The sequence below is a fragment of the Prionailurus bengalensis genome, chromosome A1 (assembly GCF_016509475.1).
Source record: "Prionailurus bengalensis isolate Pbe53 chromosome A1, Fcat_Pben_1.1_paternal_pri, whole genome shotgun sequence".
Taxonomy (NCBI): domain Eukaryota; kingdom Metazoa; phylum Chordata; class Mammalia; order Carnivora; family Felidae; genus Prionailurus; species Prionailurus bengalensis.
Window position 1 is genome coordinate 59,135,984 of NC_057343.1, and position 72,089 is coordinate 59,208,072.

The following is a 72,089-nucleotide window of genomic DNA, read 5'->3' on the forward strand; positions in this document are numbered from 1 at the left end:
GAGTACATACTAGTGAATAAATTAGAAAAAAAACCACACACACAACAAACTTCTTGTCCTTATTAAGTTTTCAATTTATAGGATTTAAATATCAGATGGAGAAGTAATATGGAGAGGAATCACCAGAATTAGGGTAAAAAGGAGGCCAAGAGAATGAGTTGTCTCATGGAGCAATGGACGTTTGAACAAAACATCTAAAGGGGTTGGTGGAGTGAACTCTGCAGCAATCCAGGGATGACACCCCAGATAGAACAAAGCACATTCATAGCAAGGAGGTTAGTATTGCTGGAAGCTAGTGTGACTATAATGCATTATGGGGAAATGAATAGGACAAGAAAGCAGAAGAGTGAGAGGGAGATCGTTTAGTCCTGGTAATCCCAGGTAAATAGTTAAGCTTTTACTCTAAGAAGGAAAGTTACTGGGGCACATTGAGCAAGAAATTGGCATCTTCACTCTAGGTAATGTAAGAATCGTCTATAAAGAGTGAAAAGGACAGATTAGGAGAATGTTGTATTACTGCAGGTAAAAGAGAAAACATAAATGGAGTTGGTGAGAGTGACTGTATTGTGAAAAACGTTGATAGTATGAGAAGTTTGTGGTTTGGGTATAGACTGGAGCAAAAGGACAGAAATTGAGGAACGCTCCAAGTTTTTGGTTGAAGACAATAGGAAAAGAACATGCTTGTCCATTTACTGAGATGAGTAAGATTGCTACAGGAGCAGATTTAGGGATGAGGGTGGGGGCGGGGGTACAACAATGGAATCTGATAAGGCATTCAGTTGTCCATTAGACATGGGATTTTGAGTAAGCAGGTGGTATGTATGCATATAAATGAAAAGATGATGAAATATTTCAAATTCTAATATTGATAGTCCATGTCAGGTTTAGATAAGTTTAGTAATCATTTGGATTATATGTGCAATGTACAAATTACCTATAATTTTATGAGAATATTACACTTCAGACATAATTTTGGACTACCTTAGTGATTTAAATGACAAAATATTTAATTACTTCACATTTGAGTCAAAAAACAAAAGAAAAATTATGCATATTCAGTATTGCATAAAAATTGATTAACATAATTTGATATTTCATGCTTGTACACTTTATACATAACATTGCTTCTTATTGCTAAAGGAAATATAATGGTAATTTTGAGTTTAGCAACTTTGGAAGAATAAGCAACATTGAATATATTAATTTATTTCAATACTCTTAGAATGATAACTAAATGTGGGTAATAATATTACCTGGTGACTATATATGAAAATATAAGCATTTATTAAGTTCAAATTAAGAGTAATAAAATAAGGTTTAAAATTTTTGAATTAAATTAAATATTAATTTAAAAGTCAAGTGGTTCTAATAGTCTGTTTGCCATAAAAAAGCCCTCTGACTTATGAAATACTAAAGGAGCAGTTGAAATTAATAATAGGGATTGAGAATATATCAAAATCATTTTGGATAAGTATGTATGAAAAATTAAGACAGTTATATGGGGTGCCTGGGTGGCTCAGGTGGTTAAGTGTCCAACTTTGGCTCAGGTCATGATCTCACAGTCTGTGAGTTTAAGCCTCACATGGGGCTCTGTACTGACAGCTCAAAGCCTGGAGCCTTCTTTGGATTCTGTGTCCCTCTCTCTTTCTGCCCCTCCCCTACTTGCATTCTCTCTCTCTCTCTCTCTCTCTCTCTCTCTCTCTCAAAAATAAACATTAAAAACTTTTAAAAAATTAAGACAGTTATAAAAAGCTTCATTTTTGTCCATTTGTATCATATGTATTCTGATAACCTGTGAGCATTCTCTTTATCTAAAATCACACATTATTCAGTTGCGTGATTGGTAAGTATATTATATAAATATAAATTCAGATTTGGGGAGCACCTGAGTGACTCATTTGGTTGAGCATTTGACTTGATTTCAGCTCAGGTAATGATCCCAGGGTCATGGGACTGAGCCCCACATCAAGTTTCATGCTGGATGTGGAGCCTGCTTGGGATTGTCTCTCTCCCTCTCTCTGCCCCTCCCTCTCTTTGTCCCTCTCTTTCTCTCTCTCTTAAAACAAATAAACATAAAAAAATTAAAAATAATAAATATAAAGTCAAGTGTTTGAGATAAAAAGCAAACCACCACCAACAGAAAACTCTGAAACAAGAAATCATGTGGATAATATTTGAGCATCCCAAGAAAGCATTTGATATCTCACTGAGAAATATCCTTTGGAAAGAAAACAAAATAATAACCCTTTCTTAACAATTATTTGAAAGAAAAGATAGTGGCAAATAAATAGTATGATTTCTTTTTCAAATAAAGTTACAAAATGTTAGGCAACTAGTATTATTTGTTTTTGTAGAAGTCAAAATATAAGCATTTGGCTTGTATGGAAGTGGAAAATGAAATTGAATGAGGATATTGATTTGCTCCCTAATGTGTTAGGTAACCTGAGGAAAATGGTTATAATGAAAATAGTTATTCAACCTTATCATGCTGTAAAAATGTTTCATAATCACTTTATACATTATCCAGGAAAAAAAACAAAAACCTTTTAAGTTAAAACTCTTATCTTCATTTTAGTGCTATGAATGAAGACAGCAGATAAATTTATCTGAGGTAAAAAATGTAAGTTATTGAAAGAATTAGGATTGCAATTCATAGGATTGCCCATCTCCTGAAATTGAAGCTATGATTAAGAGAGAGAGAGAGAGATACTAAAAGGCTTTCCTACAAGTATATTGGTAACATCAAGTATCACTTTCTCTCCTGATGAATGCCAACAGAGGAAAACTAAGGCACATGGTAGATAAACACAATTAAATCCTTTAAAAGTTATATTCTCATAAATAAACATCCAAACTTTGTATTTTCCCTCCCACCATATCATTGCTAACCTAAAACACAATCTTGATTTTACTCTTAGAAATTACTTTTCTGGTAAAGAAGTGAGTATTTTGCATTTTAACAACCAATCTGACCTAGTTTATAGCATTTCTTGTTTACTTTTATGTAGTTACTTAGGAACTGGAAAGCATGAATTGAATTACAGTTGATTCTATTCAATCAAGAGTCTCCGTGGATTCTATGAACAAAGCCACAAAGAACTGTATACCTTACCACTATGAGAATAAATATGAAAAAAGGCTCCTGGGTGGTTTAGTCGGTTAAGCGTCCTTGATTTCTTGATTTCGGCTCAGGTCATGATCTTATGGTGGTGAGATCAAGCCCTGAGTCAAATCCTGTGTCCGCCTCTGGCTGAGAGTGGAGCTGCTTGAGATTTTCTCTCTCCCTCTCTGCCCCACCTCTACTCTTGCTCTCTCACTCTCAAAATAAGTAAATAAATATTTAAAAAATAAATATGGTAAAGTATAGTAATAAAAAGCCATTCTTTTAAGTTAATAGTAATGCATGTTCTTTGTAAGTGTAAAAAATAAGTCAAACCTTCGCCACCCTTTTCTTGCCCCACCTCACATAAAACACACCCTAAACTCATTTCCATGTTTAACATATTGTATTCTTCTCGGTAATTTCTTTGCATATATGTATTTGTATACATACATACACATACATATGCATACCTACCTACATGTTTTTACAGTTTTTATTTATATTTTATTTGTATTATGCTGTATTTGGCAATATGCTATATTAGCCAATGTTAATCCATACAGATTTTAATCCTTTATGAACTTCAGAATAACTTCATAGTATGCACGTCCATTGATTTATGTTACCGTTCTTCTAGGGATGGATTCTTAAGTTGACTTAAGCACATATAGATCTGCAATAAGCATAGTGAATTTTGGTCTTCTGTTCATTTTCTTGGGGTGCGTGTGCATTTGTGTGTGTGTGTGTGCATGTGTGTGTGCAGGAATAGAACTCAAGAAAAAAATCCTGACTCTGCCAATTATGATCTATTTGACATTGGACAAGTCTTAATCTGTCATTGTCACAATGTATCCATCTGTGAAATGAGGATATCATCTTCCCCATAGGGGGTTATAATGTGATAATACTATACACTAAATAGTACAGTTCCTGACCCATAGTTATCATAAATAAGTGTCTGTAGTTATTGCATTCATCTTAGCTGAAAATATTTTCCAGTTAATTATACATTTGGATTTATTTTTACATTGGTTTCTTCTTTTGTTATTGTTGACTTGTTTGTTTTTCTTTATCTTGATGATTTATAAGTTAATTTTAATGACATGGTCCATTCCCTATGTTATTTGTTTGAAATTATTAACATTAAAAAATATTGTCAACCAAGTTTGGTGAACTAGGAAGACTCTTTTACTTGCACGGATAATGGAGACATTGGCTTGTTACATTTAAGTCATTTAACAATTAACTCAAATTTTTGTGTCGTTTGTTAATCTTGAGTATTTCCCTATAGGTTGAAATAGGAAAGAAAAATATATCTCACAGAACAGTGCTGACAAAAATCAAATTGTACTTTAATTTCACTGATACAATCAGTATGCTCATGACTTTATAAGGGATCTGAAGTCTAACTGATAAGAAAGAGGTAATTCAATTATTTCTGAATTGGTGCTGTAGTTCTACAAAGGACTTTTATTTTTAGAAAAAAATGTGGTGAACCTAATGAACAACAAATGATTCAATGTGCTGTGTCCTGTAAATTTTTCACTCTATCCCACCCATTGGAGTACCATTGACTGATATAATTACTATGTAATATAAACTTGTCTTTAAGGAAAAGATCGTAAATGGTATCTTGTATATTATATATAAATTTAATTCTACTTATAGGATGTGTACACATTAGGAAAGATATATCTGGGTTTTAGATTTCTGACTTATAATTTTTATTGTAGGGTCTTTGCTAGGTATGAGTGTTTTCTAACCACTTCAATCTTTTTTCAGGGTATCCTTTGCTGAGGTCTCTGATTTTAATAAAATTATTTTTTTTCATGTACTGATCTAGGTCTCAGATGAGTGAACTACACATAAATGTATCCATATTTAATATTCCCTTTGAATGCAGAGCTATACAATCTTAGTGGATGAATGATTACATTTAGTGGTTTTCATATTTTTTAAATTTCATTTTTCCTGTTACCCACACAGGGGGATTTATTATTTTGGGGATTTGAATGTCAAAATTCAAATAAAGACCTGTCAGAAATACTTGAATACTAGATCTAAGGAAAGATTTTAATTTTGGTTCATTTCACTAGGAGCAGCAACAATAAAAAATAAAACTTTATATTAGTAAATGTGAATCGTATGCTCACAATTTGCTGGTCACCATGCTAAGCGATTTATTTGTATTTATTTGTGTAATCCACACAACCCCATTATTGTTCCCATTTCATGAATGAGACATGGAGATAGGAATAGAAGTTAAACAGTTTATTAAGGTGACAAAAGTAGTAAAGGCAGAATTTAGGTTCAATCCAGGGCAGGCTGACTCCATTGTCATAGTAAGTGCACTACACTGTCAATCAGAGTGAAAAGGGTAATTCACCATGTTTACAGGCAAGATCTGTTAATACAGAATTGCATCATATGGTACAAGATGGGAAGAAATTATATTCTCATTTCTATCTTATGCTATAGTCTTGTAAACTAAATTAAAATTATCCACTTGGGGTTGCTATTTCCTTTTTTAACTCTTTGGAGCAATCTTGGTGGGCATTTTACACTCATTATTGGTACATGAGAGGCAGTATGTATGAAGTAAAAGAAGTTTTAACTGTTGGTAAAATTTAAAATCCCTCACATTCATTTATTTTCTCTTCTATTAATTATTAATAGATAAGTTAATAGATAATAAATAAGTAAATAAATAAATAGATAAGTTAATAGATAAATAAATAAGTTTTATTTTGTATGGTTTAGAAAACACAGACAATTAAAACAGAACAGAGACAATTTCACCACGCAGAAATAATCGTTTTTATAATTTCAGTTTCTAATTTTCCAGATATACTTTAGAAATAATAATTTAAATATGATAGTCACGATGGATATTCTGATGAATGAGCTGCTTTTTTCACTTACTGTTACAGCATCTTTTTAATGACATAAATATCCTTTTACAACAAATTTTAATTAATGCATAGCTGAGTATGTCTTACAATAACATTTTGGATGCTTGGGAGCAATGTCTGCATTACTGCTTCTATCAAAACATTGTTGATGAAATAGCTAATTTCATCACATCTGTGTTTGTAAAAACCTGGGGCTCATTTTTCTTGTACCTGTATCGACAAGTAATTTGAGGTATCTTTTTTTTTGAGACACAGTGTGTAAGTGGGGGAGAGAGACAGAGGGAGAGACAAACAGAGACAGAGAGACAGACAGACACAGAGAGAGAATCTTAAGCAGACCCCATGCCCAGCGGGGAGCCCAACGCCAGGTTCGATCTCACAACCATGAGATCATGACCTGAGCCGAAATCAGGGGTTGGACTGTTAACAACTGAGCCACCCAGGTGCCCCAGTTGAAGTAATTTTAATAACACACACACATATACACATACACTATTTCTATGTCAAGAAGAAAATATTCAGGATGAAAACATGAAATTTAGGTAAATAATATCTGGATTTTCAAAGTCAAGTTCAGTTTTATTAGAAAATTGTCATTTCTATGGAAAATTCAGGGATGAGCTCTTATAATATCAGCAGATGGTAATAATCTATGAGGAAAGATAGGAATATTTCCTGACTTGGATTTTGTGAAGGGGCTTATTGAAGCCAAAATATAAATTGACACCTGGGAGTCTTATTATTTTCTGCTTTATTTTCACTTTTTTAAACAGATCTTTATTCATTTTTATTTATTTTAGCCTTTTTGTTTTGAGAGAAAGAGAGAGTGCAAGCAGAGGAGGGTCAAAGGGAGAAGGAGAGAAAGAATCTTAAGCAGACTCCATTCCTGGGGGGGTGGGGGAGCTCCATCTCAGGACTAGGAGATCATGACCTGAGCTGAAATCGAGAGTCAGAAGCTTAACTGACTGAGCCACACAGGTGCCTCTATTCTCTGCTTTATATACAAAAGTCAACAGCTCTAAACATTTTAAGTTGTAATATTTAATCTGTGTAGAATGTAGAAAACATTTCTGTTATATTATTGTAGTTGACAAAGTTGAAAATAAAGAAAACTTTTAAATATATTCTTCCCTTCCTATCCAAATATGAACAAAACAGCATTTCTAATTGCTTTTCTCAATATAGAATTAATGGTTTGATTTCCTTATTCAGAATGGATTAGACTCTATTTTTTAAGTGACAACCTATTGTTAAGTCTTATGTTAATAGTCATAGTGTTAAACATACCATTTTTATCCATAAAATTATAATTATGTGGCATTAATGTTCTACTTAAGAACCAGTGGGTTCTAGCCTCTAACCATCATTCTTATTCTACTGGCACTCCATATATAAACAGTGGGGATTCATATATAATTATATACTGTAAGGCTTTATGATATTTTTGGGAGCTGTGCTTCTATAGTGAAGAATTGTAAGTTAACTAATGTGCGCACCTTCCTTATACATCACCTGGTTAGTTGTCCTAAAAAGAAAAAACAAAACATAATATGTGACTATAATCTTTTAAAAAATTTTTTTAATGTTCATTATTTTTGAGAGAGAGAGACAGAGTGTGAGTGGGGGAGGGGCAGAGAGAGAGGGAGACACAGAATCAGAAGCAGTCCCCAGGCTCTGAGCTGTCAGCACAGAGCCCGATGAAGGCTCAAACCCACCAACTGTGAGATCATGACCTGAGCTGAAGTCTGATGCTTAACCCACTGAACCACCCAGGCGCCCAATGACTATAATCTTATCAAGAAACATGTTGTGGGGGGTGCCTGGGTGGCTCAGTTGGTTAAGTGTCCAACTCTTGATTTCAGCTAAGGGTCATGATCTTGTGGTTTGTGGGTTCAAGCTTACAGTGCTTTCAGCACATGCCTGCTTAGGATTCTCTGTCTCCTTTTTCTCTGCCCCTCCCACTGGTGCTCTCTCTCTCTCAAATAAGTAAATAAACATTAAAAAAAAGAAATGTTGTGGAAAATTTCCTCAGGTATAAGATTGTACTTAATTTGGTTCTCCTTTGCCCATTTGTACATTAATATTTCATTACATCTTGACTAAGCTGGTTGTATCTCTACAGTACTAGTGAATGGGCAACATTCTCATGACATTAATTTATTGTTTTGAATTTAGAATGATTTCAAGAATCAAGTGTTCTTATCAGTAAATTATTTTAAGAACTGTTATTTTCAAAACAAATCATTAATAATTTGCCAACATTTTCTAACAATGAATAATCTTATAACTAACATTTTTCATAAGAAAATAACTCATCTATTTCCTAGCTATATATTTGCCGATTGTTATACTGAAGGAAACAAAAGGATATTAATTTGTTTCAAAATATATGTTATGATTAAAACTTTGAAATTGGCTATATCTATGGCAAACAATTAGTTACATTTTCTTCGCAAACTTTTAACTGCTTAGCTATGATCTGTTTATTGGCACAGAACGCCAAGGACTCCATTCTATGGGAATATTTTAGCCTCATCCACAAATCCTTGCTTGATTTACATCATTCTCTGTTTATGCACAAAAGTTTTTGTGAACTTTGCTTCATTAATTAGAAAAGCATAAAAACCTGACTTAAATCTACCTCTCATTTACACCCAGATTTGTATCAGATAAACTAACCCTAAACTGTGTGCTAATTCTTATCTAAAGCTTTATTGCAGGGAACAGTCATTTTGAAGGGGTTTCTGAAGCATGTCCAGTGTACCTACTACTCTGGATTAGTTACACAATGGCCTCTGTCCGTCAGGCAGTAGTGTATTTACCCCATTTTGGCCACTTTCAGGATTGCTTTGATAAAATTTGGGTCTGGCATTGATCTCCAATCAGAGGCATTATAAAAAACATCCCTACAGAAACTGTTACCATATTTAGATTAAATATGTTAGCGAAGACATGCATCCACAAGATTATATCATGTTCCCTTTTCTCAGTATTGATTGGTCAGATTTTTTCTGATGTTTCTTTATATGGAGTTTCACTTGAGAAGCTGAACTGGTTTCATTTAATAAAACTTTTGCTTCTGTTTTCTAATTTTTCTTTTTTGTCTCTTAAAAACTGCTTCACCAAATATGTAACTACTTCCAGAGACTGTTCAGGATGCCATTTAAAAGATTTTATATGATTAAGATCAAGGTAGTTCTTTATATTGAATTTTCTTTAAATAAAATAAAAGTAAGTCTTCAGAACTTCATCCATTTCGTTCTTCAGTCTCCGTAGAGAATAGCTAAAACTAATTTAATTTTAAGGAAGATAAAATGATAAATGAGAAATTTCTGATGTAGAGTCTGTTCATATGCTGTATATTCATTTTTACATTTATCTTTGTAAAATTGGTGAAAAGTTCATAAGTTGGAATTGAGTTTATTGGTTGCATGGTTGTCTTTAAGTAGATCATCTCAACATAAAACTTACAATTATAAGACTTATAATTTATTTAAAATGAATGTAAGAGGGTTTTTTTGATGCTCTATTAATATACACAAAGTTCTAATATTATCTTCTGTCATATACCAAAAAAAATAATTGGTATGTGTAAACTGGTAAAGAAAAATTATCCATTCCCGATTGTACTGTCTTAAATGGTCTGATAACATAAAGTTATCTTAAATTTATACTATTAAAGATCCTTTACATACATATATTATTTTTTGTTTCACCTCAAATAGATTTAAAAAATTTTAAATGTGCAATCACAGAAACATCAGGAACATAAGCATCTCCTGCAGTGAAATTATTTTATGCTGTAAATGTCAAACAATCTTCTTGTCAGGTGATTCCAGAAAGCTCCTGACACTTTCAGTTTTCTTTAAATAAATCCAAAATGAAAATATCCATTCAAGTAATTTAATGTATGATGAGTTCCAGGTATCCTGGAACTAGTAAAATAATGTCTGCTTTGTATGATATTGTTGGGCTATGTTGTGTATCAAAATAGCAAATTTTCCATCTAATAAAAATGAAACGCTTTCGGCAAGAAACATTTTTTAAAAACCTAATTCTTTTGATTATTTTACAGCACATTTTATAATGATTTGCCATCTTTGGCAGAGAACAACGAACACAATTTAAGCTTTTATTATGACTTGAGGTCATCATTATGAACATCTAAATATAGCATAATCAGGTAATGCCTCTGAGATTTTTTTACTGATGGTTGACATTCTGAAACTAGATTCAGACTTCTATGTTTTTTGGATTTTTTTACTTAATTTAAACTTAAGTCTCCTACTTTGTTACAACTTAACCTGAAGCTCCTTTCTTTTTTTAGTTAGTCTTTCTAATATGCTTATTCTAAAATACTGAGGTACTGGTTAATTAATCTTATTATAATTTTCTATAAATTTGAAACATAAATCTTGGATGAACTTGTCAAGCATGGTAAGTCTTTGGACTTCTTGATTATAGGAAACTACAATGAGACTTATAGGTAAGATGATGGAGGAAATCTTATTACTCCTTTGTGCTCATTGTGCTAATATATTCCGCTACCCATCTCTGGCATAGTGGATCATGTATATTATCTTTGTTAGGACTAAAAACTAAAATGGATACACACATGCACACACACAAATATGTCTGCTTTAAACATTTAAAGAGTATGAGGTTAGGGGATTAAGAATACATTTACCATCATGAGCACTGAGTAATGTGTAGAATTGTTGAATTTTTATTTTATATTGTACACTTGAAACTAATACAACACTTTATGGTAACTATACTTCAAAAAATAAAAAGGTATATTTTCTTGGTGTTATGTAAGGTAGAATTCATGATTGTAGTGACAGGTTATTGATGGAGGCATAGTATCCAAAATTAACTTTTTTAGAAAGTGTATTTTATTAGGGGTTCCTGGGTGTCTCAGTCAATTGAGCATCCAACTTCAGTTTAGGTCATGATCTCGCAGTTCCTGCTTTGAGCCTTGTGTCGGGCTCTGTGCTGACAGCTCAGAGCCCGCAGCCTGCTTTGGATTCTGTGTCTCCCTCTGTCTCTGACCCTCCCCTGCTCATGCTCTGTCTCTCTCAAAAAGAAATAAATATTTAAAAAAAAATGCTTTACAAAGAAAGTGTATTTTATCATATCTTTTTATTTCCTATAATATTAAGAATGACTTATTTAGTATAGCATTTACTTAAGCATAATGATCATGAGTATTAAATCTATTAAATCTCTTGTGTGATTTTATTGCTTGGATTAGGAGTCCAAAATTTTTAAAATTGTGTGTTATCCATACTGTTCAAAAATTTCTGGTCATATAATTTCTAAATATCTAGGTTTTTTGTTTTTAATCTACAAACCTGTCTTGGACATTTTTAAGTTGCATTCTTATCTTTAAAAAAATTAAATTTACTTAATAAATTATGCAATGGAACAATTGTAGCTATAAAAATGATGCTAAAATAGGGGTATTGGGGTGGCTCAGTTGGTTAAGTGTCCTACTTCAGCTCAGGTTATGATCTCACCATTCTGAGTTCGAGCCCTGTGTCCACCTCTGTGCTGACAGCTCAGAGCCTGGAGCCTGTTTCAGATCCTGTGTCTCGCTCTCTCTCTTCCCCTCCTCCATTCATGCTCTGTCTCTCTCTCTCAAAAATAAATAAACATTAAAAAATTTTTTTAAATGTTACTACAATAAATCCATAAAGCTCTTTTAAAAATTGTAGACAATGGAATCCAAATGTGAAAATACTTTTACACCCACAAATGCTACAATGCTACAATTTTAAAAATTATATGGACAAGCTCTTCAAAACAGGGAGATATTTAGTATTCTTTCATCTTATATTATAACTCATATTTACATTCTATTTTTCCATAGATTATTACCCTAATTTAATATTACTTTAATGTTTGCAAGTCTTATATTGGCCATATTATACATACCTGAAAAACATCTGTACACAGGTAAGAATGAAAGTTTCATTGAATGATTTCCTTTGATAAGTTTATTGGAAATGTATCTCAAAGAAGAATGGATGGTTTTTAATTCTCAGTCTATATATCTCGGATTAATATTATGTTCTGTTAGTTTTAAAAACTGGAGAGTGTGATGCTAAGTGAAATAAGCCATACAGAGAAAGACAGATACCATATGGTTTCATTCTTATGTGGATCCTGAGAAACTTAACAGAAACCCATGGGGGAGGGGAAGGAAAAAAAAAAAGAGGTTAGAGTGGGAGAGAGCCAAAGCATAAGAGACTCTTAAAAACTGAGAACAAACTGAGGGTTGATGGGGGGTGGGAGGGAGGGGAGGGGAGGTGATGGGTATTGAAGAAGGCATCTTTTGGGATGAGCACTGGGTGTTGTATGGAAACCAATTGACAATAAATTTCATATATTAAAAAATATAATAAAAATAAAAAGGCATTATTTTTATTATTTTTTAGATTTAAGCACGTTGAAATGTTTTTATATAAATAAATAGACTCAATGTCACTGAATTCTTTGCACTCCTTCTGAGTTGTATGACAAATATCAAATAGAAAAATTATTTCAAGTTTGTACATAAAGCAAGAAGGTGGGTGCCACACTTGTGTGTGTGTGTGTGTGTGTGTGTGTGTGTGTGTGTGTGTCATATGACAGCAAAATCTTTACAAAGATTATCAAGGGAAAGTATATAGTTCCTTTCACTGTTTATTGTTAATTAAAGGACTCAGACTTAAGGAAGATACTTTGTTAATTTTAAGAATCTTTCACTAGTCATGCAAATAATTTCTGCCCAATTGTTCAGACAACCCAAACAAAGTTAATGAGCCTACAGGGCATTTATCAGTTTTATATCTAACCTGGAATTATTGCCCTAACATTTCTTTGTTAAATGTCCCATAAATCTACTAGCTTTTCAGTTCTTCTTTGAGTTGCTCATAGAATCTTACCAGTTTTCTCTTTAATTAATGAGTTAAATAAAGTCTTTAATACAAATTATTGTATTTGTGACATTTTGATAATTGTGCTTTAACATTGCCTATAACATATATTTATATTTATATATATTTATTTATGCATTTAAAGATAGAGAGAAAGCATATGTGAGCAGGACAGAGGCAGAGAAAGAGAAGGAGAGAGTGAGAGAATCCCAAGCAGGTTCCATGCTAGTCCTATCAGGCAAGAGCCTGACACAGGGCTAGAACTCATGAACCATGAGATCATGACCTGAGTCAAAACTGAGTCTGACGCTTAACTGACTGAGTCACCCAGGCATCCCCCAAAATATCTTTAATGATCTATCAACTTAGGCCTCAGTGAGGATTTCCTTTGGTTTTGAAACAGAATTGCAAAGGATTTATTATTTAGTCATAATAGTTCACTTTCTTGATTTATCAGAAGTATGTCAAGAAGGATTTACCAACTTATATAAGACTTTTATTATTATGTATTTTACTCCATTTCTAAAATATGTTTTATTTATGGAACTAAAGTTAGATTAATAAAGATAAACCTCATAAAATTTCACGTTTTGTATTTTAAGATTTTATCAATTGTCTATGAGCAAAGATGTCTATATATATTTTGTAAATACATAGAGAAAATACATATCATCACTTAACAGTTGAAAATAATTAATAGTTTAATTATACATTTTAATGGGTTAGTAAAACAGAGAAACATTGGGAACAATAGAATTAATCCTAATTAAATGCAGCTGGATTTTTTAATTTCAAGACATTAAACTTAAGACTGCATTTTGCCCCTCACAGGTACATAAATACTCTCTAGGGGGGGATTGCAATATAAAACATTGTATGGAAAATACCCCCAACAACAGCAGAATAGGGATTTAAAGGACACTGGAAAATACAGAACTTTAAAATTTATATTAATGATTTTGTTAAAGCATTTTGTTGTCAGAATTTACATCCTCCAGTTAGTTTACTATGCAATAACCAAATTTTAGGAGTGAATAAAGTAGGAGAAATGTGGTTTGCTTCCAATAATAATCAAGACACTTACAACCAAGAAAAATTACATATTGATTACCAACATGCAAATATTTGAGGACAATGTTAATACAAGTATTTTTTTCTTATGGGTCTGAACTATTGCTTAAAATACTATAAAACTATATCTTTGATAAATGTTATTTTGTTAAAAATATAAGTTTGATTTCTCAAAAGTAAACATGATGCTTTCACCCTCTTTTTTTGAAATTATAGAAAATATACAACCATGACACAGATTGTAATATGAATGAATTATATGGCTAACCCCTTTAAAATTACTGATGAAGATGAAAATATAAGCATTTGTATGGTGATTTAAGTCATGAGATCCAAATGAGATTGCTAAGGGAGTACCTATTGTAGTGACTAGGAAAATTGGTCAGTTCAGGAAGGAGTTGGTGGTCAGATTAGAATGTTTGAGATTGAGATTTTTGGAGATGGTACACTCATTTGGTGATAATATCAAAGGAAGTACATTCTGAATCATTAATCTTGATGAGCAGGAAAGTTGTTGGATGTCATTAAGTTAAAAAGTAAGAGTCCATAGTGTTAGACACATTACACTTGCAGATGTTCTTATCCTGAGAATGATGCTCAGAATAATTATGAAGAAGGTGATGGTAAAATAAGCACCATGATCTATGAATAAAGGCAACTAGAAAATTGGTCAATAGCCTACAAAGAAAGGAAAAAGTTATAGCTTGGGGGGAGATATTTCTTCACATCTCTTCCCTGTACTATACAATGGACTCAAATTAACAAATAGCTGTTTGCCATCTATTCCTGAGCATCTACTAGGCATGTCAAGTTTACTATCCTTATTGTACCCATAGTATTCTTCACCTCAGTTGTTTACAACTTCATGATTTTAGTCTTTCAGTTTAATTCAGTTGGAATCACGCTTGAGACATTACCTACAAAATATATCTATAATCTCTTTCTCACCACTTTATCATCCTAGCCTGAGTCACATTGTTAACTTCCCGGAACACTAGTCTGTCTGCATTTATCCAGGCTCCCTACAGACTTAATAAAAGATTAATTTAAAACAAAACAAAAAAATCATGTTACTTCTATTTAACAATCATCAATTGACTACCCATCTCACTCAGCGTTAAAGTTCAAATATCCCACAATAATCTACCTGATTTATCCTTCTTCCTCTTTTAACTCTGTTCTTTTGTCCTATGACTCTCTTAGCTCATTTTGTACCCTGTACACTGGACTTTTCACTGTTTCTCAGACACAATAGGTCTCTTCCCACTTTAGGACTTATTTGTTAGCCTTTCCCTTTGCACACACTGCTCTCCTGCCAATTCTTGGCTTGATTTACTCGCTCTCCTTCAGGTCTGTGATTAATGTCACCTCAAAGAGGCCAACCATAAATACATTGTATAAAAGTGCACCTCCACCAACCCTAGTGTGCCTGATCCCCTTTATCCTGCTACATTTGGTAATAGTTGCCATTTTTTTCGTTTAGTATACATTTTAATTAGTATGTTTAGTTGGTATTATTTCTTACCCCTAAACAATATAAATCAATAGAAGTGAAAAATTTGTCTTTTTAAAATGATATATTTTATTTATATAGAAGTGTGTTTAGTTCATAATAGGAGCTTAATATTTGAAAAGAAATAAATGATGGTAGAAAGCTAAGTTCAATTATCTTGTCCATAATTTACCTTTGGTTTTCTTGAGTTCCATGGATTTATATACCACAATCATTTTGCATCACAGATAAATTCATATCACTCCCTATCTTGACCAAGGCCCTAAACTCTAGTGTCAAAATCTGAATGCCAAGTTGTTCATTTGCATGTCTAAAATGGATTGTAAGCTTATCTAAAATAAGATCATTCTGATCTCTCTCAGCAAAGCAACCACCTTTCCTTGATTTCTCCCTTTGTCTCAATTCCTACTTCTTGTGAGCACCTCTGCTTACCTGCATTCCAAATACATTTCAAAAAATCTACTTCTTTCACCATCACTAGGTCTGGAATATAATCCATGTCTTTTCTTGCCTGGACCACTGAAAAAGACTTCCTTATAGTCATTCAATTTCTATTTTCAGTCTCTTACATTCCATTTTCTACTTACTAGCCAAAGTGGTCTTTTTAAACTGTGATTCAGAGCATGACTGTTGGAGGATATCATTAAGACATGACCCCCCAGCTGATCCCCAAGCTGAATGGAAGCAATTGGAGGTTCTCTTTGGAATGTGTGTTCTCCTTGCTTTCTCTGCTCCCAGAAGCTCCTCCAAGGACATGGTCTTAATATAGAAATGTAATGTTGTAGCCATCTGGACTGGTTATGTGACTGCTGCTATATGAACACTAAAGATTCTTGCCAGCAGGTGTGGATATAGATCAACTTGTCTTTCAGCCACATCTTAAGTTAGCTGCCTTGCTTATTACACCTGCCACCTACCAATCTGGAGTGTCTGCCTATTTCTTTGGTCTCTTCTTGGCCTCCCTGTAAGGGCACCAGATTTCAGATTTCATCTGGGAAGTTACTAAGGAGGTTGCAAACTCACAATGACATTTTCCAGCTTAAAATCATAAAGTGACTCTTCACATTGAAAAAAAAAAGTCCAAATCTTTTCTATAACCAATCATACTCTCCATCATGTGGCACTTATCTACTCCAGCTCATAGTAACCCAGGTATATTTGCCTTCCTTCTCACCTTTAAATATGCCAATATCCTTTAATAAAGGGGTTAATTTTTACTGCTTATTCTGATTTTTCTTATTTATCACATAGTGACTTTTCCTCATCATTTAAATCACATCTGATACCACCTCAGAGAAGCTTTCTCTAACCACACCAGTTAAATAGCTATTTTCTGTTCCCCACCCTAATTGGTTAACCCCCACTTGCTAACACATTGCCTCCTTCACTTCCTCTGGGGACCATAGCACTATAAAATTATCTTTATTTACTTTTATTACATTTTTAGCCTCTTTATTGAAATATGGTTGACATGCATAAGAAGTTTATTCATTTACTGCCTACTCTGCTCAACTAGAATTGAGACTCCCATTGTCAGGAATCTCCCCCATCATGTTCACCCTTATGTCCCCAGCATCAGAGCAAGTACATAACTGACTGTAGATGCTCATTAACTGTATGTTGAATAATAAATGAATGATGGGATCTGCACAGTCTGGACCCTGCCTCTTGCTCCAAGGTCATCATACGCTACTATGTCTTTCCTTATATACTGTTGTCATTGAGGTTTCTCAGACCCTGCAAAGCATCAAGCTTATTTTTTATTTTTATTTTTACTTTTCTTAGTCTAAGAGATTTTGCATATCTTTGAAATTTCTCATTGAAATAAAAAGCTACATCATTCATCAAGCATGAATATGAGGAAGTTGCAGGAAGTGAGAAAAGAAAGGAGAGATATAAAATGTGAAACTTGAAGAGTGGGCGATCAAATAAACTAGGGATGTAAGGTCACTTTACCAGAAGATCAGGAGTTCTCTTTCTTGTCAACACATAACACTATACTTTCTCTTTGTACTGTGATCACAGTAGCAATGAATTTGTTTTCTTAATAATTTAATATTTGTTTATGATAATATGTTTTATTCATAAGTATTCTTTTAGCTTAGCCTATGTTTATCTACAATGGATGCTCAATTACCATTTGCTAAGTGAATGAAAAAATTTAAACCATTTCAGACACAATCACTTTTGTAACCATGTTTCTTACTATTGCTTTTCACACCTCAAAAAGATTGCTCCTTTTCTTATTCTTAAACTCTCTTTGTTTATGGTACTCTGTTTTTCTTTTTTTTTTTTTTTAAATTTTTTTTAACGTTTTATTTATTTTGAGACAGAGAGAGACAGAGCATGAACAGGGGAGGGGCAGAGAGAGAGGGAGACACAGAATCGGAAGCAGGCTCCAGGCTCTGAGCCATCAGTCCAGAGCCCGACACGGGGCTTGAGCTCACGGACCGCGAGATCGTGACCTGAGCTGAAGTCGGACACTTAACCGACTGAGCCACCCAGGCGCCTCGGTAGTCTGTTTTTCTTAATTAAAATGCTCTTACCTTACATTTCCACAGTTGATGTTCTACTACACTTCAAATCTTGTGGACAGTGCCAATTACTTGATGTCTACATAGTTTCCATGGTTATAATAAATTTCTCTCTATTCTGTGCTTACAGAAGCTCACTTTCCATCCATTCGCACCTTAGCATGAACCTATTTAGTTTATATATGACTGATTCTTTTCCAGGCAACAATTTTTATGTTCCTTTACACCTACATATTTTTTGGACCAAGTGAAAGACCAACAAATAATCTGTTAATACAAAAACGTATACTGGAAATTCATTAGTTTGTTGTCTATTGCATAAACCTTATGTGACAATTATATGTATTTACGCAGATATTTTCCTTTCCTGTTTTATGTGCTAGTCATCATTTACATATGGGTCTCCATGGAGTGCCTGGGTGGCTCAGCTGGTGAAGCTTCAGATTTCGGCTCAGGTCATGATCTCGCAGTTGATGAGTTCAAGCCCCACACTGGGCTCTGTACTGACAGCTCAGAGCCTGGAGCCTGCTTTGGATTCTGTGTCCCCCTCTCTCTCTGCCCCTCTCCCGGTTGCATTTTATCTCTGGCTCTCAAAAATAAATAAACATTAAAAATTATTTTAAAAACAAATAAATAAGTAAGTAAATAAATATCTCCAAATATTAGAACCTCCCTAGCTCATTTTGTTTGTTCACAGATCTACATTAAACTATTGTAGAAATATTAAAAGCACAAATGAGTACAGAAAAAAAAATAAGTTTGTCCTGTCTAAGTCAGTGACTCCAAGACTCCACGATATGATCTATGATAATATAATCTAAAGTCACCTGAGTTCTTCTACGTTCACATGTCTTTTGTCTCTCAAATGATATTATGATTTTCTGACACTCAACTGAGAAATGTTGCCTTATTGAATCACCACCACTGAAATAAATGGGATATATCCCTTATGTATATTGAGTCATTAAATGTTGTGAATCACTCTTTTATGAATTCATTATGAATAATGAATTTTTGTTTTTAAATTATTGAAATTATTTTTATTTTATACTTATATTTCTAAAATTGTACATGAGTTGTGATTTTTTAAAATTTATACAATTATATAAATATTTATATAAATTTGTTTACTTAATTTAAGTTTTATATATAAATTATCAAACACTTTATTACCTTTGCTGGTAGCCATTAATTATTTAAAATTATAATGGTTATAATAATTATTAATATTTAAATAACATTTATTGACTTCATGTACCATAACTGATTATATAAGTGTTTACCAGGTCTATAGATACCTTCTGAAAAATATCTTCGTTATTTTTATTATTGCGTTTTGTATCATTATGTTGTGACTTTATTCACAACCAAATAGACCAGTCATTAGAGGCTCATCTAAGAGCAGCTAACTCTCTATATGCTAGAAGTTAGTTCAGTGAATTAAGCTATTCAACAGGAATCTCTATATTCTTAATAGATATGAGTATTCCAGTCATACTCTCACTAGTGAGAATTTTTAATATATGACAGAGGAGTAAAATTGTCAGGCATAGATGCACTCTGAGCAAAATCTGTAAGCACTAGACATGAGACAGTAGAAGCCATGGATTTGTTATCCTTATAAAGTCAACAGAAAGACAATAGGAGATTATGTCAAGGATTATTTGGCTAAAACCCTGAAGTTGTTGCTGAGATACCAGCAACACAACATAATGACTGTTTTATTGCTTCACGTGGAAACAGATGACTATGATCCTTTATGACCATTTTCACCAAGCTGTTCACCCTATGTCATCAGGCTCTTTTTCCCCTGAATGATAGCATATCAGAGCAACTGGATAATGTCTGTGTTTTCCAACTTGAAAGCTCATTCTTTAAGAATTTCATATGCTTATTTTGTTTTATATGTATATTTCCATACATATGTTAGATCTCTATTTATTTGACAGGTTGGGTAACAGAAAGTAGTAAATGGATTTAACCATAGTCCAAAAATTTCTGTCCCAGAGACACCCCTCCCTTTGCCAAAATGGCTGCCCAATACTTGCCATTGCACTTGTATTGCAGACAGGGGGCCAAGTTGTCTTTGCCATCTATGCCTAGGGAGCCAGTTAGCTTGAGGACCCAGCCTTTCAGATTATGGTGGGTTGCATCATTTTGCAGAAGGTTGGAGGCATTATTATTAGTATGAAATATTATTCTGCTTGGTTGTTTGAGAGGAATTGAAGACATTCTTCACTGTTTTCTGTTTCTTTATGCCTTAGTATTTCCAACCACAGTGATTCAAAATTAAGAATATACACTGGTCTATAAATCCAGTGTCTGCTCTAAAACTGTCCTGTAAAACGTACTTATATTAAGTAAATCTGGGAGACATTTTCTCACGTGGCATAGAAGTCACAAGAGAGAAGATACTGAACATTATTAGTTTGTGTTTTGGATAGAAGTTTAAAGTTGGAAATATACTTGACATGTTCAAGAATTCAAAGTTATAGAAGTATAATGAAGGTGGAATTTATGGGATAGACTCATTTTGTGTAGAGAAGGTTCAATCTCCATCATTAATCTCCTTCATCATCCATCATTCTATCAATTTTCAAGATAACTGTAAGTCAAACTGAGTTTCTGGCATTTATTCTTCAGTAAAATGCAATAGTACTGTGTTATTCTTTTGTTAGAGAATAGGATGTTTTGATTGTACAGACTCTGTTTTTTAATCTTTTCAAGAAGTATGCACATAGTTCCAAGTGGAAGCTTCGAGTTACTAGTTCTACAAAGTGGTATTAAATGTTTTCATAATGAGAGACTTTTTTTTTAAGATTTTAAATTATTTCCTTGGAGTTTTCAATGGTAATATAATCATCACTATTTGGAATCTTTCTCCATCACTCCCATTTTATGTTCATAAAAATTAGTAACATGTTTCATTTCTTTTAATATTTGAACTTAATTAATAGATGTTAATCAAGATGTTTTTACATATCCTGCTGCTAAGGAAAAAAGTTGTTATTTCGATGATTCATTACTAACAGGGACAGACTTGATTTTATGCCACTTTACAATTTACTGTGAACTTTATTAGCATGGCTTGTATTTAGTCTTTTTAACAATTGCCACAACTTGGTGATCGTTTTATGAAACCAATTTAGCTGTACATTTATATGATAATGTAACATTTTAGTGTTTAGACATTTGCTGATGTGAGCATAGCCAGAGAAAGATATTAAAATTGTATTTGGCACTATAATATATTTATTTTCCTTAATAAGGAAATAGCTATTACAAACCATTTAAAGAAAACCCTCTGCAAAAGATTTTATTGCAAAATCTTAGATTGAAAACATGGCTATACATTAAGAAATATTTTCAGTGTCCTTTGCTAGTAAAGTCTACAGTAAAACAGGTGAGGTTCGTTTGACTTTTATTTGGTGAATGGTTTATCCTTTTCTTATTATGTTTGTTTGCTATTCTCTAGCCTGTAATTTACCTCCATCTACCTCATAATGATTACTCATATTAACGGAATGTTACAAAAAGGAAAAGTATACTCAGTAAATCTTAAGTAATTTGAGATGCTATACAAACTTTGACCAACCTGCTTTGCTTCCAAAGATACATTATTATTTCAACATACCAGAGGCTCAGTCTTCACTTCACAGGTATTATATTCAATGGGTTTGAAGGAGTAGGAAAATGGAAGCTCTTAATTTGATTGTGTTGTAAGTGCTTTATTTTATAAATTAAGATTTTTGGAATGAAATGGTTGAGGAACTTTTCTATTATAGACTCAGAAGAAAAAGTGAAATTAGAAGTTTAAGACTAATACCAATCCTTTGAGTACATATAGTACATACGATGGTAATAGAATTCCTGGGATATATATAGGGTTCAGATTGGGTAAGATTAGGATTTAGGAATTTGATACAGGAATGTCCTTGAAATAAGTAGAGGGAAGTCTGGAGAGTAATTTTAAATATTTGCTTAATAAATTCAGTAAGTTGTAACTAATTACCTATGTACTGAAACTCGTTTAGATATTTGTGTAAAAGATTCTAGACAGCAAGACTCAGTTCGGTTTCAGGCATATGTATTATATGTTTTATTTACTCCGATTTCAATAAGAGAGTGGCCCTGGGGCTTTCAAGATTATTCTGCACCAAGAGTATTAAGAAAGCCTTAACGTATATGTGGAATTTCTCACACAAGGAATCTAGCCTGCTTGATCTTACTATTGTAAGAAAACAAAATATTCAGTCTCACCACCTTCAGCATATCATATGTCTTTTTGTTTGTATTTTATTCAGAATACTCCTGTTTCTTCAAATATTCTTTTAATTTACACTCTTTTCCATTAAAAGGGTAAAATATTATATATTATAAATTAATATCATATAGGAATGAATTATATTATCTATCAGGGCTAGAGAAGAAAACAAAGATGACACAAGCATGGATAGGATGGGAATGGAAATAGGATTATTTAGGAACATGACTGACTTTGATCTTTGGGTTCAGGCAGGCTCGAATTTGAACACTTATCCTTTTATTTGGGGGCTATTACCTATAATTAAGGTACTTAAGATTTCTTAGTTTCATTTTCATAATTTTAAAGTGAAATGATGCTTATTTGTGATGAAAGAACTTTAACTCCTTGACACTGATTGAATAGACTCAAAAATTAAGATTAAAATTTTTTTTTGAGTATTATGGGAATACTACTGAGTTGAAGGAATGAAGACAACTTGGGAGCAAAAGAAAGAAGTGAATATTCTCCAGAGTTGGGGTGAGAAGGAAGGTTGAAAGAGAACAAAATGTAAAAATGCAAGAAGAGACCCTACTAACAAATCTCACTTCTTTTGATGGGTCTTACACTGTTCATAAAACAAAAACAAAACACAAAACAGAATTGTATTCATTCTCCAAATAATGCTGTATCTTCCCTTCTAATGTTTGCAGTATTATACTCTGCTTGATCTCTCAATGTCTTTCTTGTTAGACTATTTTCATTGCTAACATATGATATCATACCGTCTGCATTCTCTTACTCTTTCCTTCCAATTCCCCCAAGTGATAAAAATTCTAAAAGCAGAGCAGAGTAAGATGGGTTTTCATGCTATTTTGGAACATTTATGCTGATAATCTGCTGGCTTTGTGACTTAAGTCTTTCTCTGAACCATCCACAGCTGTGACAGCTTACCCTGAACCTTTCAGCAGAACATGCATGGTTTTCCTGGTCAAGCCCAATGCAGATTTTGTTCCTGGGGCCATAGCTCTTTGTCTTATATAGATACAGATTTTAGAGTGACCTTAAGTATTTATTCTTTTAGATGTTTAATCAAATAGATCCATTAATAAACAATGGAAACTTTTGAAACATTTACTTTTTGTTTGATTTCTATTTAATTTTGCCAAGCCATTTATCTCTTTGATGTGGTATTTGTAACTTTAGGTCCTTTAAACACAGAAGAAACTTTTCATGTCTTTCTTTTGGCTTTTCAGTAATGTTTATCTTCTCCTGTTGGATCTACATCTTTGTTATTTTCCAGGTTATATTTTAAAGATTTACTTGTGTTCATTAAAGTTTACATGTCTTATCATCGAAACCAGCATGACTTTCCTAGAGTTTTGATTTGCAATATGGCTTTTGCTCTGATTCTTCCTCTGGATGTTCTTTTGTCTTTGTGCTCTCCTCGACAGGTGCCAGCTTATCTTCCTCTTAAGGATAAATAGAATGAAATACATTAATCCAGTGACTTCTGTACATTCAAGTTAGAACAAACAGATATTCTTCTACCAACACACCCTCCCAATAATGTTATTAACACAGAGTTGGTGATGTTCATTTTTTATTCAGTGTTTTTTTTTCTTTTTCATGTTCTATGAAAACAGTAGATCTCAAAAGAAAGACAAGGATTATTATACACTGTTAAAACCATTTTAAAATAAATTCCACAATATTTTACTCTTAAGTAACATGATTAGAGGTTGATGATTAGTAAATTTTAATTGATAAACATCTATCCTGCATAAAAATGTCTGTATTCTTAGAACCCGAATACTTTCCAAGGTTACATAGGAAATGTTAATGTACTTAATATTTGTGCCGGTTCTATGTACATCACAATTTTCTTATAATTGAAGGTATTGTTTGATGATACTTTAAAAAACTATGAAGATAAATTTTAAAGGCAATCCAACTTTGTAATTGTTATTCAGCTCAATTGCGGGAGTAAGAATTGTTATGAAAACAAAATATTGTTAGGGAAATAGCGTTACCCCACATCAGTGCTTCATTGCCAAGAATTTGAAAAGTTGAATCTGGAAATAGAAGAAATGTTTACTCAGTAATGGTCCTGAGATACAATGTTTCAAAATGAATTAGCAGCTTCATGACCTTGCGTGAAGGCTAAAATGAGAGTAAGCTCAACAGATCATGAGACATTTGATAGAACTGACTGAAAAATCCAACTATTACTAAATATTAAGAATGTTCCTACTCTATGTCAGGCCCTGGGCCTAGCTATATAGGAGTGAATGGATGAACAATGTTATTGAAGACAAACTTTACAGGAAATATATATTATAACTAAATAGAATTTTTAGAAAATTCTACTTTAAGACTGACCAATTAAATTATTTAATAATGGAAACAGTGTGCTTCTCCAGCTTTATACTTCTTTTCCTTGCAATGAAAACTGTGAATATATACTCAAAAATTATAGTTTATCTTTTAGATTGTATATCTACATTTTGTTTGTGCTCTATCAAATGGAAATGACATCTTTTTTTAGAAGTTACATGTGTGTCTGATGCAGTGTGGTTTAAAGTTTTCTTATTTTATAGACTTAAAATAATGGAAATAACGTCAATAAAAATGGGATCCAAGGCAATATTTTAAAATCACATTGAATTAAAAAAAAATCTCTAATGAAGGACAAAATCTTTTCCTCTGGAAGTTGATGTGCAAATACTGAGCTCAGAATCAACTATAGTTCTAAGGAAAAATAGATACTTCCACACTATCTTTTATTTTTACAGTAAAATCCTGCAAATATAAGTGTAGAGCTTTAGCATGGAGAGTAATAAAATTGTGTGTTTTTTTTTAAATAGAGTCTTTTTGGAGCAATTTCAGGTTTACAAAAAAATTGGGCAGAAAGAACAGGGAGTACCCAAATCCTTTCCTCCCTCCCCCTTCATAATTTCCCTTCTCATTAACATCTTGCGGTAATGTGGTATATTTGTTACAATTGGGGAACCAATATTGATACATTATTTTAATTAAAGTTTATAGTTTATATCTGGATTCACTTTTTGTGTTGTATAGCTTTTGGTTTGCTGAATGCACTGTCATGTATCCATCATTACAGTAAAATACAGAATGGTTTCATTGTATTATTCATTACATCCCTGAACTATTGGTGACCACTGATCTTTTTACCATCATAGTCTTTCCTTTTTTAGAGTATCATATAGTTGGAATCATATAGTATGTAGTCTTTTCAGGCTGGCTTCTTTCACTTAGCAATATGCATTTAAGATTCCTCCATATCTTTTGTGACTTAATAGTTCATTTTTTCTTTATTCCTGAATATTATTTTAATATATGCATGCACCAAAGTTTGTTTATCCATTCACCTATTTAAGAACATCAGAAGTGGAGATAGTTGATCCATCCTGCTTTACACCTGTTGCAATGAAGAATGCAAATATATGCTTAATATGGTACTGTGTATATTTTAAGGTCTTTATCTGTCATTTTGGTTATGTTCTTTCAGATGGAAAGATTGTTTTTTCAGAAGTTCTATGTGTGTGTATTGTGAATAAGCTGTGAATAAATATGTATGTGCAAGTTTGTGTGGACATAAATTGTCACCTCATTTGAATAAATATCAAGGAGTATGATTTGTGGATCATATAATAAACCTAAGTTAACTTTCTATGAAACTGCCAAACTGGCTGTACCATTTTTCCTTCCTATCTGCAATGAACAAGAGTTCCTATTGCTCTGCATACTCACCAGCATTTGGGGTTGTCAGTGTTTGAGATTTCAGCCATTCTGATAGATTTACAGTGGTGTCTCAATGTTGTTTTAATTTGCAATTTCCTAATGACATCAGATGTTGAATCTTCTTTCATATGCTTATTGTCATCTATATATCTTTTTTGGTGAGGTGTTTATTTAGGACTTTGCTCCTTTTTAATTCTTACTTTTTTTCCTTATTGTTCAGCTTTCAGATTTGCTTGCATATTTTGAACACTTGTCCTTTATCTGATATGTGTTTTGCAAAGCTGTTCTCCCAGTCTGTGGCTCCTCTTTTCATTCTTTTAACAAGTGTCTTCTGCAGAATAGATTTTAAGTTTTAATAAAGTTCAACTTAGCATTTTTTTCTTTCATGGATTGTGCTTTTTTGTGTGTCTTGCATCTTAAAAGTCATTACCAAAGCCAAGATCACTGAGGTTTTCTTCTACATTATCTTCTGGATAATATATTTTCTTTATAGTTCTGTATTTCACATTTATGCCTATAATACATTAGAAATTATTTTTCTGAAACGTATAAAATCTGTGTCTACAGATGTTATTTTACATTTGGATGTCTAGTTGTTCCAGGACCATTTGTAGAAGAGATTATTCTTTCTTCATAGAGTTACCTTTGCTTCTCTGTCAAGGATCAGTTGACTATATTTGGGTGGGTCTGTTTATGGGTTCTTTATTCTCTTCCATTTATCTATTTGTTCATTCTTTCACCAATAACACACCATCCTGATTATTGCACATTTATATTAAGTCATGAAGTCACCAGTTCCTGCTCCTTTAACATCATCATTATTTTTTTCTTCAGTATTTTGGTGGCTCTTTTGGGTTTTTTAATTTTCTTTACCCACAATAACCAGTTAATAACCAACAAATACCATATTGGAATTTTTATTGGGGTTGCATTGGATCTATAGATCAGCTATGGACTAATTGATATATTAATATTGATTCTTCCTATTCATGAACTTGAACCAGTTCTACATTTATTTAGATCTTTGATTTCTTTAATCAGAATTTTTCATTTTCCTGATATAGGCCTTGCACATATTTTGTTAAATTTATACTTCAACCTTTCTTTCTTTCTTTCTTTCTTTCTTTCTTTCTTTCTTTCTTTCTCTCTCTCTTTCTTTCTTTTTCTTTCTTTCTTTCTTTCTTTCTTTCTTTCTTTCTTTCTTTCTTTCTTTTCTTCCTTCCTTCCCTCCTTCCCTCCTTCCTTTCTTCCTTCTTATGTTTTGTTTTGTGTGTGTGTGTGTGTGTGTGTCAATGTAATGATGTTGTGTCTTTAATTTCAAATTCCTATTCTTCATTGCATATATATATATATATCATCATACATATGTATTAACTTTTACATATTATCCTTATAACCTGCAGCCTTGCTATAAATGCTACTTAGTTCCAGGAGTTTTGTTTTGTTTTACTTTCATTTTTATTTTCATTTTCTTTTACTTGAGATTTTCTGAATAGATAATTCTATCACCTGTGAACAAAGATAGTATTTATTCCTTCTAAATTAAGTGTGATATTAGTTGTTGGTTTTTAGTTGTTCTCTGTCAAGGTGAGGATGTTTCGCCTATTCCTAGTTTTTCAAGAATGTTTATTCTAACTGGATGTATATTCTGTCAAATTTGTGTGTGTGTGTGTGTGTGTGTGTGTGTGTGTGTGTGTGTGTGTCTACTGATATGGTCATATCACTTTTTTTCTTTTTTAACCTATTGATGTGATGAGTTATCTTAATTGACTTCTGAATGCTTAACAAGCTGTGCATAGCTGAAAAAATCCCACTGGGAGAATTTTCTTTAAGGTAACAAGTATTATTATCATTATTTCTCCATTTTATTGTTTGTTTGTTTTTTTTTAATTTTTTTTTCAACGTTTATTTATTTTTGGGACAGACAGAGACAGAGCATGAACGGGGGAAGGGCAGAGAGAGAGGGAGACACAGAATCAGAAACAGGCTCCAGGCTCTGAGCCATCAGCCCAGAGCCCGACGCGGGGCTTGAACTCACAGACCGCAAGATCGTGACCTGGCTGAAGTCGGACGCTTAACCGACTGCGCCACCCAGGCGCCCCTCTCCATTTTATTGTTAATTAGTATTTTTGATATTTATTATGTGTTAAATTTCATCTACCAAATAAACTTATGTGTATGCATGTGTATGTCCTCTTGAAAACATTGATCACACTGCTAAATGAAAAGGAAGTACCTAGAAGTTGTCTGTCATGATGTTAAGTGAAAGGGCAGACCTTCCATGCTGCCTTTTTTTTTCTTCAAAAACCTTATTTTTTTAAATGCTGAAAACACTTAAAGAGTTACATATGTAACAGTTTTTTGAAAATGAAAGTTGAAAGTAATAGAGTTAATATATCATCGTCTTATGAGAATACTTTATTTCCTTATGTTAAGAAGTCATTACAAAAAGCAAAATCTGAGGGGCCTCCTGGGATGTGATGCTACATGCTTTCCTTCATGCTTCTTATTTGTCAGTCATTCATTGGCCTTTGTGCTTCACTCTTTTGAAATTGTGCTTCCTCTCCGCACTGCTTGTAATCACAGAAGAGCTGCCATCTAAGTGAATAAATAGTTTCTCTTCCAGGTGATTAATGAAAAGCCATAAATCCTCTTAGCCACTGATGAATAATAACAGATGCTTCACATCTTGTGGCATCAGAGTATTAGAGCAGACCACTAGCTCAAAGAAACTGGACTATTAAACACATATGCCAGCAGCCAGAAGCATGCATTATAATGTTTATGGATCCTAAAGAGATGCCTAACTCTGAAATCTATATTGTTATTCTGCTATAGTTCTGTATTGATGAAATGCCTTTGAAGAAAATTGCATAGGAAAGGTCCATAAGAATAAATGTAAGCCACTTTTTTTTCCTGGAAATGTGAGACCCTTAATTCAAGCAGTTGTACAACAGCACAACACCTCAGATCAACATGAACAAACACCCTGTAGACAAGATGATGGATAACTAGGGGGGATTTTTTGAGGTTCAATGACCAACTGTAATTTTGTTGTATTTGCTGTGGTCATATTCAGACTATTTTTTAGGAATAAATGAAGTTAGTTTGAATTTTTGCTTTCTGAAATGTTAGGTGGGGGAAAAAAAAAACAAACCAAATCAAACCAAAACAAACAAACAAACAAACAATAAGCATCTAGGTAGCAAGACTAAGTGAGAAAGCTGGCAATATCATTCACTATTATCCTTAAACTGTACCTGCCAGATAATTATTTCTAAGTCGATTGAAAGAATTGTTCTTAGTGGAAGTTATTAATCTATGCTTAGACTCAATTATAGCTACCCTGAGTGAATTAGGAAGGATCACATGCTGTAACTTTCCACAGGCATATTCTAACAGTCCAGTATGGGAAAGCAATGAGTTGTGTAAATACAAAGCATGGACCCTCTTCACTACTTTGTATTATCAAGTTCAAGTATATGGATGACTGTTGATTATTCACGATTAAATTTTTTGATAGTGGAAAGTTATTGAGGGTATTTTTTGCAAAGAGAAAGTTAAAATGTTTAATTTACAACTTTGAAGATAATTCTATGCGGATTGTGGAGAATGAAATGAGTTCCTGAGAAAGTAAGACGATATAAGAACAAATAAGAGTACAAATAAATCACATATGGGAACAAATAAACACATTTCTTATGTGTTTATAAATATGTTAAAATCATTATTTTTATGTTAAATAATTCATAATACCTCAATTTTATAAGTTAATTTCAGCAAAGAACAATTCAAAGTGTACAAAATTATATCACTAATTGCATTTGGATGTAACTATAACTACTGAATGATCCAAGACTGTGGTGACTCACATTGATCACTGCTTCCTAATATTGACACCCTTCTGTGTTCTAGTCCTGTATTACATATGGCTGACTTTTGTAACTACTAGGATATTGAGGAAATAACAGTGTGCAGTTTCCAAGATTAGATTATAAAAGACATTGTGGTGTCCTCCTTTCTCACTGGTGTCAGTTGTCCTTGGGAAGCCATCTGCCATGGCATGAAGACCCTTCGATATTGCCATGAAGAGGTACACATTGCAAAGAATTGAGGCCTCCTGCCAATATCTGGAAGGATGAGCTACTTAGAAAGCAGACCCCTCAGTCACAGAACTTCTAAGTCCATATTTAGACTGTAGCCTAATAAGAAATCCTGAGTGGCTTTTGAATTCTTGACCTACAGAAACAATGAATAATACCTACTTATTGTTTTAAGTTTCTAGGTTTCAGGATAATTTGCTGAGCAACAGTGGAGAACCTTTAGCAAATATTTGCATGAAAACGATGGTGAACCAGGACTTAGGCTTTACTCACTCTCTATTTCTTGTGAGCTAGCTAATTATTGTTTTATAATTGTGTTGACATTTTTCTAAAATATTTATGCTGACCACATTTCTAGGATAATGTGAAGAGAATTTGGAACGTGCTAAGTGTTTAATCACAAAATCTACATTATTTAGAATGGCATAATGACATTTGGGCTCAATTCACTTAACACCACTTTTTGTTGCTCGTAATTTTCCCTCTAAGATAACCTTCTCTTCTCACTATGTGATAAAATATATTTTTACATTTTTAGAGGAAACCATATGTGCTATTTACTCATTGAATTTTTGCTGACCTTTCATGATAAAATTAATAGCAACTTCTTTCTTTTCCCAAAGAAATTTCCCTATACTGTATCTCTTTATAATCCCATTTTTATTTAATTATTCATTAAAGAATATTCATGAAGGATGTGCCTGGGTGACTCACTTGGTTAAGCGTCCGACTCTTGACTTTGGCTCAGGTTATGATCTCATGGTCATGAGATGAGCCCCATGTTGGGTTCCCCACTGGGCATGAAGCTTACTTAAGATTATCTCTCTGTCACCCTCTGTACCTTCCCAGATTGTACACACATGCTCTCTCTCTCTCTCTCTCTCTCTCTCTCTCTCTCTCTCTCAAAAAAATATTTATTAAGGCAAGAGATCATTATTATCCATATATCATAGTAACTAGCTTATGATTGACACTTGACCAGGATTGGTAATAATAATAATGGATGCTGCCTACTAAGCTCTTTACAACAGATATGATGTTAAATACCTTCATACATTACTCACTAAATAGTCATAATAGCCTCCTACTCAACAGTGAGCATGTTTATTATTCCAGTTTTGGAGTTAAGGAAGCCAAAGATTCAAACTAGTAACCTATTGTCCATAACGATTATCCATCTGTATCCAGGAGATATGAGTTCACCTTACCAGTAAATTATGTCCCAAAGATGCCTTTCCAAAAATATGAAAATTTGGGGTTTTAATTTTTTTTTAATATTTTAGCATTTGGACATCATTTTTGTCAGGTTTCTATGCCTAATTTCAGGTTTCTATGCTTCCTGAAAACGAAACCTTTCATTTGTCCATTCATTCTACACACATTCATCCACTGTCTGTTATGTGCCATAACATGTTGTTGGGTTTGGGAAATAAAGTGGTATGCAAGAAAAGAAATGATCTTTTTAGATCATAAATAAAAAGGCTTTAATCAATTTAATCAAGAAATGCATAATTAAGTATAAATTTTTAAGCGTGGTAAATGTTTACAAGGGTATATAATGTTAAATGAGTATATACACCCAATAATGTTTCCAGAATCGGACATCAGGAAAGGCTGAGCTTAGAACTAATAAATGAGTTCACACTGTCCACTCAAAGAGAAGAGAGGAGTCATTCCTGGAGGAGAGAGCATCATATGTAAAATGTCTGAGGGTTATAGATCAAGACATCTGGTCAGACTGGGGAAGGAGGAGGGATTTTGCTCATTCTAATTCATTACATCTTGCAAAAAAAAAAAAAATTACCCTTTAGAACCACAGTTGTCAAAGGAAATTTTTGAAAAGGTCATTGTAAATGTTGTATAGAAACAAGAGTGATATAAATGAAGCAGTCAGAAGGCCAATGTCATATTACAGAAAAAGAGTTTAGAGAACAGGAGGAATAACATTTTTTGGAAAAAAAAGATTTAATTCCAGCAATTTCTCCCTGAAGTTATTTAACAGCTTATTACAGACTATAGGAGGTTACTTGTTTTTATAAAATCATAGTGTCCAAATCAGAAAGCAAATATATTTATTTAATTATTGAAGTGTTGCATTTTAATAGCTAAATTATGTTTTATAAGTTCAAAGAAATGTTTTGTAATTTTGTTTTGAAATTTGAATGTGCCATTTTATTTTATTTTTTGTAGTTTCAAGTTTTTATTTAAACTCCAGTTAGTTAACATACAGTGTAATATTAGTTTCAGGTGTGGAATTTTGTGATTCATCACTTGCATTCAAAACCCAGTGCTCATCACAAATGCCCTCCTTAACACTCATTACCCATTTAACCCATCCCCCCACCCACCTCCCTTCCAGCAACCCTCAGTTTGTTCTCAATAGTGAAGAGTCTCTTATAGTTTTCTTCCCTTTTTTTTTCTTCCTTCCCTTATGTTCATCTGCTTGTCTCTTAAATTCCACATATGAGTGAAATCATATGGTATTTGGCTTTCTCTTACTTCACTTAGCATAGTGCTATCTCCATCCAAGATTTCATTCATTCTAATGGCTGAGTAATATTCCATTGTATTATATATACCATATTTTCTTTATCCATTCATCAGATGATGGACATTTGGGCTTTTTCTAAAATTTGGCTATAATAGATAATGCTGCTATAAATATGGAGGCAAATAGACTTTTTTTTTTTAAGTAGGCTGTACACTCAGCATCAGGCTTGAATTCAAAACCCTAAGATCAAGAGTCACATGCTTTATACTGACTGAGACAGGCTGTCATGCCATTTTTTTGCAATTAAAGACATAAATTTTAGAGTTTTTTAATTGAGACATTAAAAATTATACTGACCTATATCACCAATGAAATTACAAATAATTTAGAAATGTCATTAAATTTTATTTAAAAGTTTTGTTAATGGCTGCCAGCATCACAGGTATATTTGACCTATTCAAATCATAAGGGGGCACTTATATTTAAAGCCTCTTTTTTAAAAATGTTTATTTATTTTTGAGAGAGAGGGAGAGATAGAGCATGAACAGGGGAGGAGCAGAGAGACAGGGAGACAGAATCAGAAACAGGCTCTAGTCTCTGAGCTGTCAGCACAGAGCCAACGCAGGGCTCGAACCCTCAGATCATGACCTGAGCCGGAAATTGGATGCTTAACAGACTGAGCCACCCAGGCGCCCCTAAAGCCTCTTAATAGCATTGGTGGTGCTAGATATGACTTGTCAGGTAGCAAGAAAGCCAGAAACCTTTATGGCCAAGAGTATGAAATTTAAAAGAACTTAGAATTAAGTCAAATAAATAATTAAAATAGACCTCCTACAAGAACACAAATCACAGACAAGAAGCTGCTGCTATAAGAATTTAATTTAAAAACCAGAAGGTATCTCTGCTTCTCTTCATAGCCATTATCACCCTTCAAGACTGGTAATGATACCCTGAGATCCATGCCAGTGTTATTAATTTATGATGATATAATGAATGCAAATAACTTTTCAATTTACAATAATAAGAATTTTCAGTCAATGTGGTGCTTTTATTATGAGATATTTAGATAAAAGAATGAATTAAAATAACTTTAGTAGGAAACAGTAGTCAATTGAAAACCAGTATTATGCTCAGTGAAAGCAAAATAACAATCATAATATTTATCTGGTACAACACTTCTTAGCATCTTTCTACAATCACAGATTGGAACATTTGAAAAATAGTGTTTCGAATACATATTTTAAAGCAGATGGCTTTATCAATTTTTTTTCTGAGAGGATGTTCCTCTAAATAATCAGATGATTACTTGAAAACTTGATAAAAAAACCAAATGGAAAAAAAAACTAAACCAAACTAAAATTTATTCTGCAAAGGAAAATTTGTTGACGAAAGATATGTTTAAGTGCCTACTATAATTTATCATTTAGAAATATGCAAAATATTTAGAACAAAACAAAAAAATATCCTTCCAGTACAGAATAACTACACAATAAAATAAGAAACAAAGATATTATGCTTCAATATGTTTTCATAATTCATTAGCAAGCTAATTCAGTATAGTATTAATACTTTTATAATATGTTAGAATATGGTAAATTATTTCTATTTTATGCATAAGCTTAACTATTTGTGGCTGAAATTATTTATGAAATTTACTATTTACTGCTTGTAGATAATTGGAAAAAGTCCCTTTTTTCATTTTTCTCAGTTTTTTTTCCAACTTGTTGTTATTGCTCAGCTTTTGTTTCCAAATATCTTAACAATAATCTCATGACATGTCACTAATACCAGTCTCAACAGGTTAGTGAATAGTAGCATTAACAATGTCTGCAATTATTTTCCATGTTTCTTATATTTCACATCTTTCCATAGAGGGCAGCTGTATCAAGAGCAATTATAGAACTCTGAATTACAGCATAAAACTTTCAACTGCTTTTGTCCATTGATATCTTTGTTTAACTTGTCAAGTCTGAATCGAACATTTAAAAAGACCTTTAATTATACCTCTCTCTTAACAAGTTATTTTACTTCCTTGCTCTATATCCTTATGTTATTTTGTAATCTTTCCAAAATAGTTTATAAATAAAACACAATCCTGGATGTGATTAGCACCTTCAAAAAGAATAGAATGAGTGTATATTTACTTTTCTGCTATGATCCTTAGCAATCTATAATAATCTGAAGATAATATACTAATACATTGAAACCTTTAGTGCCATAAAAATAGGAAAATAGATGCTATGACATGTGATCAGAACATAATAGATTTATTCAGTTTCTTTAACAACCAATCTATTGCAACTCCCTTATCCCTAATAAGTTGACCAAAGAGATAATTCTGTTTTAAGTTGCAAGACAGTAAGTCACCATCCTTACACAATATAAATTTAGGGAAAAGAGAATTCAATTATAGGCATGTATATCTTCTGCTGTTGTCTTAAATTACCATCACCATGGTACTGAAATTTCTTAGTAAAATGCAGCTTTGTTTTCTGTAATGGCTGCACCATTTTGCATTCTCACCAATAGTGTACAAGTGTTCCAATTTCTCAACATCTTCATTACACTTCTAAACTGTTTTTCTTTAATAGCTGTCCTAAGAAGTTTGAGGTGATACTTCATTGTGGTTTGTGATTTCATTTCCCTGATGATCAGTGATGTTGAGCACCTCTTTATGTATGTTGGCCATTTGTATGTCTTCTTTGGTTAAATGTCTACCCATGTACTTAGCTCATTTTTCACTGGGATGTTAGATATTTTGCTATTGAGTTGTAGGAATTTCTTATATATTTTTGAAATTAACCACTTAACAAGTGTATGATTTGCAAATATTTTCTCTCACATGATAGATTGCCTTTCATTCTGTAGATTCTTTTACCCTTTGCTTTGCAGAAGCTTTCTCATTTGTTAGAATCTCACTTACCTACTTTTGATTTAGTTGCCTGTGTTTTTGGTGTCATATCTATAAAACCATTGTCAATACCAATGCCATATACCTTTTCTCCTATGTGTTCTTATAGGAGTGTTTACAACTCCAGAACTTTATGTTAATGTCTTCAATCTATTATGAGTTGATTTTCTTGTATGGTATAAGACAAGGTTCAATTAATTCTTTTGCATGTGGATATCCAGTTTTCCCATCACCAGTAATCAGTTTATCTTTAAATTAAAATAGAGCTACCATATGATTCAACAATCCAAGTTCTGAGTATCCAAAAGAATTAAAATCAAGAACTTAAAAGGATGTTAGCACTCCCATGTTCATTGCAGTCCTATCCATAATAATCAAGATGTGGAAGCAACCTAAACCTAACAGTTCATGAAAGATGAATAAGTAAAGAAAATGTGATATAGACATACATATCATATCATACATACATATATACATACATATGAAATGTTCATCCTCAAAAATTAAGGAAACCCTGAAATATGCTACAACATAGATGAACCTTGAGGATATTATGGTAAGTGCAATAAGCCAGTCAGAGGAGGAAAAAGGCTGCATGATTCCATTTACAGGAGGTGTCTAAAATAGCTAAACTTAGAGAAGTAGATAGTGAAACGTGTCCCCCAGGGAAATGGAGAGTTGCCGATCAACAGGTATAAAGTTTCAATTATGCAAGATGGTTAAGTATTGGAGATCTGCTGTGCAACATTTTACTTACAGTTAATATTTCATTGTATACTTAAAAATCTGTTTGAGAGGGTGGATGCTATGTTAAGTAAACTTACTACAATACATTGTCTTAGTTATAGTTTGTATATAATGAACCAATCAAGCATTCCCAGCACATATTTATAATTTTCTTTCAATAATTAAATTTTGGGATGTAAAACATACATGGTAATAGTAACAAATATTTATTACCTTTTAGAAAATAAGTTAGTGGTGGTATCGAAATCAGATTATTGTTTAGGGATTAGTGCACAGATTGGTTCAGTGATTTAAAATATTTAGAATACAGATTTTCAATGGCATTTATATGCACAAAGAAAAACAGTGATCTCAAACAGCTAATAGAATTTCACAAAGGAAAAAAAATATCTATTATAGAATTATGGATATATGTTTGAGTTCCTGTTGTGCAGTTCACTGCTATATCTGGGATGGGAACAAAGGAAGTATAAAGTATACTTTCTGACATCAAAAGTTTTGCAATCCACAACAGATTGGGTAATGACAAAACAGCAATAATATATGCTAACATCTAATAGAGTATGGAGGCAAGACTCATTGAGAAAGGAGGTCACGGACTGAGTGCTTCAGAGACAGAAGACGTAGCATAAATCAATGACACAGTATGGGATGTGCACAAAATATTCAGAGAAACATCTATAGGTAGTTTGTTCTAAAGAATGAATCACAGAGATGGAATATTCATAGTGAATCTGGAAAATTGGGAGGGGTCAGTTTTTAGGTGTCTGTAAACAATGAAAATAAATTATTCATTAATCTGTTTTTAAGTTTTGGGAAATGTTGAAAATACTTGTCTTAGTTGCTCAAACATATGTAATCTAATTTTCTATAAATGGTAAAAAAAAAAGTGATTTGTGGATTACGCTGATCTACACCATTTATCTGTTTTACCCCAAATTTAATGAGAACTCTGATTTTAAAAATTAACCATTAATTTATAATTCTTTTTCTGAGTTATCTTGTCTTTCTTCATGAGACCTGTCACCATTCAAATTCTGTAGTCTATAAACTGTTCAATTTCCTAAATCATTTCCTTTCCTTGTAGTTCTCCTATTCCTAGTAACTATCTTACTCTTTTTTTGAGATCATTTAAGTACAGTGTATTCATTTTTCTCTCACTTCCAGAAATGTTCCCTGATTCCACTGCTTTATCCCAGTGTTTCTTTAACTCTAGCTTATGGTTTCTTGCTCCACCATCACTGAATGAAAATATCCATTCACTTCCTAAAATTGTTAATGCTGAAGCTCCAATGCCACTGGCACAGTGTAAAATGCTTACACAAAATTAATCATAACTGGTTATATATTTTGGTTTGTGTGCTAGGTCTCTCTTATAAAATGAAATACTACTTGGAGAATAAATTTTGATATTTTAAAAACATTTTATACCCTCTAATGCCTAGTCCTATAATTTGCATTCAGTAAAGCGAGCTGGACCTATTGAACTAATAAGCTGCAATTAAAATTTTTAAGTTTATTTATTTATTTTGAGAGAGAGATTGAGAGAGAGAGAGAGCATGGGGAGGGGCAGAGAGAGAGGAAAAAAGAGAATCCCAAGCAGGCCCCCCTTGGTATCAGTGAGGAGCCGGACTGTGAAACTTGATCTCTCACAAACCACAAGATCATGACCTTAGCTGAAATCAAGAGCCAGATGCTTAATCAACTGAGCCACCCAGATGCCCTTCCAATTACATTTTTTAATCAAACTTTTACAGCTCTGGAAATAATCAAATATTAGGAAATACCTATAGCAAAATAAATTCTGTTTCATAAGCACTCCTCCAACTTCCAGGAATTCCTCATCTAAATAGGTTCTATGATCAATTGACCTTATTGTTATATAAATACACGTTCCTTTCAAGGCAAATTGTTGCATTGCATATATTATCTCAGTTTATCATGATCTAGGCACCTGTCAAGAGATTCTTAGGTTCTTCTTAATAAAATTAAGGTGTTTCTAGGTTAAAAGGAATTACCTTAATTAATGATGATGTTGAAATCCAGGTCAGGAAGCCTAACTCTTGCTGAGATGGTAACCCCATAATAAACAAGGCTTCCCAGCAGCACTGCCCAGTTTTCCCTTTTACCCACATTGGGTACATAGGGTTCTAAGTGCTGAGGAGAGAATAGCTTCAATATATGTATGAAGAATATTTCAGTAAGTGAGTAAATTCACAATTACCTACTTATTATTACCTCCAATGGTGCTAATATTTTGACACTATCCAAAGCTTGAATTCTTTTTTTAAATATAATTTATTGTCAAATTGGCTTACATACAACACCCAGTGCTCATCCCAACAAGTGCCCTTCTCAATGCCCATCACCCATTTTCCCGTGTCCCCCAGCCCCCATCAACCCTCAGTTTGTTCTCTTTAAGAGTCTCTTATGGTTTGCCTCCCTCCCTCTCTGTAACTATTTTTTTTCCCCTTCCCTTCCCCCATGGTCTTCTGTTAAGTTTCTCAAGATGCACATATAAGTGAAAACATATGATATCTGTCTTTCTCTGACTGACTTATTTCACTTAGCATAATACCCTCCAGTTCCATCCATGTTGCTGCAAATGTCATGATTTCATTCTTTCTCATTGCCAAGTAGTATTCCATTATATATATAAACCACAACTTTATCCATTCATCAGTTGTTGGACATTTACAAAGCCTGAATTCTTAAACACTCATTACTTTAGTCCTTATTGACCAACACCAGCTTTAATAGTGAAATGGAAAAAAAAAAAACAAAACATAGAGACATTGCAATAGTGTCTTCTAATAATGAAGAAGTATTGTTTAAATAATGTAAATGATATAGAATAGCTAACATTAGATGTGTATATTAATTACTTAAGAGTTTTGCTTTGATTTCAAAATTTAAATATATATGAGGGATTAAATCTTATTATTTATCATAGAAATGATTGTCAAAATGTTTTCTTTATAAGTTCCCCTCCAGTTAAAAGGCATTATAATTTTTAACCTTTCTTTAATATTAGATTTAAATGTCTTTTGTTATTTTATGATACTTTGTAACATTTTCAAAGTTATTAAAATAGTATACAATATTTTTTTTATTTTATAGAGGTACAACATATTTCTTCTCTTTTACAAACATTTTTTCTCCTTGGATAGTAGATACTTGGAACACTTTGGATACACTTTGAATGGTACAGCTCAATATTTCCAGATACAGTTTTCTTCAACTCACTAGATATTTTGACAAAAATTTTTAGAAAAAAAAATGATTCATTTGAAAATCTTCACAGGTTAATTACTTGTATGTTTATATTTTTTTTCTTGCCAATCTTTTTTTTTTATCTTTATAGCACATTCAACTATGAATAAGGGGAAAAATGAGTACATCAAACATAAAACCATCAATGGCAGTTTTATTAGCAGCTAAGATTGTGTCTTTGTTTATAAGGTTGATGCTATGAACTGAAATTAAGTTTGAGGGAATAGATTCACCTAATCCAACGATGTTATTTCTTGTCAAAATAATGAAAGATGGGAAGTTCCTTTATGTTGCAGATCACTTACTATCAGTTTGTGGGACTCTTTATGTTACACTACTTAAACATTCAGTGATTGAAGTTCTGGCTACACATGATGATTTTTAAAAGATAATGGAAAAGTCTCTAAAATTCCATGGAATTAAGTAGAGGAAATCCTGACACTCATCTTTCCTGAGACCTTCTGTGTAATTTAAGCAATATAGTGTATCATTTTCTTTCTTTTTTTTTTTGCTTTTTATCTTAGATTTTTAAATTTCCTATCTCTCATTAGCATAGTCATAATGACTGCAAAAATAAGTATCCCTAAGAAACTGCAGCTTCTTTGAATTACATACATATCATTCTTCCTACCCAGACACTGAACTATATTCATTTAATCTCTCTAACCAATGATTGTTCTCCAAATAAGATCTACAAATAAGATCCTCACATATCTTCATATATCAGTTAATAACTTCACATTTCTTATGATTGAGTCGCAAAAGGTTGAGTCTTCAAAAAATGTTGAGAGCTCCAACAATTAAATGCTTTTTTAAATTCTATTTGATGTCTTGTTGCTGTATGTGTGACTCATGTGCTAAAAAGAAGGGTAACAAAAAAATTCTTTTGAAAGGATTCAATACCCTAAGATGAAACACTAGCCAGCCCTAGATCAATTCATGTTTCCTTTGAACTTTATACTAATTACACAATTATGTGTCATTGCATTATTATTTTACTAAATTTCAAAGCAAAAAGACTGATTATCAGAGAAGTTAATTTTCAAGTGAAAAGGTCAAGGTCACTTGTAATTAGTTTCCTGTAGAATTCTATTCCTCGGGGGTTAAAAAAAAAGTATTGTAGAAGGAAACAAGCTAAAGAAACTCAAATATAGTGTGCCCCTTTAATCTGGAACTCTACTGAGAAGAGTAGTCGGAATACAGAAAGGCAGTATTAACTTTAACAAAAGCAATAGGAAATTATTGGGTGAACTATGATCCTGTAGTAAAACTGAGAGGTCTAATCGCATCCGGATATGTTGTAAGATATGGGTTGGACATTACTTCATCGTGAATCCTTTAGACATCAATAGGAATGTGTTTTTAGACCTGGGGTTGCATAAATACAATTTTGAAACTTTATTCTGAGGTTATTTCACATGTTTCCATACATTAACACATAGATGCATGTGCCTTCTTGCTAAATACTTCATTTTTCAATGTCATCCCAAGAAGTGCTGAGACTAAGATTTTATTTTCCCTATGTTGTTGGATTCTGTGTTCCATGATTGCATAACACAATATGAGGGCTAGGAAGAAAATCACATTCTCTAGTTTAGAAATCAGTTATTTCCAGTTTTTGTTGTTGTTTTGTGTTATTGCAGCAATGACACACAGCACTTCAGCGTCTTTCATGCAGGTATTCTTTCTATCATAGGGCAAACACCTTCCTAATTCACTAAGTGTAAACTTCCTGACAAGTGACTTTTTTTCTCATATTATTCTAATATTACTGTCATATTTTCATACTGTCGTATGTTTTATACTGTCATATATTTCACATATTCCTTCTAAATTGTGGGTGTTTTGCCTGATTTCCATATGAATATATATGAAAGGGATTCATCACAAAGAAATGTATTTATCATTTGAATCCAGTTGAAACAAAAAGATACAAAATTTTATTTAAGAGAACAGGTTAAGGGTGACTGCGTGACTCAGTCAGTTAAGTGTCTGACTCTTGATCTCAGCTCAGGTCTTGATCTCAGGGTTGTGAGTTCAAGCCCTACATTGGTCTCTGTGCTACGCTTGAAGCTTACTTAAAAACAAAACAAAACAAACCAAAAAACAGGTTATTTAGAAAGCATACACAGTAATTTAAAGGTGGTAAGTTAAAAAAATATATGTTGCTTTATCTTTTTGAATAGAAAAGGAGTAAGAATTACATCTTTTTATCTTTTTCTTTCAACTTCCTTCCTAACTTCATGTGTGTGTGTATTTTACTAAATTCCATCTGAATTTGTTAAAGAAAAATAACTATGTATTTCATAAAGAAATGTATTTTCTGAAGCTAGACTACACATATGGTAAACAAAACAAAACAAAACAAAACAAAACTCACTTTTACTATACTGAAGCTAGACTACACATATGGTAAACAAAACAAAACAAAACAAAACAAAACTCACTTTTACTATAAAGGGTATTATGGCAAGTGGCATTATGTAAATGATCCTAGGTAAATGGTACTATAGGAATAAATAAAAATAGATAAAATGATCTTCTTTAAAATATATAATGAACTATCATATGGAAAATAAAGTTAAGAGTTAGCTGTGTTAAGGAGGGATATTGGAATTGAAAATAGGTAGGAATTTCTAAGAATTAGTCCTAGTAAATTCTCAATGGGAGTTAAAAATGAATATTTATAGTTTGCTGAATTCTTTCAAATTCCCTTTACATAGAGTGCCTCAATGAGTTTTCAAAAATATTAAAATTATTAGAACACTATTATTCTTTTTCATTTTAAAAATGGGAGATATGAAATTCAGAGAATCTAACTGTTTTTCCTTAAAAAAAGCTGCTTTTCCACTTCTACAGTACAATTATCTCTAAACTTTCCTGAAAATGCACAAGCAGAAGATTTATTTTATATGTGTTAATAAAAATAAAATCAACTCTGAAAAGTAAGTTATTATTCCATTTATGAAAACACTTTGACTCCTATAGGTTAAATAAGTTGCTCAAGGTCATGTAATAGACCAAGGAAGTCGAATTGGAATTCATATCTTTCTGACCCTGAAGTAGATGTTCTTTTCACATTCTTCTAGTATCACATTATCAAGGTTTTGTCGACAGAAATTATTTACTTAGATAGACACTAGACTTGATGTTCTTGGAGTACCCATCCACTTAAAATGCTAGATATATCATTTTATAATTACGTACCTGTTTAGGAATATTGAATTTAACTGAATTATCAGTGATCCAGACCCATCTTACAGAGGGGAACTTTTTCATTATTGAACAAGAAATAATACATTAGTTAAAAATTGAAACATTAAAATATGAGTGGGTTGCAGAAAGTTTTCAAATTTTGATAAGCCGTGTTTCTTTCGTATCATTGTGGCTGTACAAAGCACATGTTCTTAGGTGAATTATCCTGAGCAAACTTATCCTTTAAAGAATTGTGTCAAGTAAGATTTAGGGATTGGACTGATGATAGGATTATAAACAGCCTATGGCTTGCTCTTCTCAAAGCATCTTCCTTTTACTCTCGAAATGGCTACTTTATTATTTTATCTGAAATTCCATGTTTTAAAGCTTCATATGATTTTTCAGCTGATAAACCTCCTAAAATGCCCACATCTTGGTGTGGCTGTAGTTGAAATAACTTGTTTTGATTGTTTTGTTTTAGTTTGGAGGTAACAGCAACAATTCAAAGAGGAAAATCAATCCACTTAGGGAGAAAAATAAAAGAGTAAAACCCTTGTCCCAAGGGATGCCAGAGCATGAACCTTCGTGGAGCCCTGGCAACCATTTGGCTATGGGAGGCTAATAATCACATGACGGGAAAAGAGGCATCAAGCATGGAGAAGGACCAAGAATACAAGGAGGCAGGAATCAAACGACCATCTTCATCCAATTTCTCAACCTCCTACTTTTCATCCTCAAGTTATAATCTTTTACAAACTGACCTCTATAAACTCTTTCTATTCCATTTTGTTTTTAATACCTATTAGGAATTGTTTCCTAAGGATTGCTGAATCCACCATGGGAAACTAGATAGGTAAGTTTAGAGTTCCCACAAGTTCCGAGGCAGGTGATGAATGAAAGACATAGGATTCAAAATGTGGGAGAGAATCTACTTTCAGAGTGGGTGTGTGGGAGGGCATGGGGGTGGAGCTTACTTGACCTGCATATTCTTATAACCAGCAGGCATGCTATGCATTACTTGCATGCCTTTGCCTGCCCATCTACGGTAGAGAAGACAGAATAAAACTGTGACTATTTCTATAGCATAATGTGGGGCATGTGGAAAAGTCAAGACCTCCTTCTTAATGAAGGTGTATAAGCATTGCCTAGAGTAGGGTTTATGGATGTGTCTCTGACGAAAAAGGAAACAGGCAATAGGGTTAAAAATCCAAAGGAATCAGGACATGTATTTTATAAATGGAAACCAAGCTCTTCATTATACAGCAAATTTTGTTGTTTATTCTTAATTACTTACATGAATCAAATTTTTTAAATTAGGCAAATTTACTCCTGTGTTATCATATATATCACAAATATAATGTTGAAGGTGTGAATGATGAAGAATCTTTATTGAAGTGATTCACCAGTGTCTGAAATACATGTGTTTCTCAATACTTCTTTTTGAAATTAAATAAAATGTCAACACATGTAGGGAGACTTCAGATCTCTGAAATATCAAAGATTACTTTTTATATTGATAAGTTGAAGGCATGAGTGGAAGCTAAACAAACATATTCAAAATTAAAATATGATAAATGTGATGAAAAAGTATGATGTTTGCAAATGTGAATAATATAGTGTTTAACCCATTCAAATGACATGGTAACAGATTTTGAAATGTTTTTTTAAGATCATTGTAAGATGAGGAATGATAAGACAGTAGAAGCTGGAATTTTCTAAGTCAGGGAAATCTGAACTTGAGCACTACTTTGTGTTTAACTCTGGGCATTTTAACTTCATGAGCCTCATTCACCTACAGGTAAGATGGTAGTAATGACATTACTTGCATGTTTGGTATAAGGCCTAAACTAAATATATATAAAGCATGTACAACTGAGTATAGGTAGGCTAACACTAAACTTTAGATAACTTTATCACTTATGTATAATTTACTTATGGATAGATCTTATAAAGGACCACTGCTAAGGAAAGTCCAGTTAAGCTCAGTTTTAACATTGTAACTACACAATACTAATCTTTATAACTTCACATTTTTCTCTCTTTTTTTTTTTTTTTTTAATTTTTTTTCAACGTTTATTTATTTTTGGGACAGAGAGAGACAGAGCATGAACGGGGGAGGGGCAGAGAGAGAGAGGGAGACACAGAATCGGAAACAGGCTCCAGGCTCTGAGCCATCAGCCCAGAGCCCGACGCGGGGCTCGAACTCACGGACCGCGAGATCGTGACCTGGCTGAAGTCGGACGCCCAACCGACTGCGCCACCCAGGCGCCCCAACATTTTTCTCTCTTAAATGTTATACTCTTTTAGATATGCAATAACACATAGTATTAATGGTACTCAAATATTAAATATGAAGACTAAAATGAATTATATTATAACCTATTTTTAAATTGTATGTGATTTAAATTTTTTTTTACTGTTTATTCATTTTGAAAAAGAGAGAGAGACACAGTGTGAGCAAGGGAGGGGCAGAGAGAGAAGGAGACACAGAATCTGAAGTAGGCTCCAGGCTCTGAGCTGTAGCACAGAGCCTAATGTGGGGCTTGAACTCACAAGCCACGAGATCATGATCTGAGCCAAAGTCAGACACTCAACCAACTGAGCCACCCAGGCACCCCATGAATTGTATGTGATTAAAAAAAATCCTTCATATAGTCTCTTCAACAAATGGACATCCACATATGAAAAAAAAAGAATCTAGATTTACCTTTCACAAAAATAACTCAAAATGTATGGTAGGCCTACATATAAAACTCATAACTATAAAACTGCTAGAAGATAACATCAGACAAAATCTAGGTGATTTAAAACATGGTGATGATTTTATAGATACCATCAAAGGCATGATCTATATTTTAAAAGTGACAAGCTGGATTTTGTTAAAATTAAAGTCCTCTGCTCTATAAAACATACTGTAGAGAGAACGAGAAGAAAAACCACAGGCTAGGGGAAATATTTGCAAAAAACATATCTGATAAACATCTGTCATCCAAAATATATAGTGAACCCTTAACATTCAACAATAAGAAAAAACCTGATTAAAAAATAGGCCAGGGCACCTGGGTGGCTCAGTTGGTTATGCATCCAGTTCTTAATTTCAGCTCCGGTAATGAGCTTACAGGTCCAGCCCAAGTGCACAGAGCCTGCTTGGGAATCTCTCTCTCCCTCTCTATCTCTATGCTCCTCCCCTGCTAGCACTTACTCTCTCTCTGTCTCTCTCAAAATAAATAAATAAACTTAAAAACATAGGCCAAATAACTTAACAGACACCCAACCAAAGAAGATATAAAGATGACAAAAATATATGCCAAAAAATGCTTTACATCATATGTGATCAGGGAAAGACAAATTAAAACAACAATGAAATATCATTACACACCTATTAGAAAGGCCAAAATCTGGAATACTCACAACACAAATACTGGGGAGGCTGTGGAACAACTGAAACTCTCATTTGCTGCTGATGAGAATGAAGAATGGTTATAGCCACTTTGGAAGACAATTTGGCAGTTTCTTACAAAACTAAACAAATGTTATTATATGATCCAGCATCTGTGCTAGTTGGTATTTACCCAAATGAGTTAAAAACTTATGTCCACATAAAACCCAACATACATATGTTTTTATTTTTGTTTTTGTTTTTTTGTGTGTGTGTTATTTTTAAGAATATTCATTTTGAGAGAGAGAGAGAGAGAAAGAGAGAGGGCAGGGGAGGGGCAGAGAGAGAGAGAAGGAGAGAGAGAATCCCAAGCAGGTTGCACACTTTCAGCACGGAGCCCAACTCAAGGTTCGAACTCACGAACCGTGAGATCACGACCTTAAGCAAAATCAAGTGACAGATGCTTAACCAACTGAACCACACAAGTGGCTTATTAAGTGGCTTATAGCAGCTTTATTCATAATTGCTCAAACTTGGAAATGACCATAATTGTCCTTCAGTAGGAAAATGGATAAATAAACTGTGGTATATCCAAGCAATGGAATATAATTCAGCACTAGAAAGAAATAAGGTATTAAGCCATAAAAAGCCATGGAGAAAACCTAAATGATATTACTAAGTGAAACAAGCTAATCTGAAAAGGCTGCATACTATGATTTCAACTCTATGACTTTCTTGAAAATGCAAAACTATGAATGGAAATAGTGAAAAGATCAGTAGTTGTTGAGGGGTGGAAGAATTAGACAAAGCAGAGGATTTACAGGGGAGTGAAAATGTGCTCTAGGTTACTATAATGGAGGATACATACCATTATGATGGTGGATACATATCATTGTAAATTTGCCAAAACTCATAGAATGCACAGCATCCATAGTGAATTCTAGTGCAAACTATGGAATATGGGGTGATATTTATGAAACAATGTATATTCATCAATTGCTATAACTGTACCACTCTGGTAGGGAATGTTGATGGTGGGCAAGCCAGGCTTCTGTGGAGCCAAGAGGTATGTGAGACCTTTATTTTCTGATCAGTTTTGTGTTGAACCAAAAAATGCCCTAAAATTAAAGTTTATTTAGAAAGAAAAAATAAGGGGTGCCTGGGTGGCTCAATCTGTTAAGCATCTGACTCTTGGTTTTGGCTCACTTCATGATCCCACGGTTCATGGGTCTTTACCCTTTATTGGGCAGCACAGAGCCTGCTTGGAATTCTCTCTCTTTCCCTCTCTCTCTGCCCCTCTCAAAATAAATAAACTTAAACAATAAATAAAAAATAATAATTAAAAAATTCCTATTATAAAGTTGTTTCTCTAGGATTCAAATGATATATTTACTGAATTGATGATCTTTATTTTAACTTACAAGCACTGGCAAAGGTTGTTTTGTTGTTGCAAGTAGAGGTCTTAAAAATAGAATAATGAAAATATCTGATACCACAATCTCTATGTGTAAGGTAATTCTAACAACATTTAAGTTACATGTTTATACATGAAGTTTTTAATTAATGCAATGCATCATGAAAACTATCTGTATGTATTTTCTTTGTCAATGTTTAAGTCTACGAGATAGAAGAGAAAGTAAATTCATACTAAACTGTGTTAAAAAATATATAGACTATTGATAAATAGTAATTATTCTGAATTTGAAAAAATAAACTACATTATGAGTTCTATCTGCCATGTGCACATGTTGTTCAATATAGTAAATCATTTAGCATTTTTCCACCTGTATCTAGAATGTGCTTATATGTCATTTTGAACAATCTACAGTTACATGATATATGTCTAGAGTTACGGAAATGTCTGATTTTTCTTTCAATTAAATGTTTAGAAAAAGAGTGTACTACCTAAATACAGAAGCAAAGACATACATTTCTGTGTCTCCATATGGCCTATAAATATTCATGGTTATGACAGTCTGATGAAGACCACAGCCCTGAGAATAAAACAAAACCCAATAAAATAACAACAATAAAACAGGGTTCCAATTCTGATCTTGTTACTCTTACTAGTTATATAATACAGGACAAATATTTCAAACCTTTTATTTGTAAAATAAAAAAATAGAATATATAAACTCTAGAAATTTATGATGTTCTGATATCTGACAAATGTGTCTGCTTTGTCATAATACAATGTCTTCCCTGGTAAAGTACTGCAGAATGCTAGGAATAGGCCCAAAATGTGTCTATGAAAATCTTAATTGATGAAATCATATGTAGCATTTAAATTGATCTTATTCTTCTAGAATCATGACTTCTCTGAACTCTATTGTTAACTTTCTTATTCTACTATGTATTGTCTTATGATACATGTGAATCATAAAACATGGTAACAGGAGCTTATATGTCTTTGTATTGCTTATACCATTAAGTAATGGGATGAAAACACACTTATCCTCCATTCACTAATGGTGATTTCATCACTGATAACACTGAATTTAAAATTGAAGACATTAATTGGGGCAAAAAATGATATTTTGTGTGTACAATCTGTTCAAGTCCACCTATAATGCCAAATATAATGACATGACAATTAAATGACCAGAGATTTTTATACTAAGTGAGCAAGTCAAAATACCTTACTTAAATGCAGATTACTGATTTTTCTAACTGATGGAACCTAAGATATGTAGGAGGCAATAACTACTTGTGGAAGGTCTTCTGCTTTCTATGTTTTAAAATTATGAGACAAAAGTACTCTATTTAAAAGGTGTACAATTGTAAGTTATTTTAATTGGAAATACATGAATGTTTGCGTGTTGTGTGTCTGATCAATTTGTTGTTTTGCATTGTTTCTATTCTTCACTAATCTTCTGAAAGACATTTACAAACAGAAGAGTACTTGTCTATTTGATTACACTTTCAAAGCAGCTAGAAGAGAATTCTACATCTGGCTCTCTCCTCTATATTACATATACATAAGAATGAATGTATATATAGTCAACATAAATTCCTCTTTTAAAAACTAGTTGCATTCTATAAAACAGATACTGGTGTTTATTTCCATATAGTACAGAAATTTATTAAACAATATAGTTTTAATAATATAACTCTTGTAATTCAAAGATAAACTATTATATCGAACTTTTAATTAGAGACAGTTATGGTTAAAAACCTCAGGGAATCTTGAAACAGATGAAACAGATGTATGGAATTGAAAATGCAAAAAGGAATATTGTATTTTTAATAAGTTATCCATTCCTTATCAATGAGATCAGTCGATATGGGTGCTCAGATATAGGATCATTCCTCTTGAGACAGACTTGTAATTGTCTCCTTTCCTATCAAGAACAAGGTTTTATAATCCCCCATCTTCTCAAGAAGAGAACTGCAGCCATTTATGCCTGTATAATAAAAACATTCATGGAAAGGAAATAGAAAGGAGTCCTTAAATCCATTGTGGAAACATTTCTTAATTACCGAGAGATCTAAACCTCTCTTCCCAAATAGTCAGCACTTAATGCACATGGATAATTTTCTTTTCACGTAGAGAATAGTCTCCAATGATAATTATGTACAAAGTCTTACATGTGGAAGTATTTGTTGAGCTTTCTTTATTTGTGTCTGTTTATATTAAAAAATGTGTATTGTCAATTCTTCAAATTAGTAGTATCCATCATCTTTTTCAAATGTTTGTACATTAGTTACCATAGAATAAAAATAAGAAATAACTTAAAGAAAAAAAGTACAAAATAAATTACATGTATATTAAGACTCAATCTTATTTTATTAGTTATATTTTTAAAAGTTGTGTTTAATGACAAGGGGATACTCATATCACATTTTCAATCCTAGATCAAAGTGTAAGCCTTTTAAATTAAGTGGGTGAAAATATCAAGGCAGCTTAAAGGCCATTTAGCTGGTACTTCAGTTTACTGACTACTAGAGTAGTAAAGACAGGCTTTCTTCTTCCATGTTATAAAGATGATTCAAGATGGAGAATCAACATTACTGATATAATCCTTTCTTACATGTATTATAAAATCTCCATCCAGTTTGGAGAGCAATGGAAGATTATCTGAAGAATACTTTCATATATTTGCAGTAAGAATTTTCATGGTTATTTAGTGACAAATGATTTCTTAAATAAGGATTAATGCCATCTATGTCTAACAGGTTGACACATTTAAAAAGACTTGATCCTGTATGATTATGCACTAGTATCACTATCCTACAAAAATTCAAGATTCAGACATAAATCAGAAGCTGCACTGATATGCAGTGAGAAAACTGTAACTTCCATGTACACCAAGAAAAAAAACTAGGATAATTATAAGTTTATTTTGTTGGTTTAATTGTTAGAATGTCAAGGTACATGGGAATAAGGCTGGGGATACTGAATTCAGACTTGGGACTTTGAATCTAACAATTAAAGAAAGAAAACACACTGGCCATTTAATTAAGCAAATAATCAAACAGGGACTATAATAAAAGTGTATCTTTAGTAGGAGTGAGAAGAAATAGAACATGCAGGTAAAATCACCAAAGTTCTAAGTGATTATCACAGGTCACACGACCCATTAAGAGTTAAAGACCATCATTGGCTGTTTCAACTCTCAACTACTTGTAGTAGGGAAGCAAATCACACAAGACAGATCCCATTATGACTGAAACATTTAAGCTTTTAAAATTTGTTACCCTGTGGGGCACCTGAGTGGCTCAGTCAGTTAAGTATCCAACTTTGATTTCGGCTCAGGTCATGATCTCATGGTTCTGAGTTCAAGCCTGTCATGGAGCCCTACATGGAGCCCTATATCAAGCCCCACATAGGGCTCTATGCTGACAGTGTGGAGCCTGCTTGGGACCCTTTCTCTTTCTCCCTCTCTCTCTGCCCCACCCCAGTGCTCTCTCTCTCTCAAAATAAATAAAGAAACTTAAAAAAATAAAAATAAAACTTGTTACCCTTTGGAAATCATAATGATTTCTACATCATTAATCCAGACTCCCACCGGATTTTAGTTTTGAAGTTATATTTAATTTGGAGGATATATTTACATGACTTAATATATAACTTTCTTCCATCTTGATATAAGTTGGAGAATGAATATTACTACTTTAGGTGATCAACAATGAAAGGCTTAAAAAAATTACCTCACCTAAAAAACAAGAATGTTCCTAAGGACATGTCTCTGTCTGCATTCATGGATCCATTCCAAGGATCCTCCAGGCATGGGAATTTTTTAAGTGTTTCTAATACCTCTATGCACTTGATTGGAATCAGATAATACTGGCAAATACTCTAGTGAATAGAAGTAGTGCAATAACATGAAATCTCCTCTTGCTTTGTTTTTGTCTTTAGAATGTAACTTTTAGTCATTATTGTGCTGATTTTTTTTAGTGGATAAATATATATAGCACCCCATATACACAAAGATTTTCCCTTAGTGAGTGTAACTCACTAAGAATTCTCATCTTTATTCTTTCCAACCTTGGGCATTAGTAGAGAAATTTAGGTTTTCAATGAACTATTTAAATACATAATCATTTATTGTTTTCTATGAATATATGCAATGATTTAAAAGAACACCTAGTGGGACACCTGGGTGGCTGAAGTCAGACTCGAGCTCAGGTTATGATCTCATGGTTCGTGAGTTCAAGCCCCCCATTGGGCTCTGTGCTGACAGCTCAGCCTGGAGCCTGCTTCAGATTCTGTGTCTCCCTCTCCCTCTCTGTCCCTCCCCTGCTCGCACTTTGTCCTCTCTCTCTCTCTCTCTCTCTCTCTTGCTCAAAAATAAATAAACATTAAAAACTTTTTTAGTAAAAAAGAAAAGAAAACCTAGTGTTATGATATCACAGCATACTCATAATTATTTTTCATACCAGGAAGTACAGACCCTTACTGTCTTTATCAGCAAAAAGGCTTCTTATTCAAAATCAAGGAAATAATGTATAATTTGCTAGTATTGCAGACAGTCGGTGTTGAAACCAAAACATTTAATAGAACATTCAGGAATCACTAAAATAGTAGTAAGTAAATTAGAAAAAGTCCTTTCTAATTTGAAATATGTTCCTTACTAACCCTGTGCATGGATCTGCATGGTGTTCAGAAAACAGAATTAGATCACCTTGATTAATTCTACTTTGCTTTGTGGAAATCTGCTGTGTCATTGATTCTATAATCAGAAAGAAGAAAAATGAATCACTTTCATTTGTAGTCAGTGGGAAAACAATCTGCTGGAAAGGGGGAACTACTGTTCAGACTTAGGTCTGGCTCCATGTCAATCATACCCAGACACAGAATGGCCTTTTTGCAGATAGTGAACAAGAAGCTTCTGTGTGGATAACAGACAGAAATCTCCTTCTCATGCATGTACCTCAGTGCATGCGTGTGTTTGCGTTAATCCTGACTTGATTGAATTACAAATCAAACTAATTGAAGAAAGTTCATTTAAAAAGAGAGTTTTCATTTTATTTTATTGTCGTGAGTGGTATTTTTAATCTTCTTGAAAGGCACCCAAGAATAATTACCTTTGTGAACCAAAAATATACAAAACTGTACAGAATAAATAGTTCATAGAAATCTAGCTATACTTTCTTGTAAAATAAAGCTACATCGTCCCACTCCTGAGGAAACTTAAAACACTTACCCTTAGACGTGCCTTTTGCTACTAATTTATGGCAACTATCAGTTTACATCAATAAAGATTTTTAAAAACACAATTTTTCCTATTTGTTTTACACCTGTGAATTATTACTTGCCACAAGAAACATATTTCTATCATGGTCATTCAAATTTACAAAGGATTAATGCTATGAAAGAAACTAAACTTAATTTATGCACTAATCATATTTACAATTGAGTATCAGTAGCATTTTAAAAATATCCCAAGGAAAAAAAATGAACTTTGAGCACAAATGACATACCTTAGTTCACAGCAGCATTGACAATAAGATTGTCCACACAAAATGTGCAGAAAAACCAAAAAAGTTTGCCTATTTATCCACCTGAACTATTAATCACTCCTATTTTCAAATTCAGAAAGCATAGCAGTGGTATTTTTCTAACCCTCAAATGAAAACTTTGAAGTCTTGGGCTCCTCATAGCCTACTAATTCAACCTTCTATTTTTTTCTTTACTATTACTAGTGGTAATTTTGAAGTTCCAGTTCCTTTTGCCTTTATTTCAAGAAAATCAGGTGTATCTGACAATGTACATTTTTGTGGTATATACTGATAATATAAACAATATATTCCTTACATATTATAATAACTACATACACAGGTATAGCTTTTAAATGACAAAACCCAATTCTATTTCATCCACTGGTAAAGTAATTCAAGAAAATAAGGGCTGCTTAAAGACTCAACCCTCTTAGATGTGCAAGAGGACTTTTCTGAAACACTTTTAAGTATATGGAGAAATATTACTATAATCCTTGGATGATTTACATGCAAGGATTTATTTTATCAGGGGTAGGCAAAATTGCCCAAAGACAATGCAATGGCTTCTCCCAATGATCCCTGAGTTTCTTTTTCTTCTTTTTTTCCCATAGGATTACTGCTGTGCTTTAGTTCTGATTGATGACACACTCATGTAAGGCACTTATTTACAAGGATTGGACTTAAGACAGAATCACAGCATTTCTGCAAAAGCCCCAATCTCTCCATCTATGTTTGCTGCTCCAGAACTTCTAAGTAGTCAGGTTCAGCATGTAAGTTAGCTTTAAGCTCGAAATACTCATTTTTAGTCTGTTCCACTAATACCTTCCTGGGCCTTGAGTACATTAAAGTCTCCATTAATTTTAACTCTTCGTGGGCTCCAGGATAATGTACCTCCATGTCAGGCTGGAGTTGAGCAATGTTCTTCCTTAGGTATTCTGTGATTCCCAGTTGCTGAAGTTCTCTTTCTTTCTCTAAAATGTTCCTATATAATGAACTGGCATCCTGAAAAGATAAAAATTCAGTTGATTGGTCTGTGGTTTTGTATTTCATATTTGACCCTGTGAGTGGTGAATGATTTTCCCGTTCTAAAAGACTTCTTTGGAGATGTTTCGCATCACTTCCATCTTTTTCATTCCTTTCTTCTTCATCTTCCAAATGCTTTGGGCCAAAGGATGGACTTCTATAGACATGAACCATGGGACTCACCATGTGCTGCTCATAGAGTGATGCAGTGGGTCTCTCAGTAGTGTGGTGAGTTGTTTTATGGCCATACATACTATACTGGAGATGGACTGGACTGTTGTCCCTCATCTGCTCATCAGCTTGTTTCTTTTTGTATCTTCTCCTGCGGTGGAGAACAAGAACCACTATCCCTGCAGCACAGAACACAATGGTTATGAACACAATCAGCAGTCCTAGTATTAGAACAGAGAGTGGTACAGCATCAGTAAGTGATCTCAAAATAGTATCGGCTGTAGTTGTGGTTGCAGGGGTACTGACAATTATGTAACTAGTTTGAGTTGGCAGGGATGGGTTATTGACTAAACCAGGGCAAAGAAGTTCACTAGTTAGTGCTTTTAATTCCTTTTTGTCCAGGTGCTCTGGAGAAGTGCAGAGGATGTCATCTGTTACTGTGTTCTTACTTAGTTTTTGTAGCCATTGTTGCAATCCAACCAGGTCACAGGAGCAATCCCAGGGATTGTCCTCAAGGTCAATCTGAGTCAATAAGTCAAGGTCATCCAAGATATTACTTACAGGGAGATGGGTAAACTGGTTTGTTTTCAGGTTTATCCTTGTTAGGGAAACCCCTGAAAAAATATGTGGTGGTAAAACTTGCAGGAGGTTGTTATTTAAATAGAGGACTTTAAGTTTAGGCATTGGGTTAAAGGTCCCTGGCAGTATTTCCTTAACTGCATTGTATTCAAGATATAAGTATTCAAGATTGTGGAGACCAAGGAACATGCCTCTACTTAATTTGGTCAGGTGGTTACCATTTAGATAGAGCTTTTGCAATCTTGTCAGATTCATAAATGAGCCTTCCTCAAGAACCTCAATACGATTATTTCCCAAGTGAAGCATTTCCAAAGTGAAGTATTCCACTAGATCAGACTTCATTAATGTATGGATAATATTCCCTGCTAGCACAAGCTTTCTGGGATTTTGTGGAGGAGGTTTTAGATCTGATAAGCTTTCAATATTGCGCTCCTGACAGTGTACTAGAAGTCCTGATGGGGATAGTACTTTGCAGTTACAGGGAATAGGACAGTAGGGTCCTGGGAGTTGAGTGAATGGCTTTGTAATATAGGGTATCAAAACTGGTGCTTTGGTGGTTGGTTTTGAAAGAGGTGTGGTTTTGGTTGACACGTGACTTTCACTCATTGAAGAAGTTGCTGCCAGATGTAACGATCCTGATGGATCCTCGTGTTCTTCATACACTGGTGGGGTGGGGCAAATTGATTCCTTTTTCAGTCTGCTTAGTATACTTCCTTTGAAAAATGGAGGGCTGTTGCAGACGACATCACCAATTACAGACTGTGGAGGCATGTTTTCCAACCAAATTTTTAGCTCTACTAAGTCACAATTACAGGTCCACTTATTGTCCTCCAATTGGAGGTCCAATATCCGGCCAATGTGTTCTAAAAAGCCAACATAAGGCAATGTTTGCAACTGATTTCCACGAAGATCTAGATGGGTTAAAGGAACGAACCGAAATATGTTTGGAGGAAGACTCTCAATGGCATTGTCATTTAAAATTAACACTTTAAGTCTGTTAAGCTTGCTAAAGGCACTTGGTTCAATCACTGTAATGAAATTGTTATCTGCTTGGAGGAATTCCAGGTTTTCCAGTCCATGGAAGGTATCCTCTTTGAGAATTTCTAATGAATTGTGATTAATATGAAGTTGCTTAAGAAGGCCAAGGCCATTAAATGCACCAGACTCAATATCTGCAATATTGTTAAATCCAAGGTGTATTGAGATAGCATTGGTAAGCCCAGAAAAGTCATTTGTGTGAAGCATTGTCAAGCCATTATTTAATAAACTTAGGTGGAAAGGTCGTGATGGTGGTACACTTATTTGGGATAACTTCTTGATACCTTTTTCTTCACAATTTATTAGCATTGTGCCATCTTTTTCCTCACAATTGCAAAGAGAATCACAAGAACCTCTGGTCGAGGACATTGGAGTTTGGGACTGTGAAGATATGCAGGCAAGGAGAGATGAATATAAGAGATGAATCCACAGCTTCATGTTGTCGTGTGATGAAATCTGATTCTGTAAAACAAAATGCAATAGCAATGCACTTTAGTGGGCAGAGGGAGGGAGGAGATGAACCTCACAATCACAAAATAGAAGGTTTTCCTCCAAAAGGAAAAAAAATATTACTCTGAAACTGTGAATACCTTCTGCAGCTACATTTTCTTTTATTTTTTTTCTAATACTATGACAAGCATGTTTTGCTTTACTTTGAACTTGCCCTGTGATAAAAATACAAAATTTAGGTCAAGGAGAATTTTAAATTTTATATCATCAGTGGTATTCACATTTGCCAAATAAACTGCATTTTAATAGACGAGAGAGGTGCTGCTTAATTGGGCCATCAGTACTTTGATATGATGTAAAGGTGTGTATTTGAGAAGATGCTGATTTTTTTTTTACACAAAGTTGATGAATCTAAGGCTGAAGGATTACAATATAAGACAAATACATGATATTAGCCAGAAGCAGAGAATACTGTAGGGAATGCAAAAATGTTAGAAAGAGTTAGAAAAAATGTATGTATATATGTATGCACATATGCATTAATAATGCAATTCCTTTATTTGTTTATATTTTTGAACTGGACGTTACAATGTAACATCTAATACTTGTGTCTGTGTTTTAACCTGTTTTGATGATTGGCTCAAGGTACTTGTTAATTTTATCATCTATTTAAAAACCTTGAGGAAAATAAGTCTCTGACCATGTAAGATGGTAGTTCACTATGAAAAGAATTTCATTTTAACTATGCTGTCTAGGGCACTTTGTATAAGCTTGATAGTATTAGATACATATGGTTAAGAGTGCCCATTAAAATTTCACTTGTCGGACTGTATACTGAATTTCTAAAGGTAGGATATTTCCTGCTGCTTTTAAATTGTTATGTATGAGGTTAATATCATAACCTTGAAGAAGAAAAGCTGAGCTTTGTAACACATTTCTAGCTGCTGTAAATGAACAAGCAATGCCTCATATAAACTTCTAGCGAATGACTTTCTAACAAGGTCTTAAAATAGGCTTTAGGGCACTGAATGTCACCACATAATTAAACAGTGGATCTCCTTTATAATAAGGCTTAAAGTCACAAACAATGAACTCTACAACAAACTGCACGATCCTGAAACACTTGAGGATACCTCTAATTAGGGAAATAAAAAATGACAGTTCAGGATAACAGCATCATATATTCCAACTTCTTAAAAATTTAAGACATGCAGCTGAAATAGCAATTTTTTAAAAAAGATTTAACTCTGAGAAGCCAGCAGTGACAAGATAAATACATCTAACTCTAGTGGTGTTTAGTGGCATTTCTTTCCTTCAAATAGTATATCTTAAATTCATATAAATTAAATTGAAAGGTAAATAAACACCGTATCTCAAAACTTCAACTTTTCCAAATGGTATCTGCTTCTATTTACTTTTAATGGAATGTGAACAATAACTTTGAACCTAATTAACATTCACAATCAGACAGAACATTACCAAACCCCAATCAAGAATCCTGAAAAAAAAATTTCATCCCATGAAAATACATTGTTTTATTGAAAACATATCTAGTATGAAGTTTCTGAATGGTAAAAGGCAGCTGAGGAAATAAAACAGTATAGTGCCTTTCTATATGAAGGAAAAGTTAGCAGATTAAATGTTTCCATGGGGAAATTGATTTTAAACAGCTCAGAGTCTATGTTTAGAATCCAACGGTTTGTAGTTGGGAGTCTTCAACTTGTGGATTAGCTTCCACAAACACTAAAAGTACTTCTTCATAGATTACTAAGAAATAATATTATTCATTTCACCAGTCACATCATCTTGAGAAAACAATAAATAACTTCCAAATGACAATCTCTGGTTATTTTTTTAAAATCTTATATTCATTTTATGTTCTTCAAAATGTCCTAGGGAACAGTTTGCAATCTTTTCAGAAATGCACACAAATTTGAACACTGGTTCCATATTGACAACATCTGATCCAATGTTAAAGAGGTCAAAAATATGTATTTTCAAGTCAGGAAATAATAAAAGTAGCCTACAAAATACAAAGAGTCTTTTAATATTCTGCTTATGTTTTAAAATCAGCAATGGTGTTTGGAAGTGCTCTCTCCTTCAGAAGGCATACATACTTAGTTTCCAACAACACACTGCATGCCATGAAATAAATAGTGGCATCTTATATTATTTGCTCCTCTGTGCAGCCAGCTGTTGGACTGTCTGCTGCTCAGAGAAAACAGGCAACTGCTACAGCATTAGTTGTGCCCATGAGTAGGAATGAAACTGGATATCTTTTAATGCAAAGTTATTTTTTTAAAGGACAAACATACAAATTGAATCACTTTAAGATAATGCAAAAATAGGCATTCGAAAAGCCTGAAAACATTCATCTTACCTGTAAAGCAGAGACTCTTCCTGATGTTATCTGTAATGCACAGCTGGAAGAGATGTTCAAAGTAAATTCAGTTTCCTTACTAAAAAAGAAAACACCAACCACCACGTACTTTCTTCTCAAATTTCACTTTTTGGCAGGTCCCGTTGCTTCATAAAGTTAAAAACCTCTGCTCAAAGACCAAATGCTGAGCATTTCATTGAAAATATTTCAGGCAGAGTGCATGCTAGATCATCCTGAAGCAGTTGCCTTTTTTCCCCAATTAAAATTCACGGCATACTTCACAGCTATGCTGACTTTTTTTGCATATAGTTAACCATTTGCAAGCTGCTGAACACAGGAAATAAACAAGATGTTTCACAGAGCTGGGATTGATCACTCTTGCTTTCTTAGGTTGTAGATCCAAGCTGCAGCAGTGTTCTCTTTCCTCCCTTTCTAGTCTTTCTTGTTAGCTCAGTTTGTTATTAGTCAGATTGCCAAGGGCTGGGAGGTAGGCGTAAATAAAGAGACTTCTTGGCTTTTGACTCAGCCTTTAAGCCCTTCCCCAGCAGAGCGCTTTACCCTGCCAGTGTCATTTAACACAAGAGACAGCTCCACCTTGGGACTGCTCAACTCCTCCTCTTTCTGCAAATGGCCTTTCCCCTCCCTTTCAATACCAGAGAGAGTGCAAGTAAATTTTGGTGGAAATAATGATGTACCGTTTTAAACGTTGTATAAAAGCTAACTAACACATTATGTTAAATTCTCAGCTAGCACAGTACTGTACTGTTTACACACACGTGTGCAGAAAAGCTGCAAGCCATGTGGCCTGTAGAATGGTTGTTTCAGGTTCGGTTTTGCTTTTTTGGTTTTGTTTTTTACTGGTATTTATCGTTGAAGTGGTGCACTAATTATTAAAATGTTCACGTGAACTACTTTCCTGCAATATTTGCAGTTTTGGATTTACCATTTAATTTTTTTAAAGCCTCATGTCAGAGACTCTCAGTAGTATACTTCGTTATTTCTTTCCCTACAGCTAATGTTCAGTAATGAGACTAGAAATGAGGTTCTTTTGCAGTTAAGATAATATTTATTTGGAATGGAAATATTATTACTATGAAATTCATTCAGGAATCTTTATTACAGATGGTTATTGTTAATGAACATTTTGCTTATCATTCTCCAAAATATGAAATGATGTCTTTTCAGGTAAAATGAAACAAGTTGAATGAGTATGTAGAAATTACAATATCCTGATTTTTATGGTACTAGCTGGAGAGAGCATTTTTTTTTTCCTAAAAAGATTCTATTTATAAAGCTACTTGTTTCTTCAACTCTCAAAAGTTTCTGAATCATCACTAATAAAACTCTCAACTGTCAGATTCCTTATTTCCCAAAATGCCTGTGTTTTAAAAAATCATTCCTTCTACCTGCATTCTAAGTACCTGAACTTTTTTACATCCAAAATGAATATATTGGATGCCATTATTTATTCATTTTGAAATAGTCTATGGTTAGAAACACCGTTCACCCGAGGTTCTAGAGGCTGCCTGTGTAATATTAGGTCTCATTTCAGGAAAAAAAAAAAAAAAGGTTTTTATGTAGGTTAAATCATCAAAATGGGAGAATACCAGATTGGGTTATTATTTAATGACTGTCTGCAGTTATGCATTCAAATTCATAAAGTTTTCATATCCTTAGTGTGGAACAGTTGCTTTAAAAGATATGGATTTTGAAGTAGTTTTTAATATTCTCTCATTCCTTAATATTATATTCTTTCACTCATTAAGTGTCTCATTTATTTTCATGACACTGGGTGTTTTAAAATGAAATAGAGATAATGGTATAGGTAGGGGGATGGGGAAAGATGATAAAGATAAAGAGAGACTAATGGAAATAAGAGAAAATGAAGGTAAGGAATTAATCTCAGGCCCAATTTGCTGCTCGCTGATGGCCAGGTTACATTAGCTTCACTCAATCTAATGATTTAGATAGGTAGGGACAAAATGGAGTTAGAATCAATGGGAAAACAAGGAACTAGTAACTTCCCTACCAGCACTGTATACACAATTCTCCAAATGTGTTCCTTTAGTTTTGGAATCGAGGCCACAGGAGAAGTGTTCTGGAAGTATAGTCTGCGGAGGAAAGTGGTTCAAACAGACACATGGACAAGTAGAATTAAATTCCCTATAGATCGACACAGGTTTCTCTCATTTCCTCCAATTTGATTATGTGTCTATTTTATCCATAATGTACACCTAGCAGGTATTTCATGTTATTTATCTCTAATCCCTTACCTATACATGACATGTTGTCCTCATACATAAATTACTGGTCAATTCAAAGGTAAGGAAGAGGAGAAGTAACTAACAACCCCTTTTTTATATTTATTATTCTTTACTTTTCCTCTAGATTTTGGGTGGAAACACAAAGAATGGTTGGGTAAAGAATTGTTTGAGAAGCATTCTGTAGCTTTGAACTTAGTTCAAAGGAGTAGTATTGATAAAGAATTATTCAGCATTACCTTAAACTCAATAGTAAATATATATGTATATATATAATAGTACATACAAAATGATTATGGCTAAATCCATTATTCTCTAGGTTTTGTTAATGGTAATCCCTCAGTTATTTCACTAAATCAATCATGCTGCCATTCTTTCCAAATTGCTTATGGCAGAATGTGTTATTGATTATTGGACATTTAATTTAACATTGTTTCTATTTTCTAATTGTTACATGGAAAAATGCTTTTCAGTGTATCTTTCTCCAAGTTTTAGCAATAAATTCAATAAGTGATCCTAATAAATACTAGATTTTATTAACCTTTCCACATAATTTACCCCCAGTGACTCCATATTGGGAGATGTTAAAACATAATCAATTATTTTTAACCACATAGTCTACATTATGTTTTATTGCGACTTTTAACTGCTTCTTAGAATGTGCATCTTCAAGGGAAAACATGAAAGTTCTAATTATAATGAAAATACCAAGCAACCAGAAGAAATAAACCTACCACTGTTAGTCATTTTAGAGCAGCAGTGTACATAAGGCAGCACAGTGCACAGTCATAACACCAGGACTCAGGAGAATGCCTTCTCTTCTCTGCTCATGTAGATGGGAGGTGGGTAGGGTGGGGAATCATTTTACATATCTAATGGTGACAAAGGCCAGATGGAAGAATATTTTATGTAATTTGTTGGACTGGACTGATAATGCATATGGGACAAATAGAATGAAAAGATCAATATTAAGCGCTGGAAAGAGTAAAGAAAAATTACTAACAGTGAAAGAGATTGATTCATGCTCTACAGGACTAGCTCTACATCAGAACATCTGCCCACCTTTTTTCAGTGCCACATTTAAGTGGTAAAATGAAAACATATGCCTGATTGATTTTAACACAAGAATCTGGAAGGCTTGAAGAGAGAGGTCTTTACACTGTCTGTGGTGTAGACTGAGGTATATTAACATATTTTGAAGGTAGAAAGTATAACCCTTGGTGACCCTTTGAGGATTATAATACTATAGATGTATTTTAAATATTCATTGATGCTTTCACTCTCTGAAGAGATATTTAAACAAGGAAATAATCCCAAAATAATGTCACTTTGAAAGTATGTACATAATTATTAAAAAATATATTCAAAACAAATTCTTGAGTAACAGCATTCCTGTGGGCTCTGTCTGCTATGTACTTTCAGAGAATTACAATGAAACTCAAGATAATGTTATTAAAATTTAATATTACAGAATTTGTGAGTAACATCTAAATTTACAGATATGTAGAAAACTTGTGCACTAGTTTCACAAACATTAATAAAGACATATTTCCTGTTTCTTATTTCAAGCTAAAAGTTTCTCTAAAATTGTATATACTTTTGAAAATGTGTATGTTCCATTGTAAAACTCTAAAGGAAAACTCTAAAGAAACAGAAAAAGTTAAATCTACTAAAAATCCCAGAGATTAACTTCAACTCAAATATTTATTTTGTATTCCTATCCTGTTTATTGTATACAGAATTAATACCTCTTATAAAATTAAAAAAAATCTTTAAAAATAATAATGGGGCAAAGTCTACTTAAAATGTGTAATTGAACTTATTTACACAAATCTTATTCATAAAAGATAATAATTAAAGAATGTTGTCTTCTATCTTTCATAATACTATGCCATACAGTAACCTTAGAATTTGTTTCCCAAATCTTGAACTTAGAGTTCTCTTTCATGCTTCACTGGAAGAGAAGCCTGAAACAATTTGCCATCTTTATTTTATTTTATTTTATTTTATTTTATTTTATTTTATTTTATTTTATTTTATATTTTTGGTTCCGTTAAAAGAATCAGAGCATAATGATCATGGATACTTTTTCTTTTGACAATAACATACAATTTAATAAAGGAACATCACCTTTGTATATAGAAGAATATAAAATTTCTCAACTTTTGGCAATAACATCTTGTACATGGAAGGACATTTGCATATATTCATCAAGAATAATCACTGAGGAATGCAAATTATTTTAAATGTTTAACCCTATAATTGTAATATGTAGCCATTTTTCCAAATATGTAAATATCATGTAATACCATGTAAATATCATAACCATGAATATCATATATCTCTCTATCTCTATCTATCTCCATGTCTCTATATATTTATGCTTTAAGATCATCTATATGGAGAAGATCTCCATATAGTGGGATGAAAGTAATAATTTTACCAACCTAACAATGATTAGTTGACACTGAAATTTAAGTAGCAAACTTTACAGTGAAAAGTCTACATGTCTTAGAGGGAGTTTATATGATAGATACAATATTTTATAAAGTCATGCATAAGTGGTTTAGGAAACTTGCCTTTTGCATTGACTCTTTAATTAAAAAGGTTAATTTGTTATTTAAATCTTAAGTTTCTTTCATGGTCAATTTGCTCTGAGAGCAAAGGTATAAAACTAATAATGGAATTGCTTTATTCTAAGAGAGCTTTTACAATCATACTTCCTGTTTTTGATTTGAAATCTGTTGACACAAAGGAACTCTCTGATACCTTTATTTAACCTGGCAAAACCTAAGCAAAACAAAACAAAAGCTTTCTCTTGGAAGCTTGGATTAGAAATTCTCTGTCTTCATGTAAAGTGTATTTGTGATTTCATAAAGTTCCTTACTTCAAATGGATAACTAAACATATATATATGTATATATGTATACATGTATGTATACATACATAGATATGTATGTATACATATCTATGTATATACACACACACATATATATACATACATATGTATATGTATACATATATACAACTAAAAAATGTTGATTAATGTTTTACAATGAATAATGAGCAGTAGCAAGAGACAAGGTCCAGTGTAATAATGGTAGACTGGGAGTTACTTTGATGGTAAAGACTCCTCTAGGGAAAGCTATTATCTACTTGGTATTTTTTCTCTGTTACTATAGAGTGAGTTGCACATAGGAAACACTCAAATAAGTAGTTATTCAAGTTGAATAGTTTCTTTGTCTTTCTCACTATCGTGTAATCTTAGGACACTTACTATTCCTAGGGATGCATATACATTATATTTTTAAAATTTTTGTCTATATAACAAAAACTAATGCTAAAGATCAAGACTGAAAATTTTAAAAACTTGATTCCCTGGATTTTTCCAAATATTGTTGTTTGGCAGTTATTATAATACAACCTGTGTGACCAGATCACTTTGTTACCAGATGATTAACAATAATGCCAGGCAAATACCACTGAATCAAATAAGCATGATAGATGCTCAGCTTGGTGGTTCACCGGCAGGAGATTTAAAATTTCTGGATGTCCTTCTACTGTCAATCACAGTTTGGACATCACTGACTATCCCTATTACCTACTGCTGTGTCATGAGGAATGTAACTTATTCAAACTGTTTTAATCTTGTAATTGTGATATTCACCCATTTTTACAAAACATGTCAGTTTCATTAAGTTCAATGCATTATTTTAATAAAATAAAACTGTACATATCATGCATATATGTACATTTATTTAATTATGCTTTAAAATCATCTACATGGAGATGATCTCCACATTGTGGAATGAAAGTAGCACATTTTCCAGTCTAGGCTTGATTAGTTGACATGGAAATCTAAATACCAAATTTTACAGTCATTTGGATAGTAATAAATTTTTTTTGTTACAATTGGATCTATATTCTGTAAAGAAAATAACTGACAATGAAACACATGTTCATTGAGAAATGGAAGTGCATAGTTCAAGAAGTGACTCAGGAATTATTCTATTTTGCATTATTTTTACTTGATAACAATGGAATTAACATAAAAAGACAGTTACTGAACTACTACTATCATCACTGGAGTATTAGTATTAAACAAGAAAGTGAATAAATCATTAATGGCAAGTTTCACTCGATAATGTTGGCTGTTTTTTTTAAACAGGAATCTTGATGAAAACTCCAAAACAAAATAAGGAATATTGCATTTTGGTATATAACATTTTAAAGAGTATAACATAACATAGAGAAAAAGCTTCTGAGTTGTAAATAATTCACTTAGATACATGGAGTCGTTCCTTCAAAATCTATATTCAATGTACAAAAAATGCATTTATCCCTTACCTGCATATCTACATGGAGATAAATATGGATATTTATTAATATAATTATCCTTTTGATGATTTTACTGTATACGTCTCACCTATATTAATCTTTAATCTTTCCTCTGAAATAATTGAGGCTTCCTTATGACTGTTCAATATTGTATATTTCCCATATAATATTACATGTTTAAGAAAATAAGGGCAATATCATTTATAACTTTCATGTTTCCCAATATTGTAATAGGACATAGACCATTGTGATATATAATAAATAATACCAATGAAATATCAACAGCAATAAAATTCTAATAAAAATTAATACCTAATAATCAAATGACTGTTTAAGTGGACAGATATCCTTTGTTGTTTCTTGGGGGTAGGGGAAGGAAAGGGAGTTGACAATTAATTTCAAATTAATTTTGGATGTATCATACGGGATTTTCCTAGGCAGTCTAAAATTTCAAGCCTCATAAAACACTCATTTGAACTATAAAGACTTTCAATTCCCTCCCCCTCAAAGAGTATTAAATTTGAAGTCACATGATACAGTAAGACAAATACTCCTCAAATATTTGTATTCTTTTCTTTGATTATGATCAGAAGGGCATTTATAAAAAGTATTTCCTCATTTTTATTTGCAACTCCAACCTACTACAACTTAGGAAACTGATTTTTAGAAACCTCACAGCTTTAAACAGTTGTTTAGCAGTAAAACAATTTTAAAAACATAGCTTAACTATCTTAAAAAAGGAAGCAATTCAAAATAGCACTTACCTGCTTTTCCTTTCCATACATAGAAATACATGTCTTCCACAAAAATATTACAAATTTTTGATACTAGTAGAAATCACTGTTTAATAATTCTTGGTTTGAGGGAAGATGAAAAACTGAAAGCAAGAGTTTTTAATCTAAAACTAATCTTGAATATTTGTATAATATTGTTAAGAACTAAGGGAATCATTCCTAACACCTCCTTTGGTTCAGAGCTTTTTTGCTCTTTTAGTTCCCTCTAGTGGATATTTTTAAAAATTCTTAACAACTTTAAAAGCTGCAGAGAGCATGCTCTGTTGAATTCTTACTTTAAACATGTAGATTATGTATGTAGTTGTTCCATTGCTGGCCTGTAACAATTATCATGATGTGTTAACAGTATATTTTAAGAAACATTTGACCAAATTTGAGCATGATTGGAAGCAAAGTATTACAGAATATATTGTTTGTAAGAATAACTGAAATCTCCATTGTTTTTATTACCCATCATATTCTTAAAAGGGTTTATAAATGTTCCTCAATTAAACAACAACAACAAAGAACATGCTACAGCTATTTATTAGTGTCCAACTATCTTTTTAAAATTTTTTTTATCTTCAGATATTAAATTACTACTAATAATAATAAATAGTAGTATGTATGTATGTATAATTGTGAGCTCTCATCATGTTTATAACTAGTGTGATCACTCTACACATAGTAACATATTTATTCTTAGAACAAATCTATGTGACAAGTGCTTCTGGAATGAGGAAATTGGTGTGTAAAAGTAATATACACAATGTTACAGAACTAGTAAAGGCAGAGTCTAGACTTCAACCTATCTATCTATTCTGACTTCAGAATTTGTTTATTCAGCAGATAAAATTGCTAGTCGGGGAAAATATTCTCATAAGTGGACATAATTTGTAATAAGATAAGATTTTAGTCTTATATATAATAGGAATAAATTAAAAAAGAATTTGTTTTTGAATTAAAAATACTTTTTCTAAAACATATTTCATTCAATACATAAGCATTAATGACAATTGTGGGCAAAGAATTGCATTGGTTGAAAACACAAACATGAACTTTTTATATGCATACATATATATGATTCGCACATAGATATACCTGAAGAACTGTATAATTGATCAAGTGATCTATATCTATATCGATATCGATATAGATATAGATATCCTCATCATACTACATTATACTAACCACCTATACTTCTTTGTCCTTCTAAGTCAGTGAGTACCAAGCTTCTACAAAGATTGACATTTAGAGGAAATCAATTTGTCACATCTTACTCCACTTACTTTAGGGTTGCCTGAGGGAAGAGGGAAGAGCCTATTGTGCAATATATAAATCCAGAAGCCCTTTGGATCAGATTCATGTTGCATGCTCCACATCCGATGAACTCTGTAGTCTCCCTGACCTAACGTGGACCCCACTGCCTGCCCTAAAGTGGACCCCAGACACCCCACATAAGATTCCTCAAATGGATACATAATCTCTCCTTCATAATAGACATGTCTCCCTCCATCTCCCCAATGTACCCTCACCCATAATAGACACAAGTATATTTTAGATATGGAAGGTGTGTGCATGTACTAATGATGCGAGTGGACATTCACCAAACCCCTGGATTATCTAAAGAACAAGTGGGGACAGGAGTGAGATATGAGAGAATATGCCACTAGGCATGGCAAGGGACTATGATATTCTGATTACCCGGTTCTTCCTTCTCACAACAAACAAAACAACATAATACTGCTTATCATCCGACTTGATTTTGCTGTTCTTTCTTAAAGTGTTAAGGTATTATATTCCACATATTTTTTAGAAGCTCAGAGTCATCATTGTGGATATTAGTTATACAGTCACTCATTTAATAAATATTACTTGAATTCTAAATGTAACGATATTATTAAGAACCTTAATAAATATATATTAATATTTTTAAAAAAGAAATTACGGTGCCAGGCACCTACTATATATTTCAATTAAAAAAAAAAAACTCTTCACAACACCCTATAAGAGATATAATATTGTTCACTTTACAGGTAAGGAAAGTGATAAATTAAGAATGAAAAATAACTTGGTGAGGGTCACACAGCTCGTAAATAACTAGCTTTCTGGTCTGGCTGAGTGTAAGAATCATGCTTCCCTGTATAAGGCAGTTCTAATAAAATATAAAATGCATTAGGTTTGAGTTATTTAATGTTTAAGGCTGAGACATTTAAGTAAAATATCAAGTGAAATATTAGCATAATATGAATTTTTAGGTTTTATAAAATACATTGTTTTTTAAACATACCTTGAAGAAAAGACATCTTAATTAAAGACTTATAAAAGAAGGTGTTATCTCAAGAAACTTAAGTTTAAAATCAAATGTCTAACTGGCTATAAATCATTCAGCAAAGATGTGTACTGAAAAATACTTAATTTGTAGTTCAATATCTCCCTCTGCTGTTAGAAAACACTAATGAAAATTGTTTCAGCATATATACTTACATGGTAGACTATGTTTATATATTAACACAATAAAATACATTAAAATTTTCATAACCTTTCTTCATGTTTTAAAATTGTGAATCCTACATTACATTTAAGAAAACACTTCATTTAGTTGAAATGAAAATAGTAAATGCTAGACATTAAACTTACAGTGAATAATTTATATGATTAACTTTACTGAAATTTTATGTCTGTCGTATAGTTGTTTTGGGTATTCGTTTTACACAAGTATTACATGTGAGAGAATACCTGAAAACTCTTTCTGTGTTACCTCCAATAATTCTGGAATTCTCTTTCTTTTTTTTTTCTGTTACAAAATTGAAATTTAAGCAAAAAAGTATTTCCAATGTCACAGACTTCTAGGGTAATACAATACTGTAACTAAATATAATTTTCTCAATAGCTACATTAGTAAATTAATAGAATATAAATACAGTATTAACCACAACTTCCTAATCATGGATAAAGAAACACAAACACAAAGAGCCCAATCATAAAATACATACATAAAAATATTACATTATTACCAACAATTTTCTTCTTAAGATGAGAACATAGCATAGATATTAAAAAGAACATATCATTTTTGTATTTGCTAAGAATAATGTTTTTAGAAGCCGTTTCCTATAATTATATTTGGTGGTAGATATTATTACATGGCTCTCTTTTAAAACTCTATTGTTTATGACAATCAAAAATAATAAAAACTTGAAAATTATAATAAATGGAAAAATGAAGTACTTTTATCAAAGGAAAGGGAAAATATAAAAGTTAAATTAATTCAGATAAATCCAGGATAAAAAAATCATAAAGTGCTTTGTAATGCAATGAAATAAATGTTAAAATGAAATTAATATATTATTTATAGAAATAACAAGTTTAATGATTTAACATAAAAGGGCTAAAAATACAACTGTTTGCTCCCATTTTTACATCTAGTTATATATTCCCTGACATCTTTGTAAAAATCTTTGTTCCTTTGAGGCCAAAGGTCACTAACTATCCCATACTCTTCCTTAAAACCTTCTGGAATGCAACTAATCTCCCAGAGATTCACCATGTTTTCAATCTAGAGAAATAGAAACTGACTCACCGTCTTCCTTTCCACTTTAAATCATTATACTGATGGGAATCACTATTCTACCTGCGGACCTCTGATTCTAATTTCTTCAGCTATTCATTTCCATGACCACACATGGTTGTTTGTCATGACCCAAAATGTTCTATTTTTAATCTCTGAATTCAAGTACAACACTCCTTGGTGATTGATGGTAAATATTTCACATCAAGTTTTCTTGGTGGGGTGGGAGGGACCTTCGTATACACAATATTTGCCACTTTTTGTGATGTAAATACCTCCACAACAGCTAGTTGCAAGATAATAATGTGCTATTATTTGATGTAGAGTGGCAAAAAGAAGCACACAATCACACAGTCAGTGTATTCCAACAAAGTGCCAAGTTACATGAGAACAGGCAATCAGTAGTGATATACTTTTCTGGATGTGATCTGGAAGAGGTCATACATCTGTAATACTTATATCCCTACATGTAACTATGTCCATGCCCATGGGAGGGTAATAGATATACTAGCTTAATACCTATGCTTGCACATTTGCTTGTGGTTTTCAAGAAATAGCAATGTTCTCCTGCACAGTTTAAATTTCTGCCTGTATCTTTGTTATATGAGAAAAGAACTATCCATTGCTGTTGTCGTTGAATTTAGCTAGTCATATACATTTTTTGCATATGGATGGGAATTATAATCAAATTACACAGTTAACATTTGTGATAAAAATGAATTCAATATTATAAATTCATTTGGAGAATATAAACATTCATATATTGAGTCTGCTTTCCATCCTGGAATATGGTATATGTGTCCATTTATTCTTGCAATTAAAAAAATTATTCATTATGGTATTACAATTATATCCATATATTCAAAGTGCTAAGTGTTTTATCTTTACTGAACTCTCTTTGTAATTCTAGTTTTAGTAATATTTTCAGTTTATGTCTATATTTTTATTTCATTTCAAAAGTTTATTTTATAAAATTAAGCACAACCTTGAGTTGGCTTGGTGTTTCAGAGGTACAAAGTAGTACAAAAACACAATTATATTCTTTGATGCTAGACTTGTACAAAAATATATTATTATACTTTTAATAAAATTAATTATTTAATTTTATGAGTGCAGTTTATGACAAAATGTTAACCAACTTTCTTTTTTATGCCCTTTAATATGCCTTAAAAGCAATATCAAAGTATCAAAATGATTGGATAAGTACTAAGAAATTTAATATGTTTTTTTTTTTTGTTTTTTGGTTTTTGTCTTTTACTTTAGAAAGGGAGAGAGCACACCCAGGAGTGCAGGAGAGGGGCAGAAGGAGAGAGAGAGAGAGAGAGAGAGAGAGAGGAAGAGAGTGTGTGTCTTAAGCAGGCTCCAGGCTCAGAGCCCAATGAGCCTGGGATCATGACCTGAGCTGAAGCTGAGAGTCAGACACTTAACTGAGCCACTCAGGCATACCTAATATGTTCTCTAAAAAGCATCTGTAGAATAGACATATGCAGTATTTGTAGGAAAAGGACAAAGACGTATTTCCTACACATATGAAAATAGTCTATTTAGTTTATATAAGAGAAAATAAGTTGCCAAAAAACATAGCAGTTGTCCATCTGTTGCTTAATGTAGAGTTTTATCCAAAACCCCCAGATAAATCTGAGTAGTTCTAAGTAATTCTAGCTTAGTGGCTTATTTCTTCACTTGAATGAATTTATCTAAGAGGAAATAGTATAAAAAAAAAAACTTCCTTGGCAAGCTAAGTGATGTTGGTAAATTAACATCATCTTTGAACTACTTTGTTATTGCAAAGAGTGGTGGCAAATGAAGTTAAACAATTATTTAAGAATAAATAACCCTACAAATTTATAATTATTTCAAAGTTTAAAAATCAGTGTCAACATCTTATCACCACATCACCATTAGACAACACACTCACACACACACACCCTTACCTAAAGATATGTACATCTATATCCCTTTAACTTTGGCATTATTTTGAGCATTGATTTTTCGAAAGCCAGATTGTTATATTCACTACTGCTCTTTTTCCATAGCTTATTATATGGCAATAAAATTTATTTATTTATTTATGACATTATTTAAAAAATATTTATGGAGAACTTAATTATTGCCAGACCACTTGGAGCTATTGGATATAGCAATCAACATGAAAAAATATCCCTACCTTTCTAGATTACACCATATCAATAATAGTAGTAAGAAAAGAACTATCAGCATTATACTTAATTACAATTGAAATGATGGCAAAGAGAAAAATTGTTTGATTTATAATATGGAAACAAAGTTGGATTTGAGCATTTAAGCAAGACTCCACATAGAATTGACATTTGTGCTAACACTTTCAGAAAAAATGATGAGTCAGAAAATGGCTTGATGCCATGTACAAATTTGTGAGAGAGG

At 32.8% G+C, this 72,089-nt stretch overlaps 1 protein-coding gene across 1 annotated transcript; it reads right to left on the reverse strand.

Moving 5' to 3' along the window:
- Positions 1 to 52,603: 52,603 nt before the first annotated feature.
- Positions 52,604 to 59,316, reverse strand: SLITRK6 (SLIT and NTRK like family member 6). The gene is made up of 2 exons (XM_043581456.1): positions 58,744 to 59,316; positions 52,604 to 56,375 (listed from the first exon to the last, which is right to left on the reverse strand). The coding sequence occupies exon 2, from the start codon at positions 56,349 to 56,351 to the stop codon at positions 53,829 to 53,831; it is 2,523 nt and encodes an 840-aa protein (XP_043437391.1). The 5' UTR covers positions 56,352 to 56,375; positions 58,744 to 59,316; the 3' UTR covers positions 52,604 to 53,828.
- Positions 59,317 to 72,089: the final 12,773 nt, after the last annotated feature.

Bases quoted from the DNA above. Each gene is read 5' to 3' on its own strand.
- SLITRK6 (XM_043581456.1), bottom strand. From the start codon at position 56,351: ATGAAGCTGTGGATTCATCTCTTATATTCATCTCTCCTTGCCTGCATA.